Source organism: Suricata suricatta, chromosome 11 (assembly GCF_006229205.1).
Source record: "Suricata suricatta isolate VVHF042 chromosome 11, meerkat_22Aug2017_6uvM2_HiC, whole genome shotgun sequence".
NCBI classification, from domain to species: domain Eukaryota; kingdom Metazoa; phylum Chordata; class Mammalia; order Carnivora; family Herpestidae; genus Suricata; species Suricata suricatta.
The window spans coordinates 36,214,415-36,286,503 of NC_043710.1; the positions used below are offsets into that span (position 1 = coordinate 36,214,415).

At 39.0% G+C, this 72,089-nt stretch overlaps 2 long non-coding RNA genes and 1 pseudogene across 2 annotated transcripts; 2 read left to right on the forward strand and 1 right to left on the reverse strand.

The window, feature by feature from the left end:
• Positions 1-15,307: 15,307 nt before the first annotated feature.
• LOC115306897 lies at positions 15,308-35,835 on the reverse strand. Its single transcript, XR_003915484.1, has 2 exons — positions 35,723-35,835; positions 15,308-16,928 (listed from the first exon to the last, which is right to left on the reverse strand). It is a non-coding gene; the product is annotated as an uncharacterized LOC115306897 (long non-coding RNA).
• Positions 35,836-35,920: 85 nt separating this feature from the next.
• On the forward strand, positions 35,921-38,208 carry LOC115306898. Its single transcript, XR_003915485.1, has 2 exons — positions 35,921-36,635; positions 37,719-38,208. It is a non-coding gene; the product is annotated as an uncharacterized LOC115306898 (long non-coding RNA).
• Positions 38,209-40,096: 1,888 nt separating this feature from the next.
• LOC115272497 lies at positions 40,097-46,893 on the forward strand (annotated as a pseudogene).
• Positions 46,894-72,089: the final 25,196 nt, after the last annotated feature.

Sequence of the window (72,089 nt, forward strand, 5' to 3'; positions counted from 1 at the left end):
CTCTCCCGTGCTGCCGCCAACATCAAATGCTCGCTTCTTTCACATCATCACTTAAACTTATTAAGTCACCTGGGTACTGTGGCTTACATATTCCACTTCACTTGGTGGATTTAAACACAGACCAAGCATGATCCTTTAGAGTTTGTAGGAGTTAAAAGGGCAGCACTTGCCAAAGTACATGAAACTGAGTTGCCAAAAAGCAAACAAGTCCTGCTGTAAGGACAAGGCATACCTTCAGTTATTATCTACAAATAAACCCTGGTAATGAGGTTTGGGGTTCCTCTTGGTTGCATGCTGATAACAAATTCTCTGTGGAACTGACTCCAACCCATTAAGCAAGCTTGCTCCTGCCACCATGGCTGTTAATTTGACAGGACACTGTCACATTAAGTAGAACAAACATGTTTTCGCCCAGTCGGCCATCCAGAACCGACATGGCTGTTACTTTAACAACTGGATATTGATTGGAATCGCTCACCCCTTCCGACCCTCCACTGGGAGGTGGAAACTGAGCTCAGGCTGATTGAGGATTTGCTTCTGTGGCACACTTGGGTAGCATGTTAAGGAGAGCCACAAATTTTAAGCCATTTAGCTCCTTGTCATGTTCATCTGTCAGACACTGTCTGATTCTCATTTTCATTGGTGGGACAATAGGTTCTGAAAAAAATCACTGTGTTTATTAATTTTATGGATCTATACCTCTGTCTGGGAGGGCTGTTGTTTTAAGCATTTACAGCTTCATAAGTGCAAAACATCAGGAGACACAAAAATGAATTCTATAAAAAGTTCAAAATGAGATTCAGAAATTTAAACTCCTTTGAATTTTAAAATTCAAGGAAATTCTGTGGACTTTTTTTTTAATCTGTGTAACTGGGTGACATCCACTTAGTTTTTGAATTACCAACCCATTTGCCAGATATGATCTCAAAGTCTTCTATAAATCAAAATCACTAGAATAGAATTTACATTAGCCTGCTTTTAATTTTTGGCCATTTTAAACCTGCTTATTACTCTGTGTACCTAATATTTGGCAGAGTTGACTTCTCACCAAGTAATCAACTTATCATAGATCAGATTTAACCTGTGCATTTACCTGTGTCTCTGTGTCAACCTGAGCTTATTTTGGGCCCTGCTATGTGCATTAAATCCATGTTCATTATGGAATCTCCCAGATGACAAGAACCTTGGGAGGATATTTAGTCAAATTGTTCATCAGTGTCCTTTGTCTGCTTTGGAACATTACTAAATAAGAGTCTGACATTTGCTTGAATACCTTCTGTGATGATAAACTCATCACCCTAGAGAGTTTTACTGAGATGTTATTGTTTTACTAGGCAAAAATATGTTGACATAAAGCTTTCGCATATTGGTTATAGATCCTCTGGTCATACAGTATAGGTTAAACATGTTTTGTGTATGGGATGCATTAGAATATTTAAAAATAGATATGGTTTTCTTCTGTTCTTCAAGCTATAAGTTCTTTCAAGGGGTTCTCCTATAGCAAACCATGGTCCAAGGGCACCTCTAGCCTGAGACTTATGTATGCAAATAAGCACTTATTAGAATATGTTCATTTATTTATAGATTGTATGTGGCTTCTCCCATGCTTCTTTCGCAGTAATGGCAAATTGAGTCATGATAGAGACTTTATGGCCCTCAAAGCCAAAAATATTTAATTAGCTGGTCCTTTTTATATATGTACAAAAAGGTGGCTGACCCCTGTCCTACATCATGACATGTCAAGTCCCTTCATCATCTTTGTTCTTTCCCAGATGCCTTTCACTTTTTCACTACCCAAGACTGTGATGTCCCCAAACTTGGGAAGTTTGTGGCACTTCTGGACACTCTTTCTACTAATGCAGACAAAAATCCACTGGTTTACAAAAACCTTGAAGCACAAATCTAGTGAGATTAGTCTGGTTTGTAGGAGAAAAATGTAAGTTTTTGTAGTTTTTTCTGAATCAATTTTTATTTTAATGTTTTACTGCTACTTTATACTATCTTTTTGAATCCCTGTTCTTGAATAGCATTGTTCTAGACTCTGAATGAAATGCTGAGTAAAATAGTCCTTCCCCAAAAGAGTTCATGTCTGGTTATGTAGAGAAAATATTTGCAAAATAACATTTTTTTTTTACCTCCCTTCACTAGATTACTGGCTCCACAAAGGCAAAGCGCTATGTCTGCTCCGTCTCCCTCATGCCTGAACAGTGTCCAGCACATAGTAGATGCTTTGGAAATATTAACTGGATGAGAGAACTAATCACGAGAGGAAAATAAGGGCACCTGAGTGGCTCTGTTGGTTAAGTGACTGACTTAGGCTCAGAACATGATCTCATGGTTCATGAGTTCGAGCCACATGCTGGGCTCTGTGCTGACAGCTCAGAGCCTGGAACCTGCTTCAGATTCTGTGTGTGTGTGTGTGTGTGTGTGTGTGTGTGTGTGTGTGTGTGTCTGCTCCTCATCTGCTTGTATATAAATTTTTAAAAACATTAAAAAAGAGAAGAGAAAGAAGAGGAATATAAAGTATCAAAACCTAGCTAGGTATTAAATTATATGATACACAGAGTATATGAAAAATTGGAACTCTGGGTAGAAATAGATCAACATGGTGAGGACATAGAACTGGATGAAAATTGTGTCATGAATCTAACCTCCCTCAGTGTGGAAACTCTGTTTATGGTCTTCAGATTAATATTTTTTATTTGCATCACAATCTTCTAGTTCAATTATCATAGACAAGAGATTCCTGATACTCATGACTGAACTCCTGAATCAGAACCTCTGAATCCAAGCCCAGATACACATTTTTCAGCAAGCAGCACAAGTGAATCCCTTGAAGCCTACAATTTGAAAACTACAGAAGGTGACCCACTTCTACGCGAATACCTGTAGCGATGAAGGTCTCACGTTACCACAGACCAGCTGCTTTGTTTGTTGGCTTTAGTGGTTGGGAAAAAAGTATTTCTCAGGCTGCAATTTGCCTCCCAGAATTTCCAGTCACTGGTCCCAGCTGCATTCATTAAAGGTGTAGAGAACAAATTTTATTTTTTCTCTTTCACATGATAGCCCTTCAAATGTGTAAAGGTATCTTTAAAATTTCTTCTCTAAGCTAAACAGTTTATAAATGCTCTATTTGTTGTTGTTGTTCATTGGCAGGACTACTTGGCACCTATCAGCTACTCCAGGATTCTCAGCCTGTGTTGCCAGAGGAACTTGACAGCAAGAGCAGAAAATAAGTGGTTCCTGAATCTACACATAAACCCCTCTTCCTTTCGCTTCAAGCAAAACAGTCCACCCCAGCTGACTTTTCATCCACACCTGATACCACACTGTATGCCTTTTATTCTAGCTTTTGATATTGCCTCTCAGACTCATTGGAAGGGGATAAGGAGAGCTTTGTTCATAGATCATGAATTCCAGTCTGCACACTCTTCTTGGCGCTTTTCTGACAAGTTCTATATTTCTCAACATCTATTTTAAAATATGTCTCCCAGAACAGACTAGTATACTGGTCAAGCTGTGAGTCATCGAATCAGACTTAAACATTAATTAGCTCTGCAACCTTGGGTGATCATTGTTTAAACTTTGTTAGCCTCCATTTGTTTGTTTTATTAAAGAGACTGGTAAAAAATCATGATAATATTTGTAAAGAATTTTATGTAGTACCTGGTATATGGTGAAATTTCAATAACTGTTGACTACTATTACTACCCTCCTGGTAGAATGAGACCATTTCTTTCCAGCAATCCTGTGAGTGTTGTAAATTTTTATTTACATTCCTGTCTCCTATTGCAGATGGTGAACTTCTCAAGGTAGGGACCACATCTGACTTATCTCTAGCTACAGCTACTAAAAGGCCACTGGGGAGAACTCAAAAACTTCAATACTCTCTAAATAAGTTTTCAACGTTTCCAATACTTTGCATATTGCCAACCCTCTACTTCGTGCTTCTAAACTAGGCCAGTGCTAACACACAGCTTTGTGGGTGACCAACTTTTAAAAGCTACCATCGCATCAACCCAGGTCATGGTAATTGACTCAGAGCCAGTTTTCTTGCCCTCAATCTCATGCTGAGTCTATAACCTTATCTTACGTAATCTTCTGGCTTGGTCAAAAGGTTTTCATTCTCTACTTGCCTTGTGAACATAAGGACAAGGTTGGAGCTTGCTCTCTGACCCCTGGGAGCACTATCCTGTCTGCCTTACAGCAGTCCCCAGAGCCTAGGGCTGCACCCACTGTTGGACATCTGGCCAGCACTCTAGCCATGTCTGTTCTTCACCCCGGAGAAGAGCAAAGCAGAAGAATGAGAAGGATGCCATGATACAGGGGTGGCTGCCCTCACATTGTCATTTTGGTTTCAACTGTGTGCTATGCAGACAGAGGGATGAGAGCAAACACATCATTAATATTTCAGTGATTATCATCAGTGATGAAGTGCTGATATGGCCGGTTTACCAAGACACGGGGTTATGTAGGGAAGTCCCAGAAAATGTCATCAGCTTCAGCTCTGGAAGTCAGAGGGATGAGGATGGCATCAGGTCTTAAGGCAAACCGCAAGGGCCGAGTCTGACCTCCTTTGTCCTTGTGGCAGTGGCCCGACACCCAATCAATCTCAGAACGGGAGTGTGATGCTTTGCACAGAAGAGGCTGGTGCAGTTCAGCTGAGTGGGCGGTTGATGGAAACTGGCTGTGGCATTGCTGAGTTCAAATGGAATTAAGGATTCATGAGAGCACTGCACAGGCAGGCAGAGAGCCCTGAGTGAATACAGAATGAGTCACAAGGGAGCCCCGGCGAGGCTTCGAATCCCAAATAAGCAACGAATTGCTTTTTGATGATGCCATACTATAAATATCATCACCTCAGAAAACCAGGTTCTCCTTTCAGGAGGTCAGGAAGGAGCAAAGAAGACTGTGAGGCCAAATGCGTTTGTTCTAGCCGGGCATAATGCTTTGCGTAAATAACACTGCCACTCTGAAGCCATTCTTGCAAGAATTTTGAAGAGGCATATTTTTCTTAAATGACTATTTTAGTAGTATTTTAGTCATACTGGAAGTCATGGATGGAATTCAAACAAAATCAGTGTCTCTGGCCTACCTATCAGGCGATACATTTTTTTATAATTTATTTTTCATTTTTGTTAATCTTTATTTACTTTTGAGAAACAGAGAGACAGAGCACAAGTAAGGGAGGGGTAGAGAGAGAGGGAGACACAGAATCTGAAGCAGGCTCTAGGCTCCCAGCTGTCAGCACAGAGCCCAACACCGGTCCCAAACCCACAAGCCGTGAGATCATGACCTGAGCTGAGGTTAGATGCCAAACAGACTGAGCCACCCAGGCGCCCCCAGGTGATAAAATTAAAATTATTCTCTCTGGTCCCTATTCTGAGTCTGTGAATGGGATTGCTGAGGTGTAAGCATCACATGTCATAAAAAACGAGAGTGTGTTTTGGTTTTAGGGTGATGGTTATTCCTCTAGTCCCTTACACTCTTTCAAATTTCATTCTTTCAACCAAAGATAGAAAGCTGGAAAATAGCAATTGTATTTTTGCCAGAATTTTCTCAAAAGCATTGAAACAAATGTGTCCAGAATCCTTGGGGTTTCAATCATTGACTCTGCTGTGCTTGTCTTGAGCATTAAATCCCTTTGGGATTTAATGAATTAGTACAGGTCTTACTCACAGCCTAGAAAGACATTAAGTGCTGGACCCTCATAAACTGTCCGATTCTGCAAGAGCAGGTGGGTGCTGTTTTCAGCAAAGCAGTGCCCCAATAATTTGTCCAAATAGAGGAAGCTGAAATCCTGCTTATAATCTAATCCTGCGCTGTATTCACTGTGTACCCAGGAGGGGGTGACAGGCGTCATACTGGAGCTGTATGTTTAAACGCCTTATGTATACCTAGAGACACAGACATACATAAATCTGTTACGATCCTACAGTCTCACTGCTGCAGCTTTCAATATAATGTGTCAAAATAGGGAAGTAGAAAGACCTAATTTAGGGGAAATAAGTTATGCATGTAGGAGCCTGGGTCAACATGGCTGTAGTAACTCTAACATTTGGGAACTGATTAAACCAAAGCAGGTCTGAGCTCTGGTGTGGACTACGTGACCAGAATTCCATTAAAGCAGACTCTGCATCTTCTGGGAAGAACTCATCTACTTTCTCTGATCTCTTCCAATTTCAGACCAATCTGTCTGTGGTTATTTATTGACTAAATGGAAGGAGGCAGAGCTTCTGGCTATTTTGTGTTCCTATCTTTACAAACATCAACAACAAAGAAAACTCCAGCATCTAACCAGACAAATGCAAACAACATGTTATCTGTTTGATTAATCGCAGCAATATCACAGAACATTCATCTTTTATTAGGAAGAATTGTCGGCTTTCCAGAAATTTCTGGGAGTTTTCATTGTTTCCTCCATTTTTATGGTAACGTAAGGAAAGCAGTGTTATATAAACCTAACACTTCTCTTTTTCTTGGAGGTAATTTACACCATGTAAACTTCACAACTTCCTTTCAATACTTTAAAATTACACTGTAGGCTCCTCATCTGGGACTTTTATTACATAAATAAAACACTCTCTGAGTTTAAATTTAAGTATATATATTTTCTCTTCCCTGAAAAGAATTACAGCTTGGAATGCATAACACTGATATATTTTTATTATTTCAATCTTTGCTCACAATATGCCTATACATTAGAACCAGGTTTGGCTCTGTTAAAATCCATCTGTGAATGTGACATATGTTAATGAACAAATCATATTAATTTTTTTCCTTAGAATAAAAACAAATGAGAAATGGCTTGGAATTTCTGAGTGAAAATAATAGAAAAGCTACTATCTAAGAAAGCACATGGAATATCAGAATCGCATTAAAAGCCCTGAGATTCAGGGTGGGGGGGGAAGTCTCCCCTTCAACAAGGTGTTATTAGGCTCACCCTATAAGACATTTTCCCATGTGGCCTTAGTCCGTCTTCCCAGGCCTCCTTTCCCTTTTAACAACCCTTCCACTAACCTCTAGACCAATTTGTCTAGTTCTCAGGCCCCTGACTGTATGCCCTCTCATACCACCTGGACATTGTCCATGCTGTTCCTTCCATCTTCCCACCTTCCCTTTCTTTCTCTACCCACTTAGGGCTATTTACTCTTCCAGACTCAACTCAGATATCACCTCTCCAGGGAAGCACTCATAATGCACACTTTGTTGACTGTCCCTTCCCCCACCTCGCACAAAAGAATGTCAGCCCCTTGAATGGCTGGCATAATTTATCGAACTTCCTCAACCCCTGGTGTAGTAACCGGCATGAATAAATGAACATGCCAACCAATCGATTCTCAGTGAAACCTGAAAACGTTCTTCAGCTTCTATGACCTCCTCTGAGTCACATTTCCCATTTAAATTATTCTTGCTCTAATTTTCCAGTGAAGCCTGCTGTTCATTGGTGGCTCCAAAGCTCCTGTCAAGCCCTGGACTTGTCCTATTAATACCTATATGTTTCCCATTGGCCAGCCCACAATATTTCTTTAGGAATTTGTGACATGTTTTAAGACTAATATAAATTGAGCACCAGACTGAGTAAGAATCAGGATACTGACTGTCTGGTCCTAAACATTCTACTGATTTACTATAAAGCCTGAGCACATTTCTACTCCTGTCTGGGTCTCTGTCTCTTGTAAAATTGGGAGGATATACAGAATGTCTTAGATCTCTTTCAGTTTGAGAGAAAATAAAACTCTGATTGATAACATTTTAGGACTAGTGTCCCCTACTGGAATAACTATAGTTTAATAGAGAGTTATTTAATCTAATTTACTGAATGCCTAGTTATTGCTAGGCCTTTTTCTAAGATCTGGGAATACAGTGGTACAAAAAAAAAGTGCCATCTGTAGCTTACTTCCTGGTGGTAGCAGGAAAATGAATGATAAACATCTCATCTATGTAGATGTACATTTATATCTATTTCTATCGATCTACCCAACAAATCAGGAGGGTGGTGATAAGTGCTCTGTTCAGTGATGGCCTCATGTATAAGATAGACAGCTGAGAAAGAGGAGTTTTCCAGCAAAAGGGGACAGCAAGTATAAAGGACCTGTGATGAGAATGTAACTGGCTTTTTAATAATATGAAAGAATCAGAGAAAGGACAAGAAATGAAGTTGAAGAGGTTGGAGCAGAGGAAACAGATCACAAGGGCCTTGGCCATTGTAAGTGCTTGGCTTTGAATGTGATGAGACACTGTTAAAGGAATCAAAGTAAAAGAGTGGCAAGATCTCAGTCAACATTTTGGAATGGTTCTCGAGTTGGTTGGGTTGAATTCAGACAGGAGATAGTCAGTGAAGCATATAGACAAATAAAACTGCATAACCCACATATAAAACTCCAGGTGACTAGGACTTGGGCAGAAGCAATGAAGATCATGAGAAGCCATTGGATTTACATTTTTATTGGAAGGTAGAGCTAATAGAATTTCATATAGATTAGTCATGTGCAGAGTAGGACAAAAAGGTGTTACAACTTACAGTGTTTGTGGCCTCAGCAAGTGGAAGGATACTGTCGACACTTAGGAAAGACTGCAGAAAGAACTGGAGAGACAGTGGTAGGTTGGCAAGAACATTCAGGAGTTTTTAGTGGGACATGGTAATTTTGTGATATCTATTAAACATGCAAATGGTTATGTGAAGTAAGAAGTTGAGCAAGATACTGGAATTCATGAAATCCTGGGTTATGATATGCATTTTGGAATGATCAAGGTGGAGATGGTTTTAAAGATGTGGGAAGAGGGTGTGATCAACAAAAGAGGGAATGTATACAGAGAATAGGAATAGCTCAAAAATGGACACCTGGGGAACTCTAGGAATAAAAGATTGCGGTGATGAAGGGAAATAGGTAAAGAGTTTGAGAAACAGTGATCAGTGAGGTAAGAATGAGCCAAGAGGCACAATGTCCAGGAGCCAAATGAAAAATATGTGTCAAGAAGTAGTGGATGACAAATAATATCAGATGTAGCTGAGGTAAACTCTGGTAGAACTTGAGTTAGCTTTCAATTCCCATTGCATTATTGGGAGTCTGTTATTAATTATGGTAATTCTAGACCCTGTGCCAAGCATGGATCCAATATTCTCATCAAGGTCTGTATGAACTCACACGCCCTGGAGTTACACCATGCAAAGCCTGAGGACATATACATGGTGTCCTGAGCCAACTGTAAAGGACCAGCAGGGACTTTCTGCAAGCTTCTTCAAACAGTATCAGATGACTAGGTAATAGCAGGTCTGTCTCAAGTGTACACAAATACTTCCCTTCCCCCTCTACACACGGGCACGCGCGTGCGCACACACACACACACACACACACACACACACACACACATAATTTGTCATTCTAAATGCAAAGATGAGAATAATGGCATATTCACCCTGATCTCCTTTTGAAAAGTAAATGGGTTTTTGTAAAAAAAACAAAACAACAACAACAACAACAAAACCCTGACACTAGTGTTGATATTGCTGTTGTTATTATTATTATTTTTTAAACAGTTTATTGTCAAATTAGTTTCCATATAACACCCAGGGCTCTTCCCCACAGGTGCCCTCCTCCATTACCACCACCTCTTTTCCCCCTCCCACTCCCCCACAACCCTCGGTTCATTTGCAGTATTCAATAGTCTCTCAGGTTTTGTGTCCCTCTCCCTCCCCAACTCTCTTTCCCCCTTCCCCTCCCCCTGGTCCTCCATTAGGTTTCTCCTGTTCTCCTGTTAGACCTATGAATGCAAACATATAGTATCTGTCCTTCTCTGCCTGACTTATTTCACTTACCATGACACCCTTGAGGTCCATCCACCTTGCTACAAATGGCCATATTTCATTCTTTCCCATTGCCATGTAATACTCCATTGTATATATATACCACATCTTCTTGATCCACTCATCAGGTGGTGGACATTTAGGCTTTTCCCATGATTTGGCTATTGTTGACATTGCTGCTTTGAACATTGGGGTACATGTGCCCCTATGCATCAGCACTTCTGTATCCCTTAGGTAAATCCCTAGCAGGGCTATTGCTGGGTCATAGGGGAGTTCTACTGATAGTTTTTTGAGGAACCTCCACACTGTTTTCCAGAGTGGTTGTACCAGTTTACATTCCCACCAACAGTGTAGGAGGGTGCCCATCTCTCCACACCCTCGCCAGCATCTATAGTCTCTTGATTTGTTCATTTTAGCCACTCTGACTGGCGTGAGGTGGTATCTCAGTGTGGTTTTGATTTGTGTTTCCCTGATGATGAGTGATGTTGAGCACCGTTTCATGTGCCTGTAGGCCATCTAGATGTCCTCTTTGGAGAAGTGTCTGTTTATCTCTTCTGCCCATTTCTTCACTGGGTTATTTGTTTTTTGGGTATGGAGTTTGGTGAGTTCTTTGTAGATTTTGGATACTAGCCCTTTATCTGATATGTCATTTGCAACTATCTTTTCCCATTATTTTGGTTGCCTATTAGTTTTCTTGATTGTTTACCTGATAGTGCAGAAGCTTCTTATCTTGATGAGGTCCCAATAGTTCATTTTTGCTTTCATTTCCCTTGCCTTTGGGGATGTGTAGAGTAGGAAACTGCTGCGGTTGAGGTTAAGGAGGTTGTTTCCTACACTCTCCTCAAGGGTTTTGATGATTTCCTGTCTCACATTCAGGTCTTTCAACCATTTTGAGTTTATTTTTGTGTATGGTGTAAGAAAGTGGTCTAGTTTCATTCTTCTGCATGTTGCTGTCCAGTTCTCCCAGCACCACCTGCTAAAGAGGCAGTCTTTTTTTCCATTGGATACTCTTTCCTGCTTTGTCAAAAATTAATTAGCCGTACATTTGTGGGCCAAGTTCTGGGCTCTCTATTCTATTCCATTGGTCTATGTCTCTGTTTTTGTGCCAATCCCATACTGTCTTGATGATGACAGCTATGTAGTAGAGGCTAAAGTCTAGGGTTGTGATGCCTCTCGTTTTGGTTTTCTTCTTCAATATTACTTTGGCTATCCGGGGTCTTTTGTGGTTCCATATGAATTTGAGTATAGCTTGTTCTAGTTTTGAGAATGCTGGTGCAGTTTTGATGGGGATTGCATTGAATGTGTAGATTGCTTTGGGTAATAATGACATTTTCACAATGTTTATTCTTCTGATCCATGAGCATGGAATGTTTTTCCATTTGTTGGTGTCTTCAATCTCTTTCATAAGTTTTCTATAGTTCTCATGATATAGGTCTTTTACATCCTTGGTTAGGTTTACTCCTAGGTATTTGATGGTTTTTTGTGCAATTGTGAATGGGATCAGTTTCTTGATTTCTCTTTCCACTGTTTCATTATTGGTGTATAGGAATGCAACCAATTTCTGTACATTGATTTTGTACCCTGCAACTTTACTGAATTCATTGATCAGTTCTAGAAGGCTTCTGGTGGAGTCGATTGAGTTTTCCATGTAGAGTATCATGTCATCTGCGAAAAGTGAAAGTTTGACTTCTTCTTTGCCAATTCTGATGCCTTTTATTTTTTTTGTTGTCTGATTGCTAATGCTAGGACTTCCAGCACTATGTTAAACAACAGTGGTGAGAGTGGACACCCCTGTCGTGTTCTTGATCTCAGGGGGAAAGCTCTCAGTTTTTCTGCATTGAGGATGATATTAGCTGTGGGCTTTTCATAAACTGCTTTTATAATGTTTAGGTAAGTTCCTTCTATTCCAACTTTCTCAAGTGTTTTTATTAAGAAAGGGTGCTGTGCTTAGATGCTTTTTCTGCATCTATTGACAGCATCATATGGTTTTTATCTTTTTGTTGCTGTTGTTAATGTGATGGATCACATTGATGTATTTGCAAATATTGAACCAGCCCTGTAATCCAGGAATGAATCCCACTTGATCATGATGGATAATTTTTTTATATGTTGTTGAATTCAATTTGCCAGTATCTTATTGAGTATTTTTGCATCTGTATTCATTAAGGATATTGGTCTGTAATTCTCTTTTTTTGCTGGGTCTCCACCTGGTTTGGGTATCAAGGTGATGCTGGCTTCGTAATAAGTTTGAAAGCTTTCCTTCTATTTCTATTTTTTTGGAATAGTTTGAGAAGAATAGGTATTAGCTCTGCTCTAAATGTATGGTAGAATTCCCCTGGGAAGCCATCTGGCCCTGGGCTCTTATTCATTGGGAGATTTTTGATAACGGATTTGATTTCTTTACTGGTTATCAGTCTATTCATGCTTTCTATCTCTTCCCATTTGAATTTTGGTAGTGCATGTACATTTAGGAATTTGTCCATTTCTCCTAGGTCATCCCGTTTGTTGGCATATAGTTTTTCATAGTAATCTCTAATGATTGCTGGTATTACGAAGGGATTGGTTGTAATAGATCCATTTTCATTCATGATTTTGTCTATCTGGGTGCTCTCTCTTTTCTTTCTAAGGAGCCTGGCTAGAGGTTGAAAAGAAATAATAAAGATCAGGACAGAAATAAACAATATAGAATCCAAAAAAACAGTTGAGCAGATCAATAAAACCAAGAGTTGGGTCTTTGAAAAAATAAACAAAATTGATAAACCTCTAGCCAGGCTTGTTGTTATTATTATAAACTTCTCTAATTTATGGAGTGATTAACAAGTATTAGGTATTATTTTAATCATTTTACATATATAATTTTGTTAAATCCTCATACTACCTATGTGATTGATATTAATATCTCCCAGTCCTCAGATGAGGGTAGTAAGCCTTAAAGAGGTGAAGTGGCTATCTAGGGTGAAATAGCAAATAATGGCAGATTCTGTTTTCAAATCCAAAAGTCTGCCTTTGGGGCTCTCAGCCAAGAAATAAGAAGGGGAATGCTCATTTCTCCTAAGCCCTCTTCCTTGAATGATATGTGTACTTTGAACTCTTTGTTATCAAATCCTCCTTTTTGTGATTCCCAATAAGTTTAGGCCTTCTGGAAATAGCTCCAGAATCTTCCTGATGCTTGAAATGCACGCAATATCTGAATTTTCCATCCTTTTAGACAGTTACCTATTGCTAAAACAAGTTGATGGTGATCAGACTGACCAATGAGTAGTCAAGAGCCATTTGAGTAGGAACCTTCCAATCCTTCAGGATTTTAAAACTGACCCAAATCATTATTAGCATTTCTGGAAACAGACGACAACATGATAACTAGCCTCTGAGTTACTTGTTTGGTCATACTCCAAGGGTTAGATACCAGACTTTAATGACTAAGCAGTAGTTAGAACTTTACTAGCATCATGGTTATGACAAATATCGATTTGGTAAGAAATAATATAATTCTTTTTATGTAAGTGACTGGTGTGTGAGATGGCTTGTTTTTAAAACATAATAAATCCATAAATTTGAAATGTCAAGTCTTTTTTTGCTAGAGAAAGGAATCAAATTCTGTAGCAGACAGAAAGCACCTTAAAAAATTGTCCATGCTATTGAAAAACGAGTTTAAAGCCCTTCCCTCCCACCTCCTAAAAAAACCCCATTAAGTTTAGCCTCTAACTTTGCCTCCTTGTCCAGTGAAAAAATATTCTTGGAAAATCTTATTTCATGGAGAATATGGCTAAATGACACTAAATCTCTATGCTTAATGGATACCAGAAAATGTTTTCTTAAACTGTTTCCATTATTCTTTATGCTTTTCCATTCCCTCTGACAACCTTGATCACTTCAGGTAAATCTGGAAAGTGTTAGGGAAGAGACGGAACAACTGACTCATTCTCAGCAAGGCAGGTGCCTTGGAACTGGATTTCCTTGCCATCTTGGTAGGCTGTGCCGAGTCACCCATAGTCTCATCTGGTCCCCCCAGTGTCTCACCCAGGACCTTCCACATACCTTTGGAAGTAGTCACACAGGGATCAGGCATGTGGTTTCTAGCAGTGATTGACTCTGTGTGTGCATGGGTGCATGTGTGTGTGTGCACACATATGTGCATGTGCGTGTACAGGTGTGCAAGGAACAAGTCTAAGTTCGCCACTTCATTAACAAAACAGTCTACCTAGTTTCCTGACGCAATTTAAACCTAGACTCTGATCACATCTTTCCTTCCTCAATGGCATCAGTTACCAAAAACATGGGTTTTCAAATCTGCAGTCAGTTTCAAATGCACGTGCTACATTCTCATTCCTAAGCCATCATAGGAAACTAATTTACGCTGAGTTTTGGTGTTCTCATGTGATCGAGAGGAATGAATAGATCTATAACAAGTGAAATGTATTTACATATAGCAAGTGCACACATGGCCACCCCTTTAATTTGGACATCAGTGAAGCCTGAGCGGTAGTGTCTCAGTTACATTTTGGAAAATTATCTTGTTGTGGAAAATAAAATTAGAAGGCTGCTCTTTACAAAGTGAGGGAAGTTAACGGATAGCTGGTTTTGAATTTAGAAACCATCTTAACACCAGGTGAAAGCAGTCACATGAAATGTTTCATCCAGCCCTTGCCTGGAAAGTCTTTTTTTTTTAATTTTTTAATGTTTATTTATTTATTTTTTGAGAGACAGAGAGAGAGAGAGAGAGAGCATGTGCATGTGAGCAAGCAAGCTGGGGAGGGGAAGCGAGAGAGAGGCAGAGAGAAAGCCTAAGCAGACTCTGCACTACCAGCGCAGATCCCAATGCAGGGCTCGAACTTATGAACGATGAGATCATGCTTTGAGCCAACACCAAAAGTCAGACGCTTAACCAACTGAGCAGCCCAGGAGCCAATTTTTTATGGGACTCCAATTAAAATATGGGTATGCTCGTGGGCCTCAAAAAGACTCAGAATTGCTAGGAGTAAATTGATAACAGTTGACACTTGTTGGGTGCTTATTGTATCAATCTGCTGCATAGCAAAGTACCACGAAGCTTAATACAACAGGGGCGCCTGGGTGGCTCAGTCGATTAAGCCTCCAACTTCGGCTCAGGTCAGATCTCACGTTGGTGGGTTTGAGCCCCCCCGCATCAGGCTCTGTGCTGACAGCTAGCCCGGAGCCTGCTTCTGGTTCTGTGTCTCCTTCTCTCTCTGCCCCTCCCCCTCTCATGCTCTGTCTCTCTCTGTATCAAAAATAAATAAATTGATAACCTATACATAGAATATTTGTCAGTGCTTTGGGAGATAGAATTTTGGATTATACAGCATATATCAGTCTCTGACAGTGTCAAATAATTAGGAATTCACTGATTATGGATTAAGACCAATTGTGACAGGTAATACAAGTCCATAATATTTTGCCAACTGGATTACACTTCATTCTCAAACACCATCAATCCTAGAAAAGCACTTTTCAAAATATGAGAAACATTTAGGAAATGTGGCCATTCTTACAGTTTACTGACCCAGGATGGTTAAAAGTCACAAGAGATTCCCATGGAGTTCCTGTAAAATGATCTTAGCGTCTTTTTCACCCACTCCATCTTTTATGGTCTCAGATTTATTTCCAATTATCTCATAAACGTGAGGGCTGGTGTGTGTGTTGGGAGGGGAGAGCTCCACAGAGAAATAACTTATACTGTCATTTAAATGCTGTTTTTCTGCCAACAGTGGCTTGGGTTTAATTTACCAGGGGATAAAACTGCAATTGTTGATCAAGTCAAAGCAGAAGGGGGAAAGACTCAATGATCCAGATGACGGCTTCACTAACAGGCAAAAAACAAATGTCAGCAAGATATTAATCAAATAAATCATAGATGAGAGGTGGAGGGGATGGGGGGAGAGAAGAGGAAAGAAGGAGAGTGAACAAATAGATGAACGAACAAAAGAATGAATAAAGGAAGAAATGTGGTCTGAACCAACAAGAGAGAAAAGAACAGGGTAGGCGAAATCTGCCATGGCAGGGAGAATAACGGTCTTCCAGTTTTGTGCAAAAGCGTTTCACGGCTCCCCATTGTCTGGAGCAAGGATGAGCAGACTACTGCCTATTGCTGGCTCCCATTGCCGTTGCCGGTCCCCGACAGAATGAAGAGTGGAGGGCTGACAGCCTCCCAGAAGCTGGGCGGGACAGTTCTTCAGTCCCAGAGAAAGATCTGGGAGGCACTGCATGGAATCCTCTCCCCTCTGCGGGCATCCTTTGCTGCTTCAGGCAAGTACTGTTTTTCTGATGCTGTGTCAAGAAAGGAAGATATTCTCCTCAAAGATGCCAGACCCAAATCTCAATTGTTTACTGAGAGCTAATTTATATGTTCATCAAAACGACAGCAATGAGGATTAAATGAGATAAAGCAAGTAAAGCATTTAGCATGGTATCAGAAAGTGTCGGCTGCAATTGTTATTATTAATATTATTATTAAAAACTCTATTTCAGGTTTTAGGAATCCATTCTTCCAGCAAATACTCCAAAGATCAAAGCAAATATGTAGCTCCAAAGATTAAAAACAAACAAAAAAGAACCCCCAAAAAACAAAAACAAAAACAAAGAAAAACAAAAAAACCACACGGGTCATGACTATTGACACCTTTAAGCATGCTCAATAAATGACACCTCTGTAATCATCTCAGGATCTGAACAAATTTTCTTAAAAAGAGCAAGGAGTGTCAGATGGATGTCCAAGCATGACATTTTGGCAGATAAAAGTTGAGCTGGGCCAGCTAATATGTGCGAAAGAATTAGGCAGACTATTCACCTGGGTACAGGCACACGGGATGAGGGGAAGCCTCCCATGTGCCCTTACAGGGGCAAAGCTAGCCTGGAGGAGCAGAAAGACCACATAGAAAGATTAAAAAAAAATGGCTGAATTGAGTATGCTTATGCCTCATTCATTCATCACAAGTGTACTAATCAGGTACGTCTTCCTCCTGTAGATCAGAGTCAGCAGGAAGCAGATAAGGTGAGGATATCCATTCTCTATGAAGAAGTCTTTCCCTGTAACACTGGCTTCATGGAAAAATTCTGACTGCTCCAATCTAAGGTCAGGCCGCATCCATCTTGAATGTTGGGTCTAGGAACAAAGACACAAAAAATCATTTTGACAGTTGCTAAACTTTCTAGGTATAGGATATGCTCTTTTTGTTTTACCGATGTATTTTCATTCTGTGCAATATATTTTTTATTGAGGAGTCTGTTACCTTCCTAAAGCCTAAGGAATTATTTTATAAACAAATAACACCTAAAGCACCTAACCAGGGAACTAACTGTATTACCAATCAGGGAAAGCCCTTAACTTGTAACCCAAAGATCTGATTTTTAGTCCCAGTCCAACCATTTTCTAGCTAAATATCCTTGACCAGTCATATAAATTAAATCTCATCATGTCTTTAAAATACAGAAAATGTAGGGTTGCTTAAAATGTTTCATAGATGCTTGTCACATCCCTAAAGGATATATGTAAAAACACTTTGAGGGTACTGTGCATGTAGGTATGGCATCTCTGAGGGCTTCAAACATATTTTACTTGAACAGAAAAATAAGAGGATCTTGTACCGTGAAGTACAGGTAAAGAAAAGAAGCGATTCATGTTTCAACAGTATATGACAGCAAAGCAGAAAGGAGAAAAGAAAAAAGAGATTCTGTTTTTCTCATAAATCTATTAATTTTTCATGATGGGCTTAGCCTTGAAGAGATTTTATATACAAGAGGAGCTTTTTATTATGCAGTCCAAGGGCCAAAGATTTGGGAACCAATAAGTTGCCAAACAATCAGATATTTCGTATAGATGCACAGCCACTATATTTATCCTTTTCAAAAAATGCAGGCTGAATCTAACACAAGTATCTTCTTGTAATTGCTTTTCATTCAAAAATGAAACAAAAGATGTGCTGCTGCTAAGAGCTTCAAGGTCTAGAATGCCTATGTGCTCCTTATTATAATTCCTTTCTTCAAAACAGGCATTTTGTGTCCCCGAAGGACAAGCCTTGTGTTCACTCAGCTCTAGGAATTGATTAATGTTGCAGGATGTGATGTATATTTAAGCCAGACTCGTGGCCTATTAGTAATTCACAAACCGTGACTGTGCACAGTTCTGTGCTCAGCTCCATTTTGCATTACAAAATGTTTATAAATCTGCCTCCATTCTCAGAATGGTATATAAACACACCAACAAATTGCATGCATATTGAGGGAAGGGAGGAAGAAGGTTATGAATTTATTATAGCCTCAGGCTTCTCTGTGACAAATTGAATATCACCCTGGCCCCTGAGGTCCACACTAGGCAGTTGGTCAGAATGAACTGTAGATAGATTGAACCTCTCTTATTGGTGACAATAGCAGCTCACCCAAACATTATAAATCGTATCCCCCACCCTCTGAAGAAAACCACACTATGCTAAAGGCAAGGCTCTCTTTTCTGAAAGACTGCAGTCTTATGATTTCCTTAGAAGACAAAGAGAGTTTATGGCAGAACAAAAAAAAGCCACAGACATAGTTGGATGAGGAACGGTGGGGATATTATCTAATTTTGAGCCCAGTACCTTTGAGAGAGATTTCAGATTAAGTGAATATATATATTATCTTTAATATATACATACTCTGTTTCTAGAAGGTAAATTCTTCCCCTTCAGGATCTTAACAGCAGAAAGTGGACAGAAAAGGGGTCACCAATCAAAGGGCTCACAAATTTGCACTGAGCCCTCCTCCAAGAGATAATTGTCTAGATTTGATTTTCAACAGGATATAGTCACAGGGAGACCTCATTTTCCCTTTTAATCTAAGGGTATGAAGTTTTACTCAAATATAAGTGTCCAGTGATTGGTGAGAAGAGACCCTATATAACAAGCTATCTTCAAAGACCCTACAGACAACTAAAAGTTTCATCTTTTAAAGCTTTACCTTATAAAATAAGGGGTTTTCTTTATGTTATATATACTTTATCACAATAAACAAAGAAAAAGCAATAAGGAAGTTTCCCCAGCAAAGCACACATACTAACTAGAAAGGGGAAAGTTTTTCTGTGACATTATAGAACATAGACTTTCAGAACTAGAAGGGCTCTTAGAAAATACATCCCCTACAGAATTTTCCAGAATGTAATTCTAAGTTAGTTATAGCTTTTGCCATAAGAAAGGGTTCCAAAGTCAGAGTAGTCATTAGTTCTGCTGACCACCATCCAGCTTTCCTCTCCTCTGTGCAGTTTAGATTTTCCCTGTAGAGAGGGGTCATGTGACTGATTCTGGCCAATGAAGTTTGAGCAGGAATTCTATATGTTGTATTTGGGCTGTAACATTTCATGGCTGGTTTGAGATCCTCCTAAACTTTCTCATTTATTTCCTCCAAAATGACCTACAATTTTCATGATGATGCCTACTCCATCAGCTCGTATCCCTGAGTGACTGTGAACAAAAGAGTCCTTCTCCATTAAATCATATTACAAATGTAATAAGAGAGTGGGGAAAGAGAGAGAAAGAGAGACAGAGAGAGAGAAACCTTCTTCTTTTAAGCCTGTGAAATTTTGGTGTATTTTTTTTCACAGCATAACCTAGTCTATACTCACTGATACAATGGTCAGTTAGGTTCAAAGAACACAGGTTTACACAGGTTTCTTTATGACAGAAATGTTCAAGGCTTTAAAGTGACAATAGAAAATATGAATCTTCAGGACAGGTGTATATTGGAAGCATTTTTCACACCTATTTATAACATAAGTTCTTGCTTTATTTTATCTTGTTTTTGTGTGTTGTGCAGGACATTTATTATGTCAAAGATCACAGTGGTTTCACAGAACAATTAGAGAAAAAAAGCTTTTGGCCCAATCACTCAAAATGGTTAAACAAAGCCCAAAGAGATGAGTCTTCTTCAAGGTCATATTTAGTGGCAGACACAGGAGCTGATGCCCAAGGTCCATCCTGGACCTGGCAAAATGGGGTAGTTTCACAAGTGAGTCAAGTGTTTGCTAATGTCTAACCTTTCACTTGAGTCTTTACAAAGTTAGAACAGTGTAAGCAGCCATGCCACCTTACCACCTTACTATGCAAATCAAAATCAATACAAAGTGACCATTTGCCCACAGAGAATTAAAACAGAAAAAACACCCCTAAAAAAAAGCTCAAAAAATTGCCAAACCAAGATAAAAGCCAGAGTTAATGTTAACATTTTTCGGAAATGTGAGGGAAAAAAATGTTGGATCTTCTTAACCAGGACTCTGTAGAAAAATATATTCTCTCATGAAATCCTGACAGTGAGAGTCTCAAGGACATGTCACACTCCTTTTCCCTGGGGAAAGCTTTAGCCAAAAATGAGATTTCAGTCTGAAATGAGGGGGAAACTAATTCACTGAGGGGCTTGTTAAGCCATGGAAGACATCTCTCTCCTTTGAAACAATGTCTTTTGACTGTGGGAGGGGCCCTAATAGAATTTCTTTTTCACAAAATCACAGAAATCATACTGATAGCTTTGCCATTGTGGGAGCAAAGATCTACTGAGACACTACTAGGATTTAATCACAGTATTCCAGGAAGGAGTGAAACCTCTTTCAAAAACAAACAAACAAACAAAACACAGAAAACCCAAATCCCAAAAAGTAAACAACACACACGCTCACACACACACACACACACACACACACACACACACACACATACACACACACAAACTGCTGCATGAATATGGATATTTCTAGAACTTGATTAGAAAAGTTCTAAGATTTTTTTCTAATTATCTTTTGTAGAAACTTCAACCTCTGAGTTTCCCCAAAGCACTTTATCACATACATTGAAGATGGTTTTAAATGATACACTGTGTCTTTCTTGAAATAATGTCCCCTAAATGCAGGTTCTCTGTGGCTGCACTGAAATGAGCCAGATTGTACTGGGTTCTTCGCCGGGGTGAAATGAGATCTTTAGTTAAAAAGTAATGAAGTGTAATTGGAACATAAATAATTTTAAAACATTTTGGTCGAGGCCAGAACCCTGGCATGTGAATCACTTTGAGTCATGCCTCAGGGAGTGTATTGGTAGACACAGGTGGGGAGCCTGAATTCCAAATACTGCCTTCAGGGTTCCAGACAGGACGGCGAGGGCAGACGGACCTCTGCGTTTTTTAGTCAAAGAGCCTCTACAGAAAGCTGCTGCTGTGCTGCTCACCCCCGTGGAGCATAGAGGGGTCCGCAGCCTTCCCAGCCAGCGGCAGGAGCAGAAGCAGTTCAGCTCGGCTCTGAACGCTCTCTCCACCTCAGCAAACACCCAAATAACTGCAGGACCCAGCCTGAGCTCTCCCTCCCTGCAAAACAGGAGGTGCAATTAGAATAGAATAGACAGGACTTGGGAAAATAATGAATTTGAAGCTACCATAACAGCTTCCTTGGAGGACTGGAATACAGAGGAAGATACCCACTAAATACAGAAAGAAGTAGAGCATTCCCGGATGCCCGTTGATCCTCCTTCACCTATCATTCATTTGCATAACCCCACCCTTCCAGATATAGGATGTCCTTCCTATCCAAGGGGCTACTTGTCACTTGTCACGGAGCAGCTACTACGCCATGACAAAGCATCAGTCATTGTCTGCCTCCTGCACAAATACGTGATTGAAAAAAATCTAATTGAGCCTCTTCCCTGGCTCCTCAGTTGTCTAAACCCCTCAAAGGAGTCCGTCCCTCAGGAAAAGAATAACTGTATTGTCATCCCACCTTCTTTTCTTCCTGGTGGCCCAGTTCTTTCATTTTCTCTGTGGCTCTGATTTGATAAATATATTCTCAGGAAAATGCTCTGGGTTTAACAGCTTCTTCTTTCCAGAGCTGTGCTTCTAAAGATATTATGAGAACCATGAAAACAATGAATCTGAAAAAAAATTGTGAATCTGATAGTAGGCTTTCTAGATTTGCTATCATTCATTGGCCAAGGAAGAAGGGAGGTCTGCCTGCAAATGGTAAGCTAGAGCAGTAGGTATTCACGGGTTCAGTCACTGCCTCACTCATACATTCATTTAACAAACACGTCATAAACTTCAATCAGCAGAGCACTGTGCTCATTACTGACTCATATACAGAGATTAAAGAGACACACACCCTGATTTACAGAAACTTTCAGTCTGGTAAAAGAGACAGACATATGAACAAATATCCATAGCACAAAACACAAAGACATAAAATATGTGATAGAAGAGGGGAGGTGGGTGGGGGAATGGGTGAAATAGGTGATGGGGACTAAAAAGGACACTTACCATGATGAGCACTGACTAATGTATAGAACTATACACCTGAAACTAATATAACACTGTATGTTAAATATACTGGAATTAAAATTTAAACCTTAATTAAAAAATCTTTAAAAACCATGGGATGGGGGAACTGCAACTTACGATAGAATACAAAGAGCATAGTTGATTCGAACCTGGATTTATGCATGGAGTGGGGAGGGGGCGTGGAGACCTACGGGGTGGAGCAGACTGCACGGTGATGGACAGAAAGCTGGCCACAGAAGCAGAATCTGGCCAGACTTCAAAAGGTCAGATCACCATCTGCTGTGTTAAAGAGTTTGGATTCATTTCCTAGGGCTTCTGTAACAAGTCAGCACCAAGTGGTTAACTATAAACAACAGGAATTTATTCTCTCACAGTTCCAGAGGCCAGAAATCCAAAATTAAGGTGTTGGCAGGATCATGATCTCTCTGAAGGCTCTTTAGGAAAGAATTCTTCCTTGCTTCTTCCTAGCTAGCAAATCTTGGCATCCTCGGTTTACAGCTGGATAGTTCTGCTTTGGTCTTCATGGCTGTTCTTTCTCCGAATCTGTCTCTGTTTCTCTGCTTTTTCTTCTTATAAAAATGTCAGTCATTGGATTAGGGCCCCCCTAATCTAGTATGACTTCATCTTGACTAATTACATCTACAAAAACCCTATTTCCAAATAAGATCACATTTTGAGGTTCCAGATGGACATGAATTTTAGCGCAACACTATTCAACCTGGTCGAGTATTCAATGTTATTTACCATTTCTGAGACAAAGGGTAGGATAATCTGTCATAGCACCAAGCAGGTAAGCTTTGTGTCTAATATTACTAATTAAAATTCTCTCAGTAAAGACAGTTAGGGATGCCTAGGGGCTTAGTTGCTTAACCATCCGATCAAGTAATGATCTCATGGCTTATGAAATTGTGCCCCACATCAGGCTCTCTGCTGTTAGGACAAAGCCCAGTTCAGATCCTCTGCCTCCCTTTCTCTCTGTCCCTCCCTCACTTGCCTGTGTTTGCATGTGCACTCTCTTTCTCTCTCAAAAATAAATAAACATGAAAAAATCTTTTTTTGTAAAGACAAGTTCAATAACTATTTCAAAAGCAGCATAGACTAAATTGCCGCTCAGATGTGGAAGGATAAAGAGGGAGGACCAATGATATCTCTTTCAGGTTTCCAGTAAAGATGGTAAGATAACAATGCTGATGGCAATGATGATAGCATCAAACATTTGCTGAGTGTTCCCAATGTGCTACGCATCTTTCTAGCTGCTGGTATTTCATGAATGCTCATAACAGCCCTAGTGAGAAGGGTCTCACCGTGTCGCCGAAGGTGACTTTAACCAGTACAGTAGAGCCACCTCTCTAAGGTGGTACTACCTTGAACTAAGAGCATTCAGGAAAAAAAAGTTTTATTAGAGAAGAAGATAAAGAACAGGGGGAACAAACTTGGTTGGAAGCATAGTTAAAGATGTGTGCTTCCTAGCACTTACTTCAGAATCTGAATTATATTTGGTGCATTAGGATGAGCATTACCTCCTTAAAAAGTGTGGCTTATGTAAAAGATCCAAATACACAGAATAAACATTGTGCTATAGAACAACAATGTAATACCTCAGAACACTGTAATAAATTATCAGAGAGGGAGATCAAATGAGAGAAAACACGCTTGTGCATTTCCATTTGGACTTGCTTGTCCAATCTCTCCACATAAGTCTCAGTCACAGACTCTATTCTCTGCTCCTCTGCAACTCAATCAGGGGATTATAGAGCTTTAAGTCCCTGGGAGGAAGCACTACAGCATCATGTCTCAAACTGCCATATTGCCTTCGTTACTGATACTATAGAGCCATCTAATCATCAGAAATGTTCCATATGTCACATCTTCATTAAAAAAAAGTCTCCTTGGGGCACCTGGGTGGCTCAGTCAGTTGAGCATCTGACTCTTGATTTCACGCAGGTCATCATCCCAGGATTGTAAGGTCCAGCCCTGCTTGAGATTCCCCCCCCCCTCACTTTCTCTCTCTACCCATCTCCCTTACTTGTGCACGCTCTCTCTCTCTCTCTCTCTCTCTCTCTCTCTCTCTCTAAGGAAACAAAAAAAGTCTCATTTAGGCATATGTCACTTCTAACTAGCACCCACTCTCCTTTTACAACATCTTTTTTTTAAGTCACCTTTCCTCACTTTTATTATTCTTTGACTTTTCTCTTTTATCCACAGTGATCTGGACAACAATGTACTGCCCCTGCCTAGATTACCAATGATACAACTGAGATGGCTTCTGACACTAATACAGTATTTGATATTCATGACCTCTCCTGCCTTCTTGAAACTTACTGCTGTTTTGGTGGTTTGGAGGACATCCCCCTACTCCTAGTTTCCTTCTTACCTCTATAGTCTCTTCTGTCCCCAGTTTTTTTATTCCTCTGCCTAGAATTTAAATCAATGATTTTGAAGTAGGGCATTATGAATAACTCATAAGGAGATGTGATAGGGATGAGGATTTTGATAGGCAGCATCAAAGATAACCCCCATGGTTTTTATCCTTGTATGATCGCCTCTTCTTGAGTGCAGAATGCTGGACTGGATTTACAGATGCACTTCTAATGAAAGGAATACTGCAGACGAGATCTGATGTCACTTTTGAAATTAGGCTATAAAAATACTGTGGTTTCCCTCTTGAAAGAATCCTTCTTGCTCCCTCTTGGATTGCTCAACCTGGAAAAGCCAGCTGCCAGTGAACCACATGGAGAGGCCCATGTGATGAGAGATGGAGAGGTCTACCCAAACCCATGTGAATGAGCTCAAAAGAAAATACTCTGCCAATCAAGCCTTTGGATGACACCACAGGCATGACCAACAACTAGACTAAAAACTGAGACTCCATGAGCCAGGGGAACCCAGCTCAGCCCTATCCAGATTCCTGGCCCATAGAAACTGAGCTGACAAATGTGTGTTGTTTTAAGCTGCTAAATTCGGAGGTGATTTGTTATGTAGCAATAGATAACTAATATAAGAACCCTGACTGTTGGGCTTCACCACCTACTCCCAGTGCCCAGCCCCCACTGCAGGTCCTGCTTGCAGCCTCCAGCCCCCACCCATAGCCCTTCTCTCCACCGCTACCAGAAACATTCAACCAGAGTAGTTTTGTGTTGACCTCTCCCATAAATTGATTTTTATACAATTTTATTGTGTTTTAGTACACAACTACTTCCCCAGCTACAAACTGGTTTGAAAGCCAATGTCCTAAATGTTGCTGTTTCTCAGGGTTCCCTCCTTGGTATGTTTCTCTTTTCACTTTTCCCGCTCTCCCGTAGAAATCATTCTTATGTCCATATCAATAACGACCTCTCTCTACGTCTATAATTCCCAAATGTACATTCCTAGACTTACCTCAAAACTGAACTGATCATTAACAATCACTACTTAAATGTCCCACAGGACAAAACCAAACTCATAAACTCTCTTGCAAAATACGTTTTTCTCCTACATGTTCCACTTTAATAAATGGTGCTACCATCACTCAGATCATCCTTAATTTCCTCCTCTCACTCTCCACCATTCTTTCAATAAACATTAAAATCCCATAAAATCAACTTCTTTGCTGTGCCTTGGAGACGTCTATATCCTGTACCAACCATGCCATACTCTTATGTTCTGGCCACCATGGTTTCTGCCTGAACTATTTCAACACTCTCGTAAACAGTCTACCCATATCCATACACACAGAGGTGGAGAGCTCAGCTTCTTATTTCAGACTTATTTCTAGTCTCAAATCATTTTAATCCTACCTCTTTCCCTTACTTGCTGGGTTATATGGGATAAACCATTTAATCTCACTCCTTATAGTCATATCATCCATAAAACAAAGGTAATAAGAATATTTGCCTCATAAGGTGTTTTAAATACAGTAGCAGACTCAAGTAACATGTTCGGAACACTTCCTGGCATAGAAATAGCTCTCAGAAATGTTTGTGATCATTGAAAGGCAGTCTAGCAGAGTGGGGACGACATGGACAAGTCAGCCTGATGAGTTTGAATTCTTATTCTGCCATTTATTAACCAAATAAGCCTGGGAAAGTCCCTTTACTGCTCTGTTCATCCACTTCATCATCTCTCATATAGGTATACCAATACTAATCAACACACAAAATTGTTGTAGTGTTCGCACATCCCGAACACTAGCCAAATGTTTTCTGGTATTATCACTATTGTGCCACTTTTAGATCCATGCATTACCTTGCCAAAATGATGTTTTTAAACCTTGGAGCCAAACCTTATGACATTCCCCTGCTCTTTGAAAGTCCACCCATTATTCCTTAGCATAGCACCTTGCAACTTTCATGATCTGTCAAATATCTCCAGCTTTATCTCTCTCCATTCTTCCCAACTTAATCTTAAACTCAATTCAGCCTAAGATATTGACCTTCAAATGTTCCATGTTCTCACATGTCTGTCATTGCAAATGTTGTTCCTCCTACCATAAAAACCCTTTCTACACTACTGACTGACCTGGCTAACTTCTACCTATCCTTTCAAAATTTAGCTGATGTTAACACAAACATACACACACTAACACACCCATGCATGTTGGCAGATCTTCCATGAATGTCCGTAGTTCCTTGTGCACATTTCTACATCTAACATCCAGGATATTGTAGCTAACCATGTACATTTATTACTCTTCACTAGACATGAGATGTATGCACCAGCAATGAGCAGGGACATATGGAACATTATAGGGAGTCAATAAATATTTAATCAAAGAATAAATGAGGTCTCTAATCTACCATGTCCTTTTTTCTTTGAGATACTGCATGAACCTTCTGCATTTTGTTCCTACAGTTGACTTTTGTAGCACTAGCTTGATATGGCTGTGCAAACAACTAGAGAGAATCTCAGTTAGAGATCAAACCAGCACATGAACTCTGAACAATGAGGATCCCCAAGAGGCTCCAAACACTTTGTCCCCATGAGTTCAACTGAGCCCAAGTCAATGAAGTCATAATAATCTCTCCCAGCCTGTCCATTCCATAGCTTCAGACAGGTACATGCCTGGCTACAGTCTACAATCTTTAGCTCCCCACTCCCACAAAATTCACAATACTTTTATGAAATTCAAAGTTTTTAAATACTTCAAGCAAAATCTTCAGACCAACAACTCCAGTGAGGTAGGTTTCGTGTCCCATATTTCAACAATTTTCTAAGTACAGTTCTCTAAGTCTGTTGCTTAAATTGGGGCTCCATTAGCCAGTGTATTGATTTCCAATTGATGGGAGGGCCAAGGTGTGAATCACTTCACCAAACTGACAAGAAAGATAAGTGAAGAGACCAAAGAGTTTCCTGCCTTTTTAGGTTTAATCAAGGAACTGCTAAGTTCCCAGTTCTTAAAAATATGTAAGAATGAGGAAGCTATACTTTTTTTTTCTTCCTATACAATTTTCTCTTTTGATATATCCTGGAGAAAAGAAAACTGCCAAGAAGTGACAAGTTCTGCTGACAGAAATGAAAGAAATTGGAGAGATCGTCTTCAGGTCTCAACACAAACAAAAAAATGAGTAGTGGCATATTACTAATGAGATCTCCTACTGAAACCGGAGATCATTTCATAAAGGGTCTAAATATGTGAGATGAGGCAAAATAAATAAATAAATAAATAAATAAATAAATAAATAAATAAAATATGTGAGATGAGCAAGGACTATTTTCTTCAACAGAACCTTTTTCTGTAGCTACAAAAAAGAATTGAAGGGAAAATTATATCTATAAAACTGATAGGATAAAGAAAGAATGCTTTATATTTCTAACAGAGAGAAAAGGAATCATTTTTCCAGAATGTGTTTTCTTTACTACAGTAAAGTGGCAATGATCAGGGTAAGACTGAAAGAGAATATTTTTATTCTTTGTAACATATACATATTGGGATCTATGGCATTTCTTTTGGCACAAATAATTTTCACAGAGATCTTATCTGGAAGTTTCTATGCTGCTGCAGAAATAGGAAATAGAAGAAATAAACAAGTGATTAGAATATTTTATGTAAGAAAATACAACTCATAAAAAGGGATGACAAATAACAGACAAAAAAGTGTTGACCTGAGAAAAGAGATGTCAATTTCAATTAACAACTGAAAAATGATATGTCTGCAAATGTGGGCCCAGTAAGGTATACCCAGAGTTACACAGTGTAATTCAACTCACCTTGTGCCATAAAACCATTCCAGACTCCAGAGAGAAAAGAATTAATGCTTTAAATTTTAAAAAATTAATAGGTAAATTTTTAAAAAAACACTTTAATGCCTATTTTTAACCTGTGATATATCCTTGCTAACTGATCTCCTAGTAGAAGACAGTGACTTCATCAGTAACCAAATGATGTATTAATGAAAGCCAGTCCTGCCTAGGAGAGGATTTTCCCAAGATACATATCTGGCGAGGGGGTGATATCAAGGTTGATAGAAAAATAAAAAACAATGAATAGACAGGACTTTGAATAGATACATTACAAGGGAGAATATATGGATGGCCAGTAGGTACAGGAAGGAGTTGTTAATTAGGGAAATACAAACTAACAATGAGATGCCATTATGCACCCATAAAATATGCCAAAATCTAAAGGACTGACTGTACTGAGTGTTGATGAGGATGTGGAGAAATTACAACTCTCATAGGTTGTGGGAAAATAAAATGATACAATCACTTTGGAAAAAAGTTCTGATTGTGTCTCCTAGTCTCTGCTGGACAGTAGGTACCTAACATTGGTGAGCATTTTACTACAAGTTGCAAAACTACATCTTGTCATAAAGATGTGAGGTTTGTCTTTCCTTTAGATAAAGCCAATTAGCAAACACAGCTGACCTGTGACTTGCCCCTAATGTCATGTAGTACTTTTCCACTAGCTTACCCCATCACTTAAAACGTCTACGAGCCTTTGTTCCACTGGAGTTGAGGTCAGACTGAGTTCTGTCCTCCATACCTTGAATGGTCATCTTTGGTTAACTTTGTCTGGTCCAATTTTTGCTTTGGGGTAACTGTTACACATTCTTTCAAGAATCAGCTTTAAATATTGCTGTTTAGAAGTCCTAATGACCTTGGGCTACCTTCTCACAGGAGTATTAGGTTGTCTTTCTTATAAACTTCCACAACATTTGGTAGGTACACACTCCAAATAAAACATTTTTCTTTTTGCATATCTATCTCATCTTCCAGAATAAAAGTTCCTTGATATGTAAATATGTCTCACATCTTTGTATCCCTAGCTTCTAGAATAACCTTTAGTCCATAATAAACATCAATTAAGTGTGGTTAGATGAATTAATACTCAGATGAAAAAGATATCAGGTCCAGATTTTGCCGTTACACGATGCTGGGCAGATGCTTTAATGTCTAAAGTACCTGAAGCAGTCATATAGAGCACATTATGCGATGAGTGTAACACACACAAATCTAGACTGAGCAAGCAAGGAGAGAATATGCCTCATCCTCCGGGAATATATTTCAGTTTAGGTCCTCTACTAGTTTCTAGCATCTGAGAATCTCAAGTATCTCCATACTCACTCAGCTAAAACATTTAGCTTGAGAAACATAAAGATGCTATGTTTTTTCTCTTGGACAGGGAATAACCATATTCCTGAACTCAGCTATTTCTGCTAAAAATGTGGTGAGTTGAATATTAGAATATTGTGAATTTCATGGCAACCTTGACAGTGTTTTCCTAAAAAGGGAGACAACAACCTTGCACTTTTAATGCTTCAAGGCCTGTACACGCAATGGAAAAATAGACTTCAAGGTTTATAGAGCACATCCTATTCACCACATGCCTAAGGGACACAGCTAGCATTTCTTGGATGCTAATAAGGGAAAACACATTAAGCTAACCATTCTGCACACATTATTTTATTTAAATACCAATTCTGTACTTTAGATTCTGTAATTATTTTCACTGGCCAACCTCATTGTGTTGAAATCTCCCTTTGCCCCTTTGTCCCAGCCACACGACCTTCTTTCTGTCCTTGAACTTCCCATCTCAGAGCTTCTTGAAACTAGTTCTTTCTTCAGTCTGAATTCTTTTCCCTGCAAGACTCTGCTTGGCCGGTTCTTTCTCATCTTTCAGGTGTCAGCTTAAATCTCATCTTCTCAGAGAAGCTTTTCTTGACTATCTGAGCTTAACACCGCTGTTTACCTCACCCCGGCCACACTCTACCACTTCCTCTTGACTTATTTTCCTTATAGTAGCTCTCAAAAGGTACTCTGCAGTCCTATGGGGATCTCTGAGACTCTTTTAGGGGCTCCCTGAGGAGAACAATATTTTCATAATAATACTAAGCTGTCATTTGTCTTCTCTGCCGTATTGACATTTGCACTAATGCTGCAAAACCAATGGTAGATAAGGTCTTTGGTGCCTCCCTATGAATCAAGGCATTGACACCAAACTGCACTAGCAGTCATTGTATTCTTCCATACCATTCAGTCAGTCACAGGACACACAAACAAAAGATCAAAACAAAAAATAAAAAAAGTCACTTGAGAACATCACTAATAAAGCAGTAAAATGTATTAATTTTATTAAGCCTCTACCCTTTTTTAATGTTTATTCATTTTTAAGAGAGAAAGAGTGTGTGTGCATGCACAAAAGGGGAGGGGCAGAGAGACGGAGGCAGAAGATCCAAAGCAGGCTCTGCACTGACAGCAGAGAGCCCAAAACAGGGCTCGAACTCATGAACCATGAGATCGTGACCTGAGTCAAAGTAAGAATTTTAACTGACTGAGCCACCCAGGTGCCCCTAAACCTCTACTCTTAAATACATATGTTTTTCAATATTCTACGTGACGAAATGGGAAGTACTCATACAGCACTTTCGATGTATAGCAAAGTATGATGATTGTCTCAAAAAAAGGTACTAGGATGAGAACAGATTTAACTATTTCATTTTTCATGGGGCAGAATTTCTATCTAAAAGAACAACTGAGAAACTTGAGTACTTGGCAGATAGTTTTAAACAGTAAAAAAAAGCGAGTTTGTCACTTCAAGGAAAACAGCTGACAATATTTGTTGCAGTAATAAAATTTAAGTTTTCCAGGAAAATGAGAATTTCAGAAAATTTGCAGCATCAGGAGCTTAAAGGTTTACAAATACTTAAGACTCTTCTGATGAAACCTGTGGTAATATCAACAAATGTGTTTTAATATTATATAATGAAATATGCCAATACTGGGGAGTTGCACCTCAATGAACTAGTATTTTCCAAATGATCAATGTAATGCATGATATTACAAAATCATGAATAGGTGAAAGATCCATTCAAAGTGTTAGCCTGATGGCTTTTATTGTAACAGAGTGTGAAAAGTTCATCGATAGGATTTCAGATTCTACATCACCATTAACCTTTAAGAAGCTACCATTTCTTATCACCAGCTTCCATTCTGCCATATATTTTTAATTATTGTTTATTGTCTATACCCATCAACCAGATTGTTAACATGAGAGGAAGATCTAACTCTGGCTTGTTTATTGATGTCTTCTGTGCCAAAAAGAATGGCACACACTAGGTGCTGAATAAATATTTGGTTGCATGAAAAAAATCCCTATTTGAAAAATGAAGAAACTTAGTCCTGAAGACTTAAGGTTTTAGCAGCACCTGATTGGCTTGGTTAAGCATCTGACTCTTGATTTTGGCTCAGGACATGATCTCACGGTTTGTGAGTTCAAGTCCTGCGTCGGGCTCTGTACTGACAGCTAAAGCCTGCTTGAGATTCTCTCTCTCCTCTTTCCACCCTTTCCCTGCTCTCACATGCTCTCTCACCCTCTCTCAAAATAAACAAACATTTTTTAAGAAGACTTAAAGTTATGTACCCAAGTTCACAGATCTAGTAAGTAGCTAAAAGGGATTCAAATTCAGCTCTGTCCAATTTCAAAGCTGATGCTCTTAATTGAATCACTCCACTAAACTGCCTCTGCAGTGAAGATGTGGAAGTGATTTTGTCATGTCCATAACTAGTGTTAGTATCAAAGGACTTTCAGCCTTGGTGAACTCTTAGAGCATCTTAAGTTTGATGTGAAATCATTTTATTTTTAAATGATTTTTACATTTATTTATTATTTGTTTTATTATTTTTTTTAAGTAAGCCCTACTTCCAACACAGGGCTTGAACTCACAACCCCGAGATCAAGAGTCACGTGCTCCACTGACTGAGCCAGCCAAGCACTCCGATGTGAAATCATTTTAGAACTACGGGGCACCTTATAGAGTATTTAGTCCAACTTCTCATAGACTTAGTTGGGGCCACAGAGTCGGTTATTTATGCAGCTGAGAGACACCTGGGCCTCCATCCATACCCATTAGGGCAGTGTATGTGGAACCAACGCCATTGATATCACATGAAGCAGTTTTCATTTCTCCTACCTCATGACCAGTTCTTTCTTTTCTAAAACCCCAGATAGTAAAGAAAGGAACAAAAAAACAGGGAAGCCTGGCCTACTAAGCTGAGGGCTTTCATTTTCTGACCACAGCAAAATTCTTTCCATAGCTGACAAGTAGGTCACATCGCTTTGAGAGGTGTGCCTTGATGAACGACCCCCAGCTACATCAGGCACGCCCCACAATATCAAAGACTGCAGTGTCTGAGGTGGGAGTGCATTCTGGCAATGCCGACACTTGCTAGAGGCACAGACTGCAAGTCTTTGGAGAACAAGGCCCTTTGGAAAGGCCCTTGCCAGGTCTGTCTTGTAATTTAAATACTTTCGCTTGACACATGACACTTAAACCAATAACAAAAACACTTCATTAGTAGATCATTTCAAGTGCTGCAAAGCAAATGTGACTGAAACTGTCACTCAAGAAGATGTTTATATGTGTGTTCACAGGTAACATAGCTGGGTAGTTGGCCAATAACATAAAATGGGGCTGTGCCTCCTACGCTTTGCCCTAACAGTGCTCAAGGTCATACTTCTCTGACACAAGCCCAGGGCACACCAAAATTCCCTCGATCAATGTAATTCTGAAGCCCTGAGTGGCTACTCAGAGTAGTAAGCCTACCAGCTTCTAGCACAGAGCAGATGATCAATAAATAACATTTGAATGACTAATTTCCTACATTGCCAGTACATGGTCATGCATTGACCATGAGCATGGTTCCTCTAGTCCGGAAACATTATGGTTGTATGGAAGACCGAACAAATCCTGCTGTCTATAGCAGAGAAGGTTAAATTTGTAAATCATGGGTTTTTTTCATATACTTCTGTTGGTAAAGATGATATTTTATCTTCAGAGAGATCTTATATCCAGATCGCAGCTGTCAAATGAAAATAGTGACTTAGCCTACAATCCAGCTTCAAAATATAAAATAATAACATCTACCTCTTCCTGAGGAAATTCTAACACATTATCATTCGGTAGGATGAGGAAGATATTAAAGAAGCCAAATACTTAAATTGATGGAATTATTAATAGAAGGCTTAAAATCATCCCAATTAATGCATTTGCTATTTTCCCTAACCTTGAAAATATTCGTTTCTGAATTTCAATCTATGTTATATTCAGATACTAGCACAAAATAATTGCTTAATAAATTTTTGTTGAATTAATTTCCCACAGCATAGTCCATAGTTCCCAGGACTCCTGGAAGCTGTAGTGTCCTGGAGCCATTCTATTATCTCACACACACCAATCGTCACGGTTTTGACAATTTTAGAGCTCCTTTGTTAAATATAACCATTATTAAAAATAAATCGTAAAAACAGGGGCGGGTAGGTGGCTCAGTAGGTTAAGCTCCAACTTCGGCTCAGGTCATGATCTCATGGTTTGTGAGTTTGAGCCCTGCATTGGACTCTGTGCTGACAGCTGGAAGCCTGGAGCCTGCTTCAGATTCTGTTCTCCCTCTCTCTCTGGCCCTCTCCTGCTCCCACTCTGCCACTCACTCAAAAACAAACATTAAAATTTTTTTCCAATTTTAAAACCTTACAATTAAACATATTATATTAAAATAAAAGTAATAAGTGCTCAAAATCCATCACTTCCTATGTATTTTACTACATTTTTCTACTTCTAGGCTCTTGACATTATTTCTATTGAATTTATGTGGAAGTAATATTATATAATGATGTTCTCTATGCATTTCTTCCCAACTCTGTGCTATCGGCCATGTTAAGAATATTTACACCAGAAAAATTGGCAAATGTTGCACAGTGGGCTTCTCCTTCCTCCCTGTGAGTTGGTTATCAAAATATTTACTAGTGTAGCACTTCTGAGAATTCCCAAGGCTCTTCAGGTGGTCTACCACTCTCCCTTTAATGTGAGAGGCCACATTTTCTCCATATATGCCAACTAAAACATCATATTAAAACAGATTGAATGCAAAAGCAGATGAGTTTAACTGCAAACCAAATAATAATTTTCAAAACATCTGGGGCGCCTGGGTGGCTCAGTTGGTTAAGCATCCGGTTTTGGCTCAGGTCATGATCTCACGGTTTGTGGGTTCAAGCCCCGCCGGGCTCTGAGCTGACAGAGCCTGCTTCAGATTCTGTATCTCCCTTTCTCTCTACCCTCCCCTGCTTGTGTTGTCTCTGTCTCTCAAAAATAAATAAAAAAACTTTAAAAAGTTTTAATAATTTTCAAAACATCTAATGTTTCTTTTTCACAAAAATGTACTGTTAACATGCACATTTTATATTTATTTTTAAATGGATTCATCAGTGTTTTTATTCTTAGTTTTACATTCTAATATGATAAGTATTGATATATATAATTCACAAAAGCAAAAGCTCTTTGGCATCTTTAATAATTTTTACTATAAACAGGTCTAAAATGAAAAGTTTGAGAACCACTTACTTAATGTAGTAGTAAATTCCATAATCTGCTTGTTTGGCTTAGTGTGGTCAACCTAGAAAAGCATGTCTTCCTATGCTTGCGACCCAGGGAAACGAATTCTTGACTTCTTTTAATCTTTACTTCACCATTTGCAAAAAAACAGCGCTAAACAAGATGATCTTGATGAACCTTTTTTTTATCTTAGATTCTGTAACTATGAGAATTATAAATGAACCTTGCTCCTAGTTTGAAGGCAGTAGAAATGTTTGCGCTATGTCATCTTTTTCATACCTCCAACCCAAACCATCACTGTCATTAACAAACTTTTCATCTAAGTTCCTGCCCCCCAAAGGATTTAACATTCGATTACATCATTCTAATTACAGAAGTCACTATGTCCAATTGTCAAAAACTCAGACCAGTCGTGAACTACAGTGTATGCCATGTAGCAGACACAAAAACGCAGCGCAGACCAACAAAATGCCACGGCTTCGTGTCACCCCATCCATTAGGTGGAAAATGAAGTGCCTAAGGCAGGCAGAATCCAAATTTAATAAAGCAAACTACTATACGGGCCCTGCTTTGCACAGCAGCATAGGAAAACTGAAGACACCTGCTGCTATTTTTTCTGTGGAAACATCACAAAGGAGTATCTGCTAGGCGTCCTAAGAATCTATGAAAGATCAGTCAATTCCAGGCAAGTCCGCGTCGCCTTTGCCTAGGAAATCGCTGCGGAAATGGTGTATGAAATAAAAGGCCCTTGCCAAGTGCACCAAGACCGCAGCCTTCCCTTTCGTATCACATTTGCGTCTCGGGTCCCCTCGCGTACCCGCCAGCTCGAGCGAGAGGTGAAATCGCTTCCCAGTGGGCTGGAGATTCAACTGCGAGATCCCTCTCAACGGCAAACGATCAGAAAAAAGCAAGCCCTCGCGGAGCGAGACCTCGCGGGGCACTGTAGGGTCAAGGGCGCGCGTGGGTGACCGGCACCGCGGGGCGCCCCTCCCCCCCCATCGCGGGCCGTGGGCTGATACCCGCACCACGGAGGTCAGGCCCGGGGAGGCGGCCACGGAATCGCGGCTGCGCCAAGATGGCTGCCGGCGTCTAGCTGCCGGGAGGGGCGCTGCTCGGGGCCGGGGTAGGCTGCCCTCCCCTAAGCGGCTCAGTGCGCCCCAGCCAGCGCGGTCAGGGAGCGTCCGCCTCCAGCAGCAACGGAGGCCCCTCCCAGACGACCCGCAGTTACTACTTCGCTTCCCAAGGCCAAGGCCAGGCGCCCGCCCCGCCTCCATTTAAGTCCGCAGAGGGTCACCCCCGCACCGCCCTACTCTACGCGACACTTACGGCACGGCATCGCCATGGCAACCGCCTCTTCTCCCCCCGCCCCCCCACCTTGTTATTGAACACCTGAGGCACAGGGCGTCCCTGAACTAGTTACAGCACAAGTTAATGCGGTCCTCCGAGGGCTTAGTTTCCTAACTATTGTTCTTTGCGCCACTGACTGCTTCCTGAAGCCAGAAAAACCTACCGTGTGTTTTCCAACGTTCTCCCCACCACTCCTGAGCCAAGCATGTCAGTGAATAATAATTCTCCTCCAGGGAAGCGCAGCGGGATACAGTGAAAGGAACCAACACCCACCCCGATTTACTGGAACTAACCTTGGAAGCATTTTAACGTTTGGAGGCTTCAGTTTTAAGAAATATAAACCATTAAAGATTAAACAGTATATTTACTATATATTAATAATGGTACGACTCTCCCTCTCCCACCTGTAATTAATGTGTGAAGATGAAATATTTTCTCTAGCGATGACTTATGAGTATGCCCAGTGAAATGGCATTCAGGGAAGTAAATTGATAAAACAATTATTCCTTTCATTTGTGAGTAATTGCAAATAATGAACTCAAAGAACAAAATTGTGTGTGCTCATTAACAATCAAAGAAATGCAAATTAAAATAGCAAAGGTATGCTGTTCAGTAAGGATTTTGTTTGTTTTTAATAATAGCCAATGCTGACTAGGGCGTGACAAGGCATTCATATGGCTGGTGAGTGAGTAAATTGGTACACTTTTTTGGAGACAATTTTTTCAAGAAATAATTAAGAGACTTGAACAAAATACAGCCACAAAATGCTCATAGCAGCATTGCTTACAGTTTTTTTTAATACAGTTAAATGTAGCATAGAGGGTTGGATAAATCAATACAATTGATATACTATGTATCTTTTAAAAATAAAATGAAAGAATACTTACTTTCTTGAAAGATAATTTTAATAATTTATTGCTAAATGAAAGTAGATGTTAAATAGTGATTAATTTGATACTATTTTTATTTTACGTAATGTATTTAACACGAAAATGTTAACAATGGTTACCTCTGGATGGTAGAATTATAGGTGACTATCTTCTGTCTTATACTTTCTTTGACAGTGACAAGCATTATTTTCTATAACAAAAAAACTCAAAAACATGTTTTTTTTAATTGTTTCAACAGGTCCAACTGGTTTTTTAAATAATACACATTTATAATAATATAATTATAATCTTTTCCCCCATACATTATAATTAAATATATTTTCCTCAAAGGAAATTGAAAATTTTAATAGACAAAGGAGCTCTGCATCAATCACTCTGAACATTTGGTTTTTCCTTCAGTTACCCAAGCACTTACATTGGGTTTGGAATGGAAATATTTCTTTAATTCCTTACATCTACCAAAGGAAACAAAAATGGGTGTCCATTGAAAACATAATGATATTCAGGAGCACACTCAAAAACATTATAGTGTCATAACTTCATTAACTTTCATTTTGTCTCATTCTCTGGCTGTAGAATTACAAATTGAAAAGCAGTCATTGGTTTAAAGTGGAAATTTATGAGTAATGCCAAGAGGACAGACTTCAGTGCCAGAATTCTCCAAATGGAATTCTTCCAAACCGCGCCCTCTGCGGTCCCTGCGCCCAGGTTCCGGGATAGCAGGGAATGGCCTGTCACCTCATTCACACATGACAACTTGATCTTTCTGGGAAACTGCTCTCTCCCCACCCTGGTGAGAGTGGTACTGGCTGCTGGGAAGTCGTTTGTGGCAAACCCCCATCAGTACCCTGAAGGCACCTGATTTCTGAGGAAGGCTCAAGAACAACCCAGGCCCAGTGAAACTCATTGTCTCTTTATGTCATTGTTCTTGAAGAATAAGACATTATTCTTGCTGGTTTCACTCAGGCCTCTGTTGGGACTGTGAAGTAGTGGAAGGAAACTAACATTTATGCATTAAAGTTGATACAAAATGAGTATTTAAAATAAAGACACGTTTCTGTTTGAATCCTTCTTACTATCTGCACCATCTTACTGCTGTGCCTGCATTTTTATTAAGCTATCTCAAGTCTCTTTTGGAACAAACCTGGCAATAAATAAACACATACTGTTGATTCACATTAAGGGTCTGGTTTGAACTTTGCTCTGGGCTTCTCGGTGTATGTGTAACCACACTTCTCAAGGAAGCTAGGATATCCTCACAGATACCAAACAAATGCTTTGAAAAGAAGTGTCAAAATCCCAGGAGCCTCTTGTCCACTCATTTGGAGGAAAATAAAACCAATTTTACCCAAAATACTCCCTACAATCTAATTATACATATTGACTTTCGGCTATGTAGAGGTTCATTTGACCATCATGGAAAATTTTGGCTCATGCTATAGTGCTATTGCATTTTAAACTATGAGTTATTTTTTGACGTTTTGAAAAGTTCTCATAGATATCTAGTGACTCCTTGTGGATTGTTCTCTCTTCATGTAACAATTCACTAAAAAGTTGAGAAATCATAGAACATCAAAATGAAAGGGCCACGGAAGCATTTAGTGCTAACTCCCATCCATGTGGCACACTATCTAGGAATAACCATGAAAAAAGGGTTGAACATCTCTGGTAACAAGAAGACATCTTCTGGATTATGGCCTCCTTTTCTCTCTAATGGTGAAATAGACTTACACACCAGATTTCAATTTTCTTGGGATTTTGCCACAGAGGTAGCCGTTTCTATAAGCTCAGAATGAAAGAAAAAAAAAAAGGAAAGAGGAGAATTAAACATTGGCCACAACCTGTGATGTTCTTTGGAATTATGTTGGAGAACTGAGTCCTCAAGATGGCTGGTCTCACTTAGTAGACAAATAAACAATGTTCCAAGTACAATGAGGTGTCTCTTTAAAAAATCTCACTTTTTCTGAAATTCCACCATTATGTTATATTTTGGGGTTTTTAAAATTAATAACCAACAATCTTGATAATAGAATTTGTCATTTGGGTCTCGATACCTAGTGTTTTGCCCTAAAACTATGCTAATTGTCTTTTGTTGAACAACTTTCTCCTACATTGTGCGTAGTCTATGTGGGATGGTAAAATTAGTTGCCTACTTCCTACTTTTGAAGCCTCAGGATAGTCAGGTGGTTATCAAAGTCAACTAGACAGTTTTCCGCAGGACACAGAATCTTAGCTTAGTAAACAAGAACCCAAGAGGCCCATCTGAGACTACCGTTGCCGCAGAGGTGCCTACCAGAGTGTCTCAGCAGTGAGGCACCTCTTCACCATACAGTGCTATCTTGGATCTCGACTTGTTCCAAGTCTGGTTCTGGCATCCCTAATATCCTTCTAATATAGTCTCCTTTTTTAAAAAAAGTTAGCCAGATTCTAAACTTGATTATGGTAATGGTCGCACAATTCTGTGAATATACTAAAAAACAATGAATTGTGTACTTTAATGGTTGAGTTATTTGGTACAAATTAGATCTCAATAAAACTCTTATTTCCCCCCACCCCCAAACAAAAATAGTTAGCCACAGCTGATTTCCATTGCTTGAAATACAGCAAGATCTAACTCATATAATCTTCCGGTCAAAATGCAAATATCTAAACTGTAAAGGATTACACATTTTCAATTCTCTTTAACATTGAGTTTACCAAGAAAAAGTAATGGGCACTAGTTTTGTTAGGAGTTAAGTCTTGCAAATACAGTGCTATTTTATTTTATTTTTTTAACAGTTTATTGTCAAATTGGTTTCAATACAACACCCAGTGCTCTTCCCCATAAGTGCCCTCCTCCATCACCACCACCTCTTTTCCCCCCTCCCCCTTCCCCTTCAACCCTCAGTTCATTTTCAGCATTCACAGGCAACAATAAAGCACAACACGGGTGATCTTTAAATGTTCAAATCGGCATGGGGCAAAAAATGGTAGGAATGTTAGAGACAGAGGTGTGAAAATGAGCACGCAGGGGAGAAACAGAGAGAGGGAGAGACAGAATCCCAAGAAGGCTCCATGCTGTCAGCACAAACCCCAATGCAGGGCTCAAATTCACAAATCATGAGATCATGACCTGAGCCGAAATCAAGAACTAGCACTTAACCAACTGAGCCGCTCAGGCACTCCCAACCCATTATTTCTAATAATGAATGTGATAAGCCAAATCCAGATCCAGCAAAATCCATAAAAATAGGCCAAGATCAAGACATATTGTAATTAAATTTGCAAAATACAGTGCTAAAAATATCTTAGCAAGACAAAAAAGGTCACTAACTTGTAAGGGAAAACTCAAAGCTAGCTGGAGATTTTTCACTAGAAGTTTGGCAAGCCAGAAGGGAATGGAATGATATATTCAAAGTGCTGAATAGTAAAAATCTGCAACCAAGAATACTCTATCCAGCAAGGCTATCATTCAGAATAGAGAGAGGGATAAAGACTTTCCCAAACAAGATCCAAAGGAGTTTGTGACCACTAAACCAGCCCTGCAAGAAATATTGAAGGGGACTCTGAGTAGAAAAGAGAGATCAAAAGTGACAGTATAAAGACAGGAAACACAAAAGCAGTAAAATAAATATATCTGTAAAAATTACTCAAGGTACTCACACCAAAAAAGGACACAACATATAATGATTCATACCTAAAATGTGGGGAGTAAAGGAGAAAAGAATGGATTCAAACTTGAATGGCCATCAACTTAATATAAACTGTTTCTTGCAGAAGAGATTATATACTAATGTAATGGGAACCATTTACAAAACCCACTCATAAATATGCAAAGAATAAAGAAAAAGAAATCTAAATATATCACTAAAGAAAGTCAGCAAAACATGAAAGAAAGACAAGAAAGGATCAGAGAAAATCTCCAGAAACAACCACAAAATAAAGAATAAAATGGCAATCAGTACATATCTATCAATAATTACTTTGACTGTAAATGAACTATATGCTCCAATCAGAAGACATAGTGGGTCAGTATGAATTAAAGAAAAATAAGACCCATTTATATGCTATCTATAAGAGACTCATGTTAGACCTAAAGACACCCACAGATTGAAACTGAGGGGATGGATGGGGTGCCTGGGTGGCTCAGTTGGTTAAGCATCTGACTCTTGATTTTAGCTCAGGTCATGATCTCACAGTTCGTGAGTTCAACCCCATGTTAGACTCTATGCTGACAGTGCACAATCTGCTTGGGATTCTCCGCCCCCCTCCACCCCTACACTTCCCCCAACTAAACATTTAAGAAAAAGAAAATGAGGGGGTGGAGAAACATCTATTATGAGAAATGAATGTCAAAAACATGATGGAATAGCAATACATATATTGGACAAGCTAAACTTTTTATTTATTTTTGGACAAACTAAACTTTAAAACAAAGGCTGTAACGAGCCACAAAGAAAGGCACTATATAATTATAAAGGGGATGACCCAACAAGAAGATATAACAATCATAAATATTTATGCACCCCAATATATAGAACAATTAATAGCAAACAAAAAATAACTAATTGACAATAATACAATAATAATAGGGGACTTTAACACCCCACTTACATTATTGGACAGATCATCTAAGCAGAAAATAAACAAGAAAACAAGGGCTTTGAATGACACACTCAACCAGATAGACTTAACAGATACATTTAGAACATTTCAGTCTAAAACAGCAGAACACACATTCTTCTCAATTGCTCATGGAACATTCTCCAGAATCACATATTAGGTCACAAAACAGACCTCAACAAATAGAAAAAGATTGAAGTCAGACCATAAACCTTTTCTGACCACGATGCTATGAAATAAGAAGTCAACCACAAGAAAAAATATGGAAAGACCACAATGACATGGATGTTAAACCACATGCTACTACACAATGGATGGGTCAACCAGGAAATCAAAGAAGAAATTAAAAAATTCATGTGAACAACTAAAAATGAAAACACAATTTCCAAAGCCTTTGAGATGCAGCAAAAGTGGTTCTAAGAGGGAAGTATGTAGCAATACAGGTCTATCTCAAGAAAAATCTCAAATAAGCAATTTAACCTCACTCCTAAAGGAGAAAGAAAAGGAAGAACAAAACAAAGGCTAAAGCCAGCAAAAGGAAGGAAATAATAAATATTAGAATAGAAATAAATGATATAGAAAATTTAAAAACCCACAACAGGACAGATCGATAAAACCAGGAGCTTGTTCTTTGAAGAAAATAATAAAGTTGATAAACCTCTTGTCATACTTATTAAAAAGAAAAGAGAAAGAACTCAAATAAATAAAATCACAAATAAGGAAGAGAAGTAGCAACCAAGTCCACAGAAATACAAACAATATTACGAAAAACTGTATGTGAACAAATTGGACAACCTGGAAGAAATGGATAAATTCCTACAAACATATGAACTACCACAGTTGAAACAGGAAGAAATAGAAACATTGAACACACAAATAACCAGCAAAGAAATGGGATCAGAATCAGTAATCAGAAAACTCCCAGCAGGGCCACCTGGGTGGCTTAGTCAGTTAAGTGTCCAACTCAGGTTATGGCCTCACAATTCCTGAGTTTGAGCCCCACATTGGGCTCTGTGCTAACAGTTCAGAGCCTGGAGCCTGCTTCAGATTCTGTATCTCCCTCTCTCTCTGCCCCTCCCCCACTCCTGCTCGTTCTCTCTCTCTCTCTCTCTCTCTCTCTCTCTCTCTTTTTCTTTCAAAAATAAAGAAACGTTAAAAATTAAAAAAAAAAACTCCAACAAACAAAATCCAGGACCAGATGGATACATAGGCTAATTTTGCCAAACATTTAAAGAAGAGATATCTATTCTTCTCAAACTATTCCAGAAAATAGAAAAGGAAGGAAAACTTACAAATTCATTCTATGTGGCCAGCATTACCCTGATGCCAAAACAAGAAAAAGACACCACTAATTAAGACAAATACAGGCTGATATCTCTGATGAGCATGGATGCAAAAATTTTCAATATAGCAAACCAAATCCAACAATACATTAAAAAAGCACTCACCACAATCAAATGGGATTTATTACTGGGTTGTAAGGATGTTGTGATATTCATAAATCAATGAATGTGATACATCACATTAATAAAAGAAAGGATAAGAACCATCTGATCATTTCAATAGAGAAGAAAAGTATTTGACAAATTACAATACCCATTTGTGATTAATTAAAAAAAAAACCTCAAAAAAGTAGATTTAGAGGGAACATACCTCAACATTATAAAGGTTATATATGAAAAACCCACAGCTAATATCCTAAATTGGGAAAAAAGGAGACCTTTTCCTCTACACTCAGGAATAAGACAGGGATGTCCGTTCTTACCACTTTTATTAAACATAGTATTGAATGCTCTAGCCACAGCAAGCAGACAACTAAAAGAAATAAAAGGCATCCAAATCTGCAAGGAAGAAGTAAAACTCTCACTATTTGCAGATGACATGATACTATATATAGAAAACCAAAAATACTACACACACACACACACACACAAAATGCTAGAACTGATAAATGAATTCAGTCAGTTGCAGGATACAAAAGCAACATAAAGAAATCTGCTGCATTTCTATACTAGTAATGAATCAGCAGAAAGAGAAATTAAGGAATCAATCCCATTTATATTGCACTAAAAACAATAAAATATACCTAGGCATAAACCTAACCAATGAGATGAAAGACTTATTATTCTGAAAACTAGAAAACACTAATGAAAGAAATTGAAGATGACACAAAGAAATGGAAAGACATTCCATACTCATGAATTGGAAGAAAAAAAATAGTATTAAAATATCTATACTAATCAAAGCAATCTACAGATTTAATGCAATCCCTATCAAAATACCAATAGCATTTTTCAAAGAACTAGAGCAAAGAATCCTAAAACTTGTATGAAACCACAAAAGACCCTGAAAAGCCAGAGCAACTTTGAAAAAGAAAAAAAAATTCAGAGATATCACAATTCCAGACTTCAAGTTCTATTACTAAATTATAATAATCAAAACAGTATGACACTGGCAGAAAAATGGACACATGGATCCATGGAACAGAACAGAAAATTTGAAAATGAACCCATAACTATAAGGTCAATCTTTGACAAAGCAGGAAAGAATATGCAATGGGAAAGAGACAGTCTCTTCAACAGTGTTGGGAAAACTGGGCAGCGACATGCAACAGAATGAAACTAGACAATTTTCTTACATCATACACAAAAATAAGCTCAAAATGGATTAAAGCCTATTATGAGACCTGAAACCATAAAAATCCTAGAAGGAAACAAAGGCAGTAACTTCTCTGACATCAGCCATAGCAACTTCTTTTTGATAGGTCCCTGAGGCAGGGGAAATAAAATAAAAAATAAACTTTTCAGACTACATCAAATTATAAAGCTTCTGGACGCCTAGGTGGCTCAGTCAGTTGAGCATTCAACTTCAGCTCAGCTCATGATCTCATGGTTCTTGAGTTTGAGCCCCACATTGGACTCTGCTGACAGCTCGGAGCCTGGAGCCTGGAGCCCGGAGCCTGCTTCAGATTTTGTCTCTTTTTCCTTCTCTCCCCCCCCTCAAAAATAAATAAACATTAAAAAACCTTTTTAAGATAAATAAATAATAAGCTTCTGCACAGCAAAGGAAATGATCAACAAAACTAAAAGGCAACCTTCTGAATGAGAGAAGACATTTGAAAATGACATATCTAATAAAGGGTTAATATCCAAAAAATATACAGAATTTATAAAACTCAACACCCAAAACCCAAATAATCCAATTAAAAAATGGGCAGAAGACATGAACAGACATTTTCCCAAAGAACACATACAGAAAGCCAACAGACACACATGAAAAGATTCACAATATTGCGTATCATCAGGGGAATGTAAATCAAAACTACAATAAGATATCACATCACACCTGTCAGAATGGCTAAAATCAATAACACAAGAAACAATAAGTGTTGGCAAGGATGCAGAGTTGGTGGGAATGCAAACTGGGGCAGTCATTCTAGAAAACAGTATGGAAGTTCCTCAAAAAGCTACAAATAGAGCTCTATGATCCAGCAATTGCACTACTAGATGTTTACTCAAAGAATACAAAAGTACTAATTCAGAGGCATACATGCATCCCAATGTTTATAATGACAGTATCTGCAATAGACAAATTATGGAAAGAGCCCAAGTGTCCATCAATAAATGAATGGATAAAGAAAATGTCGTACATATGCATGGTGAAGTATTACTCAGCCATGAAGAAGAATGAGATCTTGCCATTTGCAAAAATGTGCATGGAACTAGAGAGCATTAGACTAATAATGAAGTGTGGATGGAACCAGAGAGCATTTTGAAATAAGTCAGAGAAAGATAAATACTGTATGATTTCACTCATATGTGAAATTTAAGAAACAAAACAAAAATGCAAACAAAGAAGATAGAGAGTGGCAAACCACGAAACAGACCCTTAACTATGGAGAGCAAGTTGATGGTTACCAGGAGGAGTGGGTGAGAGGAGTAAAGAGGTGTTAAGGTTAAAGAGTGCACTTGGGATGAATCCCTGGTGAGGTATGGAAGTGTTGAATCACCATACTGTATACCTGAAGCTAATATTACACTGTGTGTTACTAACTGGAATTTAAATTAAAATTTTTAGAAAATAAAGTGAACACTAAGAAAATTATGAAATAGACATACACACGGTAGGGAGTAGTTTCTTCCTTCTCACCCACCAACGTAGTGTTCAGGTGCTTCACTGAGGCTGGCTGGTATGTAGAGTGACTTACGTCTCCATTGGGCCTCCGCTGGGAAGCTGGACTGGACTGTTGATGTTACTGATCAGAACAGGGCTTTGATTGCTGGGCCTTGCACTCAGCTGTGGAGACAGGCTATCCCTCTCAAATCCATACAGCTCACTGACTTCATCCTCAAGTGCCCCCACAGTGCCCAGCAGAAGTATGTCCAACAAGCCTGGTAGAAGGCAGATATCAGTACAAAATGGGCAGCCACAAGATGTGCTAAGTAGATTGAAGCCAGAGAAAGAAAAGCCAAGATGACAGATTTTGACTGTTATAAAGTCATGAAGGCAAAGAAAATGAGGAACTGAATAATCAAACTTAATGTTAGGAAGCTGCAAAAAGCAGCTCTCCTGAAAGTTTCCCCCCAAAAAAGCACCTGCTGCTAAGGGTGTAGCTACAGCCGCTGTTGCAAAGGTTCCAGCAAAAAGGATGATGAGTGTTCGGGTGCCTGGGTGGAGCAGTCAGTTAAGCCTCCATCTCTTGATTTTGGCTCAGATCATGATCTCATGGTTTGTGAGATAGAGCCTCGCATCAGGCTCTGCACTGACAGCATGGAGCCTGCTTAGAATTCTCCCTCTCTCTCTCTCTCTCTCTCTCTCTCTCTCTCTCTCTCTCTCCCTCCCTCTCTCACTGTCCCTCCCCTGCTGGCACACACCCTTTCTCAAAATAAATAAATAAACATTAAAAAAAAAAAAAGATGGCAACTGCGGGCAAGAAGGCTCCACCCCAGAAGGTTCCTGCCCGGAAAACTATAGACCAGAATGCAATGCCTCCAAAGGCTTAGAAGAGTCTGAAAGCTCAGGCCAGAAAGCACCTGCTCTGAAGGCACCTGCCAAGAAAGCACAAAAACATAATAGGGTATTACAAATAAGTAACAAAGGTTCTTTTGGACAAGTAAAAAAACCTGACAAAATTACAAAAAAAATGTAGTACTTGAAGATAAAGGACCCACATGTAAACAATTATAATTAACAGTTAACACACACTGCAAACCTTAGGGTAAAATCTGTTTTATTTTTCTTACAATTCATAACAACCTTGTATTTCAACTTTGAAAAATTTAGTGGTTTTTCTCAAGGTTACAGAGCCAAGAAATAAAGGAAATGAAATCCAAACGCAGATCCATCTAATTCCAAAGGCCATCCTTTCCCTTCATGTAGCATATAGTGCCTTCTCTTTCAGCATTCTGAGATGAAAACTCTCAATCACAACGGAAGGTGAGAAGATATATATATCCCTACAAATAAAATATTAATTTTCCATTAGATCAGCATGGCGAGGGACATTTTTTATACCTACACACATATGTGCATGTGCACGCACACCCCCAGGAAGCCCCACATTTTCTAGAAATATTAGAATTATTTAATTTGTTCCTAACTTACTTCTTCTTCTCTGCGCCCCAATACACTCCATATACCATAGATTATTTATATGCCATACTTACTGAAGTTTACATATACTTTTCTCTCTGCTCAAAATACCCTTCCTTGGATGCCCCAACTTTTGCCTAGTCATTTCAAGGAAAATGGCTCAATTCAACCTTCTCTTAATTAGACCCTAACAGTGAATGAACGCAACATTCCCTGTCTTAGAGACTTCTGAAGTATCCTGTGTCTACCTCTAACACAGGACATTTCAGTCTGTCTTACATTGGAGGCTCACTTTTCTCTACCCCTATATGGCATGTTAATTGAGTCTAAAAACTACCTATTTATCTCTAAATTTCAGTCCTTACCCAGTTCCTGGAAAATATTGAGTACCCAATAAATGCCTATTGATGAATAAAACCATCAATCATTCAGGAGTTTGGAAAACTAAAACATTTTTCCCCAAAGTCTAACAAATGCAGTTTGGTGCATGACAGAATGTTCTGGATTAAGTAAATAATTTGTTTGAAAGATTCTCTACTGCATAAACATTATCAAAGAACCATGTGTATCATGAGATATATGAAAACTCCACCAAACACAATTTAATTTTCCTTTGATGAAATAATTTTGGACACTATTATGATTGAACATCATTTCATACAGAGATCTGGTTATTGTGTCAAATGCCAAGGAACTTAGGATATAGTGGGTGTCGCTGTTGTTATTTCAAATATTGATCCAACAGTACTTCTTTTTTTAATATTTTAATGTTTATTTTAAAATTTTTTCTTTTTATTGCTTTTTATTTTATTTTTGAGAGACAGAGAGAGACAGCTGGGGCAGGGGAGGGTCAGAGAGAGAGGGAGACACAGAATCCGAAACAGGCTCCAGGCTCTGAGCTAGCTGTCAGCACAGAGCCCGACGCGGGGCTCGAACCCACGAACCATGAGATCTGACCTGAGCCAAAGCCGGATGCTTAACTGACTGAGCCACCCAGGCGCCCCTGTTTATTTATTTTAATTTAAAACCTTTTTTTAAACATTTATTCCTTTTAGAGAGACAGCATGAGTGCAGAAGGGGCAGAGAGAGAGGGAGACACAGAATCTGAAGCAGCTCTGAGCTGTCAGCACAGAGCCTGAAGTGGGGCTTGAACTAACCACGAGATCATGACCTGAGCCAAAGTCGGACACTCAACTGACTGAGCCACCAGATGCCCCTATTTTAATTTTTTATGCTTATTTATTTTTGAGAGAGAGACAGAGACAGAGTGTGGGCAGCAGAGGGGCAGAGAGAGAGGGAGATGTAAAATCTGAAGCAGGCTCCAGGTTCTGAGCTGCCAGCACAGAACCGGATGCAGGGCTTGAACTCACGAACCGTGAGATCAGATCGTGACTAGAGCTGAAGTTGAATGCTTAACTGACTGAGCGACACAGACCACCCCAATCCAACAGTATTTCTGAAAATATTATTTTGGGGCGCCTGGGGTGGCTCAGTCGATTAAGCATCCAACTTCGGCTCAGGTCATGGTTTCATGGTTTATGAGTTCAAGCCCCATGTCCGCTCTGTGCTGACAGCTCAGGGCGTGGAGCCTGCTTTAGATTCTGTCACCCTCTCTCTCTGCCCCTGCCCTGCTTTCTCTCTCTCTCTCTCTTTCTCCCTTCTCCTCTCTCTCTCTCTCTCTCTCTCTCTCTCTCTCTCTCTCACACACACACACACACACACACACACACTGATTAAATTAAGATTTAAATAGAAACTTATTTTGCAAGCAAGTGTAGAGACTATATTCAGTAATTTTCTGGATATCCTATTAATCTTCTGATACTGTCACTCTGATGCGCTGACCTTGAAATGTATGTCACCAATATTGAAGTTGTCCTAGGCAAAATCTCATGCTTGGAGGCTAAGCCAATGACCTCCTGCCTATGTATTCTTCTCAATTTACCTGTCCTATTTTTGTCATCCACATCCCATTGTTGGTTTGATATCCTGACTCGATATACTATCTTTCCTTCTCACATTACATACCTCTGACTCTGTCCCTGACATTTAGGACTAGAGTGATCAGGACGGACGGTATGGGCCGCACCACCTCCGTAACATTTACCATTCCTCATTGCCTATGGCGGGGACTCTGCTCCAGCTCTCAGTGGACTTTTTTTTGTCTGGGCTACTTCCCCGCCTCCTCCAGGGAGAATGGAAGGGTAGAGGCACTAGACAGGCAAAATTTTGACAAGGTTGTTATTCCTCTTTGCCATCACAAATATATGACCAGTCCTTTATGATAGGGACCCAATTGACTCAATTTGACCCAATTTGAATTAACAGTAAATTTTGTATGGAGAAAAACAACCCATAAAAATATGGCATTTCCTGAATTCTAGTCCTTAGTTTGAACTCCTGTGTGTGTGCACACAGGCAAGACAGCTCTCTGTCAAGTCTTAACATTACTATCTGTAAAATTGACTACAAGAACAGCTATCTCCTTAAAAAGTAGATACGTAGATCAACTTTTGTTTGTGAAGAGTTATACTAGAACTTAAAAGGCGCCCATATACTTAAAATGATGGTTTTCTCCTGTTTCATTTGGGTGAATACCAGGAAACCTTGATGGGATTTTAGCATGTTGGGTGCATATGTGTGTAATGTATAGAATGTTTATATATTAAATTATGTCATATGAACTAGACATAATATTTAGTAGAAAATATGACTTTATTATATGTCTGCCAAAAAGTCACAACCATGGGTGTCCTAGGGGGGAGTAGGGGCAGACAAGCAGTCAAAGCAAGCATGAACTTCCATTTCTCAGTTCTGTTACATGCTTGTTCCTCAATTGTTCCTTTCTTTAAAGACAAGCTGTAGAAAGTATCAAATACCAAGAAATATATATGGAAAAAATTTTAAAGTTTGAGCCAATATTTGCCTCAGAAAATCACTGCTCACTTTGGAAGCAGAATGCTCCAGCTTAGTTCAAGGAGCTCCTGATCTCCATAACAGCATTGTTTCAAACCTCTGTGCTCACATTCTCAAGAGCAGCCCCTAAAGCAACTGTCCCCCTATATTTTTCCTTAAAACAAACTGCAAGTTAAAATAAGGTGGTTTTACTCGAATGGGGATTGAAATGCTAATATTTCCAAAGAAAATGAATGCAGAGTTTAGCATAAATATATAAAATATACATTTCTCATTTCTAATAATTTTTTTACATTCGATGTAGGACATTCACACTGCACTCATTCATGAACTCGGTTCCTAATCTGAAACATATTTTCCATTGGAGAGATGATTTTATATGGAAAAGGAAATAACTCCTGTGGTCCCTCTGTGTATATTGAAAAAGAAGTCTGGAGCCATTATATAGTTTATGCTTCAGTTTTGATTAAAAGATACCATGAACATCCCATGAGAGCTCAGCCCAAGGTAGAGGATTTGATCTGAGCATATTGAAAAAAGATTGGGTGCCCAAATACCAGTTTTAAGTATCTTTTCTTACTGAACTACGTAATAAACAATCCACATGAATGTAAAACCCAGCAACTTCCTGAATCATGGTCACATCTGTTTTCCAGTCAAAGTTAAATCCCCTATCCCTAAACTTAGTGAATAATTCATTTTAGACCTGGAAGAGAAATTAGTCCAACTCCCTCATATTACAGATGAGGAAATTGAGGCACAGAGAGATTTCTCCTGTATAACCCCTACTAATCCTCCTAGTCTCAGCCTAAGTCATTCCTTGGGGAAGCTTTCTCTGATTCCTGCCCCCACCAAAAGTGAGGTCTTTTATTACAGACTTACAAATTCGTCTGTATTTTTCCTTCATAGTGTTTAACATAACTTATAAGTATGCAGTTGTGGTTTTTTAAAAATATTTATTTAGTTATTTGAGAGAAAGACAGAGAGCAAGGGAGGGGGCAGAGAGAGAGGGGCCGAGAGAATACCCAGCAGGTTTTACATTGTCAGCATTGAGACCCACATGGGGCTCAGACCCATGAACTGTGAGATGATGATCTGAGCTGAAATCAAGAGTCATAGGCTTAACTGACTGAGCCACCAAGCCGCCCCATTATGCAACTGTTTTTATGACTTTTTGGTTTAAAATCTGTTGTCACAAAGGAAAGCTCCATGAGGCTCCATGAGCTGGATGCTCACTGAGTGGCACATGCCAGGCACAAAGGTGGTGTGCGGTAAGTATTTAATAAACCAATGACACAAAAATATGTATTACTTCATTTATAAAATGAGAGGCTACACTAGGTGATCTTTAAAACTTATACCAACTAAAATAAAATTTTTGAATGCTCAGTTAGATCTGATGTTCCTTCTGCTCTTCCACAAATGTCAGAAAAGACAAGTCTTGTTGCTATTCCTGTCTCTCCAACCCCTGTTTGTGTAACTTTGGACAAATTATTCTCCACACTGAAACTCAATTTCTTTAATAGAAAAAAAAAATCTCTTCCAACTGATTTAGTTTTAAATTTTGTTTAAAAAATTTTTTAAGTTTATTATTTTGAGAGAGAAAACATGAGCAGAGGAGGATCAGAGAGAGAGGAGAGAGTGAGAATCCAAGCAGGCTCCACACTGACAGCATGGAAACTGATGTGGGGCTCAATCCCATGAACTATGAGATCTGGACCTGAGCTGAAATCAAGAGTCGAATGCTTAACTGTCTGAGCCACCTGGGCATCCCTAATTTTATTTTTTAATTATGGTAAAATATATATAAACATAAAATTTATCTGCTTAACCATTTTTTTCTAAATGCTTATTTATTTTTGAGAGAGAGAATGAGTGGGAGAAGTGTAGACAGAGGGGCACAGAGGATGTGAAGTGAGCTTTATACTGACAGCAGAGAGCCTGATGTAGGACTCGAACCCACTAACCATGAGATCATGACCTGAGCCAAAGTCAGACACTCAACCAGCTGAGCCACCCAAGTGCGCCACCATTTTGACCATTTTTAAGTGTATAGTTCAGTGTCACTGAGTACATTCATATTGTTGTACAACAATCACCACCATCCATCTTTGGAAATGTTTTCATCTTCCCAAGGCACTTACTTTTATACTCCCACTTGACCAAACCTTCCCTTTTTCTCAAATCTCCAATCCATTTACCTTTTCTCACCATCCAACACTTGCATTGTTTGTTGCTATGTAACAGGCCATTTATTGGGCTCACAATTCTGCGAGATGGTTCTTCTGATCTAGTCTGGGCTCTGATGATCAAAATTACCTGGTTTTGTTTCTGAGTTTGGTTCAGTTGGTTGGTTGACTGGGGTTGGCTGGTCTGGGATGGCCTTCCTCATACGTCTAGCAGTAGATTGATTGTTGGCAGGTATGACAAGAATGAGTAAATCATATAACTTCATCTTCCCATTAGGATAATTATTCATATTGTGGTGATGGCAGTATCCCAATAGCACCAATAGGTCAAGACCCAATGCTCCAGTGCTTCTCAAGTGCGGAGCCATTATCAATGTGGAGGAGACCACAAAAGGGCATGGATGCAGGGAGGCTTGGAAAAACTGGGGGATATTACTACAAAAATATATCACACTCTTGTTAACCAGTTGGGTTCCATGCTCTTCTACTATGATCATTCATTTCTACACATTATCAACTCTCTTCCTAATTCTCCCTCCAAAATACTCAACTGGAAAAAATTCCAAACCCTAGTCAAAGCTAACAATTTTCCTATCCTGTTTTCTGTTGGAGTGATCTATATTAGTGAAGAAAATCATCCAAACAGGCTAGATGCATTTAGTTGTAATTTATGACTACAAATTCCATCTGGGCACTGAGTATTACTTATCGGTCCCACATTATTTTTCTGATTAATTCACTTTGTTATTGTTATAGAGATAATCTTACTTCATAGTATCAATCACATAGATGCAGACACAGAGAAAAAGAGAGAATCAGAGAATCGCAAAGGTGTTTTCCTTCACTTGCTGGTAACAACTCACCTGCAGCTGATAACACAATCCTGGCCTTCCTTCTAGATAGATCCCTTTCAAATCTATTTCTTCAGGCTTAATCTGTTTCTTGTGCTTCCTCCTCAAATCCCCAGCTGTCTCCCTGTCATCTCACTTAGATGTCTGTGAGGCAGCTCGAACATAACATGCCCAAACAGAACATTTGCTTCTGTTTGCTCTTCACCATCACCCTGCAACACACGAACCTTGTCCTGTCTCCCGGTTTTCCTCCATTTCTAATGGCACTTAACAATGTTGCTCAAGTCAGTAAGTGGGAATGACTCTTGTTTGTTCTTTCTTGCTCCCCCTCCTCAAGAATCCATTAGAAAGTCATGTAAGATACCAAAAATATATTTCAAACGGACACCCTTTTTTAGATCTCTCTTCCACTACCCTTGCCAGGCCACCATCGTCCCTCATCACCTGCGATGTCTTCCTAACCTCTCTCCCTGCTCCTTCTCTTGGACTCTTGAGTCTATCTTCACACAGCTGCTGGAATCTTTCCAGAACACAAATGATCACATTGCTCCTCTGCTTAACCTTCTCTAATGGCTTTTCACTACACATGGAATTAAATCCAAATTCTTTATAGTTATTTGCAAGGCCCTGATATGGTCCGTATCTACCTCCTCCTCAGCCTCACCTCACATTGCTCTTCTCTGTATCCTTATGCCTCAGCTACTCAGGCCCAAATTCTATTGCTTGAAGACACAAGGCCAATTCCTGCCTCAGTGGTTTTGACACTTGCTATTTTCTCCACCTAAGATGTTGTTCATGTGGTGAGGCATTATTGTAAATCAGGTCTCACCTCAGATGTCACCTGGCCGTCCTTTGTGATGCTGCTTCCCCTCTGCCTTCTCCTCACTCCTAGCTCTACACACCCCTGCTCATTCTCCATCACATTACCCTGCTTTTTTCTCATAGTGTTTGAGATTTTTATGTTTTTTTATTTTTTATTACTTAAGGTGTTTTGTTTATATCTCTTCCACTAGAATGTAAAATCCTCAATTGCTGAGGATTACCCTCAGGAAAAAGTATGAAAAATAGTAGGCATTCAATAAATATGTAATAAAATATTTTACATTGCATGGTTTCTGTGAGAAGTTTTTAAATAACATTTTTAAATATTTTATTTATTTTTGAGAGGGTGCATTTATTTATTTTTGAGGGGGAAGGGCAGAGAGAGGGAGACAGAGGGCCCGAAGTGAGCTCATCTCCACTCTGAGCCTGATGTGGGGCTCGAACTCATTCACTGCGAAATCATGACTGGAACTGAAGTTGGATGCTCAACTGACAGAGTCGCCCAGGCACCCTTCTGAGAAGTTTTTTAAAATGTATTTTAAACATTCTAGTATATTATAGTCCCCCAATAAGTGTTGTTCATCTTTTTTCCTCACGATTGAAAATATTTTTCCATATTTTTCCCATGGCACCTAGCAAGTAATAATAAATTTTTGTATCAAACCAATGTTTCCATAATAAGCAGTTGGTATGGATTTCCATCAGGTATTTCAATCAAGAAATTTTGGTGACAAGTAACATAAATTTATTTATACTAACTTATATGCAAAAGAATAATCATAATAAGAACAAATGTGTCATCTTATAGATGCACAGAAAATACAGCCATGACCTCCCTGGATCTTGGAAGCAGGAACTAGAAAATTATCACACACTATAGCTATTTCTTTTGTGGTACCATAATATTTTTGTCTGGATCATTCTCTGTGTGCAGTTCAGGTCTTTCTAGTGTTTTAAGCAATGGATAGCCCAACCCTGGCTTTCTTTTAGTTCATAGTTCTAAAGTCCAAAAGACAGTAAACTAGTGTCTGAGAAATAAATTTCCAAATTCCTCTAAAGAAAATCTGATTTACCCAAATTGGGTTAAATACTTACCTCTACTCAAACATGTTTGGCCAGGGGTTGTGGTTATATATTATCAAACAATTGTGTGTGCATGTGTGGGGGTGGGTGGGTAAGAGCAGGGTAGAGTTCTCAGGTAAAGAAATGAATAAAGAAATGGAAAAATTCCTCAGAATGCATTTACCTCTCATGATCCTTATGTTCAACTTACAGAAGAGTGGATAAGCTATCTCCAATTGCAGCTTTGGTCTTCAGATCTTAGTTGATTTTCTACAACCATGTCCCATTCAAATGGTGGAAAATACATTGAGAGGGGAAACTTGACCCAGATGTATGTGTCAGTCACTAATGAGACTTAACACTCCAGGGGCCTACCAATGAGCTGGTGTCTGATATGTGTAAATTACAAGTCAGATACACAAGGCACTCACAATATGGGGGCAAGAAGTCTTGTCTGATAATGCTGAAGGAACAAATGTAATTGGCATTTTGATCAGCATACACATACTCCCAAGAAGAACCATTTTAAAGCAAGTTACAGAGTAGAGATTGAAACTGAGATGCAAATAGACACCACTTTCATCTTTGACCTCCAGAGAACCTTGATTTATTAAGAGTGTAGGAAAACAAATGATTTAATTCCTGGTGTTAGCATGGGCACTACAGTGGGATCATGGAAGGAAGGGAAAGTGGATTTGTTTTAATTCTTTTTATCTTCCCCTTTAAAAGGCAAGCCTATAGTTTCCCATGCATAAGAGAGAAGTATTTATTAAATTTTAGGACATAAATCTTCTGCCTGTGACGTCCCCTTCTGTGACCCTCTCATGAAGAATGAACACTCTTCAAACTGAAAGATAGGCAAGAGTGAGAAAAAGGTGAAAATTGGACTGTCTTTTTTGAACATGGAATGAAAGTCAGAAAAATTAATATAAGGATGTATGACTGAATGCTGCCTGTATTTTAGACAGTCCAGATTAGAAATAAAATATTTGTTACCTAAGTCAAGTCCAGCTTCATTTCAACAACATCAGGGAATAGTAATTAAGAAGGTATAAATGTTGGATATGCAAAGGCTATTTCTGCCTTGAGCAAGTAAAACAGAGATTATAATATTTATCACTTATTCCTCAGATTTCAAGCTTGACTTCAAACTATGTGTTAAGACCTGACATCATAGATCAGGGCAAAATCCCCAACATACACTATTTGTCATTATCTGGTGTGTCATCCAGCCAAACTCATTGGACTTAACTATGCTAACCATTTTGAAGGGTCCATATATCAGTTCTTTGCTGTCAACTACATTTTTATTGATTGATTGATTGATTCTTACATTTCTAGATACATCCATTCTCCCAAAAGATTTTTTTAAGAACCTTTCAAATTCCAAGTATCTTTCTAGAATGTGGGCTATAATAAGGCAAAGGAGGAAGACAAAGAGGTGGAGGAGGAGGGGGAGGAGGAGGAGGAGGAGAAAAATTAATTAGAACCTTGCGGAGTACTTTGTTTGGTTGCACACTTACTCTATATGTGGTAGTTAATTTTAAGTGTCAACTTTGTTAGGCTACAGTGTTCAGTTGTTGGGTCAAACACAAGTACAGTTATTACTGTGAAGCTGTTCTGTAGCCATCATTTAATATTTAAAAGATCACCCTTGTGGGGCACCTGGGTGGCGCAGTCAGTTAAGCATCTGACTCTTAATTTCAGCTCAGGTCATGATCTCATGGGTCGCCCTGACCAGTACAGAGCCTGCCTGGGATTCTCTCTCTCTCCCTCCCTCTCTCTCTCTCTCTCTCTCTCTCTGCCCCTACTCTCAAAAATAATTAATAAAATAAATTTGTAAAATAAAATTAAAAAATAAAAAAAACAAAAGATCATCCTTGGTAATATGAATGAGCCTCATCCAATCAGTCAAAGGCTTTAAGAGCAAAAACTAAAGTTAACTGGCAAAGAAGGGATTCTGTCTCAAGACTGTGACCCAGAAGTCCTTCCTGAATTTCTAGCCTCCCTGAATTTCCGACCTATGTACTTAAAACTGAAGATTGCAACTTTGACTCTTTTCTGAGTTTCTAGGCTGCTGCCCTGCCTTACAGATTTTGACTTGCCAGCCTCCACAGTCATGTGAGCCAATTCCTTAAACTTTCCATATCTCCTCCTCCCACCTTCCTCTCTCTTCTCTATATTAGGCACTTTCCTAAAGCTTTATATTTACTTAATATCTCATGTAATCTCTGTAACCAGAGGCAGATCCAGATATTATTAGGCCTAAACGTAGCTAATTTGGAAGGCTCTTTTTAAGGAGAGCAATATAAAATTAGACGTGCAGGGACGCCCAGGTGGCTCAGCAGGTTGAGCGTCCTGCTTTGGCTCAGGTCATGATCTCACGGTCATGGGTTCAAGCCGTGCATCAGGCTCTGTGCTGACAGCTAGCTCAGAGCCTGGACCCTGCTTCCGATTCTGTGTCTCCCTCTCTCTCTCTGATCCTCCTCTGCTTGCATTGTCTCTCTCTGTCTCTCAAAAATAAATAAAAAACATTAAAAAATTAAAATTAGAAATGCAGAACTAGATACTGAATTTGGAGAATATTTGTATAAATGAAGCCTTTAAAATTATCCTTTCTTAATGTCGTGGTAAATCCATCTCTCTTCTTTAATTTTTTTAAATGTTTATTATATTCTTGAGACAGAGCAGGCAAGGGGCGGAGAGAGAGGGAGACACAGAATCCAAGGCAACCTCCAGGTTCTGAGCTGTCAGCAGAAAGTCCAATGCGAGGCTCAAACTCATGAAAAGTGAGATAATGACCTGAGCTGAAGCCAGACTCTTAACTGACTGAGCCACCCAGGCGCCCCAATCTATCTCTCTTTATAACAACCTGTGACATAAGTACTATTATTATTTATTTTATTATTATTAGTTATTTTTCCCAACTGCCACATGAGGGAATTGAGATTTAAAAGAGTGACTTGCCTCATGCCTTAAAACTCAGCATCAGATAATGTAAAATTCTAGAAAAAAGTATGCGTCATGCTTGAGGCTTTGGGTGCTTTATGTAAGCATATTAGGTAACATTTCACTCAGGAAGTTTCTATTTTGGGTTGAAGAGAGACAATTCTGAGAGATCTGTGCCTTCCAATTTGATATACCGTTTTAATTTCTAGATCCAAAATGTACCACCACCACTGCTGACCAAATAGAATATAGAGAAACAATACACCATGTAATCAAAAACTTGAAACCCATATGGTGCTAGCATACTAGGATTTCTAATCCAAAAAAAATGAGAATAGTGCAAAAAAAAGAAAAAACTGAAGCAAAATGGAATGGTTTTGGTTTTTATGGTTTCCTTTTAATATTTATTATTTTTTGAGAGAGAGAAACAGAACATGGGTAAGGGAGGGTTATCTCCCTCTACCTGAAGATAGGCTCCAGGTTCTCAGCCATCAGCACATAGCCCAATGTGGAACTCAAAGTCATGAACCACTAGATCATGACCTGAGTCAAAGTTGAACACTCAACTGACTGAGCCACCCAGGCTCCCCCTCTGTACTTATGGATTTTAAAACGTATTTCCTTTTCTTTATTTCCAACCAAAGGCCATATATTACATTCAAGATACTTGGCTTTAACACAAATATCATTGGACCAACAATAAGCCTTAAATAAATCTTGATATTTTGCTATATTCAGATTTTTAAAACAAAATATTATAGTTAAAAGTTAAGCCACCATTGTAGTCCCTCCTTGATTACATTTCTCTCTACTGGTGGAATAAATAAATAACTGAACTAATAAGCAAATCCAGTTGCAATAACATTTTTTCTCCTTTTCTTCTCAGCAAAGCAATAGTGGTTCCATGCTCTACTGTAGAGAACACATCTAAAAATATACCCTGAAGATCTGAGTGAAGAAACGAGATGAATATTCTGATGCACCCAGAATGTCCAATAATGTCATTGGACAATAAGTCCTATTAGAATGGAACACCCAGGATCAGTTCAGACTGAGTCTCTTCCTTAACGTTTAATCAACTGACAGGCTCTTGATAGGCCCAGATGCATCTGTCTTTTAAAAATTTCTATCAGAATTTCTGCACATCTATTTTTAGAATCACAGACTTACTTCTCTTTAATTTTTAGTGAGATCAAGAGCTTTAGGTGAGGACTAACACCACCAAAGTTTATGAAAAAATTGGCATCCATATGTGAAAGTCACTTTTAGCGTGAAAGGTGTGACATTTTATACTCTGCTGGAAAGAGAAAAATGATATAGACATAGGTAACAGCATCACTTCAAAGTTGTGTGATCTATAACATCTAAAGAATTCCTGCCTTTGAGTTCTGCTCTGGTTTTCTTGTTCATGGCTTGCAATCTCTGGCTGACCCTCAACACTGGGGAGAGAGAGGAACGACCTGTTCCCCCACCACACTAGGGTTCAGAATTTTTCTGCTCACCAGAGGGAAGTGGAGGTCTGGTCTGTAGCTGAAAAGAGACATTAATTAAATTCAGTGTCCATAGCAGTCAATAGCTCAAACTGAGTCAGGCAAGTTTGGTTTGGTGTCCTGGCTTTTCATCTTACTCATTGTATGAAGCCTGAACAAGGGACCCCTTCACTATAACTTAGTTTCTTCATCTGTGACATGGAAATAGTAGCTACTCCCTTAGGTTAACATTTAATTATAGATTTCATCTAAAGTTTGCAACATGATGCATACACAGAGTACATGTGCACCAAAGTTCACCGAGCTGCCTCTCCAACTCCCTTTGTTCTCTGGAAGCTCCACCCTCACCATTTCAGGGACCACCATGGGAATGCATTATGATCTTACTCCCTGGCCACAGTTGATGATTTTGGGGTGGGCATCTGACCAGTCTTTCCCAATAATTTTGGAACTAGAACTGAGAAGACTCTCTTTGAATAACTTCTGCCAAAGATGACAGAAAGGTGACTCAAATGCTGACTTCTTGGGCACTATGATCATCTACCATGAATAAAAAGCTGGTGTTCGGTGGAAGGGAAGGAAAACATGCAAATTAAAATAGATAAGAAAAGCTACGGTGTCTAAATGGCATTTGAATTTCTGCCACAGTTGGCTCTGAGATACAGCCATATCCCTGCGTTCTATAAGCTCTTCATGTTGTACACCAAATCCCAATAACCTTCCAGACACTTTATATTTGAATTAGTTGAAGTTGAACTTTGATCTCTTACTAACAATGGCAGCACTTAAAAATATATTATCTCATTTTCATTTCAGTAAAGTTGAATATTATCTACATTTTACAGATAAGAAAAACTGAGTTTCAATAAGTGGTTGCTCAAGGTCAAACCACTGATAAAAGGTAGGGCCAGGATCCAATATGATCCTTCTGCTTTCAAGCATTTATTCCTGCTTCTTCTTTCCCTCTATCATGTTGTTGCTTTTTCTTTCTGTTCTCCTCTCTCCCTTCACCTAACTTCTCTTATCCTTCAGGTATCAGCCTATAGTTCCTTTAGGAAGTTTCTCTTAACGCTGAGGACCAAATGAAGGTTTTCATTCTATACTCCATAGTTTCAATGCTTCCCCTTATCATAGTATTTATCAAACTTGTATCCTGAGTCTCTCTCTTCCTTTCTCTATGCTCCACTATACTGTAAACTGTGTAAATGTGGGAGGGGGTCTTTTTTCTATCTTTGTATCTCCTGCTAGGCAGAGCCTTTGGCATAAAGTAGACCCTCTATCACAAACTTGGAACTGAATGAGTAAAGGATATATTTATAGGAAGAAAAAAGGAGTTCTCCATATCCCCAAATCACACAACTAAGTAAGCCACCCATTGTCTCATATGGAAGATCAGCCCTGCAGTCAGAACCTTCTCTTCTTGAGCTAGATGCTCTTATCTTACAAAACAATACAAATCATTCCTTTGCTTAACAGCACCCTCTTCTGCACCTCCTCCCTATTTCCCTGCAGCTTTGCAGCTCTGTTCTAATTGGGAGGTGAGAGTGAAAATAGCAAATAAAGACAATTTAAACACTCTGAGCTATCATAAGGCAGTTCTACAGGACAGAAAAATGTGTCATGGACTAATAATGTTCATAAAATTTCTGGCTTTAAATTCAGACACCCTGTTCTTGTAATCTCCAGGAAAAGAAGCTATGGTTTTTCATTAAGTTTTACTTCAGGGTGTCAAAAATTATTTGGCTTTCATATTTGTCCTTGACATCCAAGGAAATATATGCATAAACATAGCATGAATGCACACCTACACACTCATACACAGAGAAAGAGAATGTAAGTTTTAAAGAAAATAATTAAATCTAATTATTAATCTAATAATTAAATCTAATATAATTACAATGCTATAAAAGATTCTTCAAAGTTTAATCAACCATAATGAAGAAGGTTGAAAAAATAATATTTAAAAAATAAATTTTTAATGAACATGGTCTACCTATTATTAAACTTTCCTCCCCAGAAATGATCTCAAGCAAAGAAGACTGATTGGAATTGTTGCTAAAATGAGCTATCAGATATGATCTTTTTTTTTTTGTATTTGATTTGGTGAGCCTCATGTCTCAGCTTGATAGAGAAGATAGCATGTCTTTTTGTAGGGACTATACTGAAATGGTTTAGAATTATTAGGACTTCTGGGAAAATGTGCCTATTTTGAACAGGTGAATTACTCTGAAGCTGTGAGTCTGTTGCCATCCTCATTAAATAAGGAAGATCAAATCCTCATGCAGGATGGGACCAGAAGCTTTCAAAGAGCTGCTAACCAGTGAGGGGTCTACTTTGTGACCAATAGGGATCCAAGTTGCTCTTTGAAAGCATTGTCTCCTAAACAAATGGAAGGAAGGTTACAAGAGCTCTTCAGCAGTACAGAGGACACAGCAAACAAAAGATATGTAGTGTGAGTGCTTTCAGAGTAGTGCAGCTTGCCTCAGGAACATGCAAGATGTGCCCTTTCTTCTTGTAGGATGGGGGATGGGAGAAAGGAAGAAGACAGAAACACAGAGGGTTAACGTAATTTAACCAATGTTCTCATAACATGAGGAATAGAGTTTGGATAAAGGAACATATTTCTCAATCACTGTCAAAACTATTATTTACAGGATGCATTTTGGTTCTCAAGCCTATAAGTGGTACTGTATTTAAAATTGCCTATGAGCTGTGTTCACCTTCCAGGAATCTTTGTTTTTTAACTGAAAGTTGCTATTTCTGAATTTTGGTATGATGGAACAATCTGTTCAGCTGTAGCTTTTCATTTGCTGATTACAATAAGGAAAGGGTTAGTTGTTTTATAAATTTAATTTATCACGAAAGGTACTAACTCAAAGAGATAAATTAAATTGATGTTTGTATTTATTGCCATGAAGATGAAAAGAGTTACTTGGAAATAAGCTGCAAAACTGCTCTAACCAGAATGCAAGTGAAAATCAATAATTCATTCTCATACATCTTCCTGCACTTTGCTGGCAATTGCAGACAAAATTAACAGCAACTCTGACAACCAAAAGGAATGACTCTACCATGTTTCCCCAGGAGGGCCACACCATTTCAGTCCCAGTGACATGATGAGCAATTGGCTTTGGGATTTATTGTAGTTTGGGGGTGGAGCCAGGTGAGGATTCTCAAACAGGGTTTTACATGGTTTGGGCTTCCAACCGGAAGGGAGGGAGTGCTCATGCTTTCTTACCAGCTTGCTGAGATGCAGAGCAGAAGAGAAAGAAGGGTGCTTGAAAGCTGCCAGCAATCAAATATTAAAAATATGGTCAGATCATTTAATACACTCTACACTCTTATTGGGCCCCAATACTCTATAGTCTCAGATTCTCTGTGCACATCTGTCACTTTATTTTCTTTAAAGAACTGCTCCCTTTGTCAGGCTTTGTGTATGTGTGTGTGTGTGTGTGTGTGTGTGTGTGTGTGTACTTTTGAGGCTCCGTTAGCAATGGCAAAAACTGTAGACATAAGTCTCAGTGACCTGGTAATGTTAGTGACTATCACCATATAAATGACTAAACTGTTTTATCTAAATTCAAGAGTGAGATAAAGAAAGGGAGACAGGGAAATAGAGACAAAAATGGAAAGAATGAATCCTATGTTTGGATTTCCCCTAGGCAAGGTATCTACTCTGGCCCGTTTAATTATGTCCAGTGAGGTCAAGCCGTATGGTCCAAAAATGGCTACTCAAGTACCCTCTTTCTAAAGGTCCTGTGGTTGGGGTAGATTTTAATAAAGAAGTGCTATCAGGGAGACTATTATGGTATCTGTAACATACTAAGTAAACACCAAGAACTGTGTTGTGAAATGGAATTGGAGGAGCATTATATGAATATTGATCACAGAAGATCGGAGAACAGAAAGACATGGTCAACTAAGGTCATGATCATTCAAAACACAGCATAGTGTGCAGTATACAGTAAGCTCATAGATAATTGATTTATTGTTGATTGAATGAGGTCATAAATAAGCAAAAGTTGGTCATATTAGTAAAAAGAGAGAGAGTCCGTCATTAGTTAAATGCTAAATGAGCACCAAGTATGTTTTAGGTATTGTTCTAAGCACTAGGGTTGCATCCATAGACTAAACAGAAATTTTCATTCCCACATGCGGTTGTGAACAGAAAACGGAGGTCAAAAATAAATAAATCATTTGAAATATAATGGTTTGTAGTGATAAGAATATTTTTTATGAAACATAGGCAATAGCATTCTATGTAGGCTAATAGGTTGTTCAACGAGTACTTACTGTACACCAGGCTCAGATCTAAATCCTTACACTGCATTCTCTCACATTTAACCTTCCCAAGCACTACCATGTGGCTACTCTGACTACCCCTGTTCATGAATGAGGTTTCTGAGTCACCAAAGAGGTGTTTTGCTCAAGGGACACAGCTTTGAAGTGGCTGAGTTGGAAAAGGAGCACAGGTCTTCATATGAGAGATGGTGAGTTCTTCATTGTCTTGTGGTCATTAGGTGTCCAGCATGTGTGTGTTTAATACATAGACTCTATATTTTTAAAATTTTTTAATGTTTTATTTGTTTTTTCAGAGATAGGGTGAGAGAGAGAAAAGAGAGAGAGATGCCCTATTAATGCATAGATTTTAATATCAATTCCCAGCTCATCGTAATGGGAAAAACATGTGGAAACTCTTAGCCAGAAAATATTCTCTTTTCCAGTGGGGCCTGGATTTCTCTTCTTTGTTTCAGTTGTTTTGTGAGCCAAAGGACTAATTGTGAAATTTCTCTTGATCATGGTTTAACAGATGATACCATTCCCATCAAGTGGGATTGAAAAATGACTGACAATTTGACAATTAATTATATATATATTTTAAATGACTGAGCTTTAATTGTCTGTCTTAATCAAAACTTTCTTTTAAATATATGCTCCTTTCTAGCACTTAAAGAGCACATATTGCTGTGGTTTTTATGTTTGTCAAAAGGTCACACCAGGATAAATTATAACTGGAAGAGGTGAGAAATGGTAAGGGAGAGAAGTGGGAATTTGTAGCAAAGGAAAAAAGCAGACCCAGCGGGAAGACATTTCAATCAGTGGGCTGTAGTCAGGGTTGATGAATGTAAGGTGGAAAATAATCTAAGTCTTATAAATGCCCATGTTTATGAAATGGGCAGGTCCAAAGCACAGTCCTTCCAGAGACGGTTTTTTTAGAGCCTAGGAAAAGATTCTGCCTGAAAAGAGTCTGAATCCTCCATGTTAAGTCTTATCTGCCACTTACCAGACAAGATCTTGCCTGGGTGAAACAGCATCTTACCAGGATATGAGGCTTTGAATAAAGAGGTTGGTAAGCAGCAGTCTTGGTGTCAGGGGTTTCCCCCTTGTTTTACCTTTCCTGGCTACTTTCTGTACTATATTTCTTTGAATCTCCTAACTGAGTACTTTTCTCTCAGACACTTTGACCACAGCCAAGTCAGCTCCTAAGTCTACCCAAAGCTCCTTTTGCCTAGTAAATAACATGCCTAAAATTCATAATAAAAGTCAATATGGTCCAGCCAACTCCGCTGATCAATGTAGACCAATATGCTAAACAGTTCCTTCACACACTTAAGACTTTCAAAATCATCCGATCTTAATTTTTTAATAAAGAAAAGCATTTCAACATTGCTATATCTAATAAACTATAAATAATACACAGTCTGGATTTAATTTAAAATGTTCTTCCTTTCCCACTACTGTTAGTTCCAGTTCTATCTGAATGTTTCTTTTTTTTAATTGCTCAGGATCTTTCTACATGTTGTGTCTAATGCCGGTTAACTACTAATACCTGTTCTTCCCCCTTTTTTCAAGAGAAATTTTAGCTACATATGTAGTCACCCAGATCAGGACTACACATTCCAACCCTTCCTGCAGATAGACATGGCCATGTGATTAGTTAGGTTTGGACCAATGGAATTTGATCAGACCAATGTGTTTAACTTCTGGGTCATGCGACTTCCTATAGACTGGCATATAAAAGTAGAGGAGGGCCATCCATGAACACGCAGTATAGGCAACACTCTAAATATTGAAGAGCAACAAAATGAACAGACCTTGCCCTTCAGTACTGTGAAGTCATCCTGCCAGTCTTGGACTCTTTTTTCAGGGACAAGAGAGACAAAAAAAACTTTGAACTAATTTAAACCATTTAAGCCACTATGTGTTTAGAGTGGTTTGATTATAACAAGCAAGTCTACATTTTAACTACTGTACTCTGCTCATGTTCCAGCCCATTTTTCGTTTCATTGGCTACTCCATACACCAGGATGCCTATTATTAACTAGAGCTCTTGGTTTATAATTGTCTAAAATATGGGTTTTGGAGGTGCTGTTAGCCACATTTAAATAAGATTTTCTTCATTTTAATGTACCCACTGTAATCTGCTACATATGCAGGAACTCATATTTCTTTGTTCTCATAGGCCTAAAGAAGAACACCATCTAGATTTCAAAGTTTCCTGAGGGTGCAGATAGAGATTCTTTGAGAAGTATTTGTCTAGACCACCCCTGACCTTTAAACTCTATCACCCTGTTTATGCTCCATATTCTAGATCCCACACAAAATCAAACCAATAAAAAAAGAACAAAAAGTTTTAACACTGTCCCAACACCCTTCCCATTTAGCTTTTCTTAAAACTTTGTTTACAGTAATAACATTAGTTTGTTTCTATTTTTTAAAATTGTCTTGACACTTGAAAAAGGTAATTTTAAATTGTCAATAAGTCCAGCACCCAGGGTTTACCATTCTACTAACATTTAGTATTTGGTTGATATTTTCCCATTGTATTTCTGTTATTTTTCAAAATAAATTCCACATTTAAAAACTAATGGAATTTAAATTTCACATTTAAATATTCACATGTATAGATTTGCACATTTAAAAACTAACCAAATTCTAGGGGTGGCTCAGTTGGTTAAGTGTCCGACTTCAGCTCAGGTCATGATCTCGAGGGTTCATGAGCTGGAGGCTCGCGTCAGGCTCTGTGTTGACTGACACCACAGAGCCTGGAGCCTGCTTCTGATTCTGTCTCCTTCTCTCTCTGCCCCTCCCCCACTCAGGCTCTGCGTCTCTCTGTGTCTCAAAAATAAACATTAAAAAAAAACCTAACTGAACTCATATGTATTAGAGCATGCCAATTGCTATAACTGTAGTCGCAATGCTTAACATAAAAAAGGAGTATCTTTCACTTAAATATTAGCTGAATATGGTTCATTTGGAACATTTACTCCATTTAGCCATTCAGAGAGCCCAGGTTTTCCCTCTAGTAGGTATGCCATTTTTGGGTCTTCGAAGTCCTGTACTGCATTCTCTGGATCTGGCAAAGAGTTAGCGAGTGCCTGGGTGGCTCAGTCAATTAAATGTCGGACTTTGGCTCAGGTCATGATCTTGCAGTTCCATGAGCTCAAGTCCACATAGGGCTCTGTGCTGACAGCTCAGAGCCCGGAGCCTGCCTCAGATTCGGGGTCTCCCTCTCTCTCTGACCCTCCCCTGCTCATGCTCTGTCTCTCTCTGTCTCAAAAATAAATAAACATTAAAATGAGAGAGAGATGAGGGTTAGTATGGAAACATGGAGGATCTCATAGAAGATTTCAGGTCTGAGGCTTCTGCTTACATTCTGTTACTAAAAATCAGATATGTAAGAACACCTAAATGAAGAGGCTGGGAAGTGCAATTTAGCTGTGAGCTGAGGAAGGAAAAGTCACTCTTGATGAGTATCTCCTTTATCTATTCAACACAGTCTTTTCTCCTATGAGTAAATATTCTTAGAAAATTGACTTTAAATTATTGCATAGATAGTTGTTGCCTACTGTGAATAGTCATATCCCGGGTTCTCAAATTGCTAACTGTATACTCTAGTTTTCATTTCTATTTGTGGAAGTATCTCCCTAAATTTCCATTTTCTCTTTCTGTCCATTTCTTGGTCCTGTTCTCTCTTCTTTCAATATCTACCATGACGTTAGTGAGAAATTTTCCACTATAAATCTGAGATCATAGAAGCCAATTAGTTACAAAAGCTGATATGTGTTTGGAAGAATAGGAAGCAGAAGGAATATTTGGAACTTGTCAACCACTCACCTTTTGGGGGGCTATTAATAGCTCTCTATTTTCTTTCGGAAATCATCCCCTCCACAGCTCTCAAATCATGTACTTTAAATGAAACTGACTCCCCATAGGAGTCAGGGATTAAACTTATGTTTGCTTAATTAAAGCATCATACTTTCCTCTCCAGTTATTTCAAGCAAAATAAAGTTTGTGTGACAGTGGCTGAAACTTGGAAGAAAGCAAAGCAGAAGAAATCTAAAACAGTTTGGATTAAGCTTCTGTCTCTTTTGACAGAGTCCTGGCTACTAATAAATATGAAAACTTGCAAGGAATAATTCAGGTTTCTTCAATTCAAGGAGACACCTCTCCAGAAAAAGAAAACAAGTCTGAATCTAAGAAATAGCAGATCATATCAAAAATGAACAAATTTTTTAAAATAATAGTATCTCTATTGAGCAACTCAGTAAACTGAAAGAGTAAATAAAAAGAGGAAGAGTATTGGAACAAGGCTGTTACAGAGAAGATAAAGTTTCACAGCTTGTTCAGTAATTAATTCCAAGATTATTGAGTATCTGCCATTGCCTCCTTGTAAGTACAGCCAGGTAAACTTCACCAATTAAAACACAGATATATTCCTCAAGTACCAACATAGCCACTTATATTTTCATGGACAGATTAGGCTTTCTGTCTCAGGTTACCAAAAAATGTTTAATAGAATGTCCCAGCCCAACCTGAACAGAAGTTGAGTGTGGACTTGGCAAGATCACTTACCAATTGCCCAGGTGAAAAGCAGTGATTCCCCAGAAAAAGATGTGGAAAGACAAAATGGATTGTCGACTGCCATCATCTTAGTGTTTAGATATATTCTTGGATCATTGGCTTGGAAAAGGTTTTCTTCTTACATAGATTACCAGATGAAGGGGAACAGGTGATAGCTTACACTTAAAATCTCACTGATATTACCCTTAGATTGTTTAATCCTTGACAGACAAATTGTCATATTACTTTTCCATGACACAAGAAATGGGAATTTATGCTTTTGTGGTAGAACATTTTTTTGGTTCTTGGAAAAGTATACCAATGGGTCATTTACTCATCCAAGTGCTTTGCAGAAATTTTTTAATGTGTATTTATTTATTTTGAGAGAGAAAGAAAGTACACATGAGCAGGGGAGGGGCATGTGTACTTGAGAGATCATGACCTGAGCCGAAATCAGCTCAACCAACTGATGGACCTGCGTGGGCTCTGTAGAAATTATAATCAGAAATAGAGGTGTCTTGGAAGCTGTGGGATTAAGGTGTTAAACTGCCTGATGTGCTACCATGAATGTTTCTTAATGACAGGCATAGCTACATCTCTGAACATGATGTTTCCTTCAGAGAAGGTATAATTTTCACAATCTGACTTAAAGGGATGTGCTTTCAAAATATCTTGCGGCATCATATGCTCTTTCTTTGGACTATGCTGTACAATAGAACATTTGTCAACATCACCAACAATATCCATATTGTAAAATGCAAGCATCAATTTCTGTTTTCCTTTAAATAACTTAACAGCATCTAACACCATGGTCACTCCTTACTTCCTGAAATACTCTTCCCTTCTGAATTCTGAATCAACTAGAAGGTCTTATATTGCATTACTAAATGCTACAAAATCTGGCTTAAGAACTAAAAGGAAATTATTGGTTTATACAGATGTGAAAAGTTTAGAGATAGCACAGGATGGTTTTGATAGAGTTTAATCCAGGTTCTGGCTCCATTTTTATACAGTTCTTCAGCTCTGCCCTTCTCCAAGAGTCAGCTTCATCCATAGCTGTGCTCCTTATGGTTACAAGATAGCTTCCAGCCACATCTAGGGTTAATAGCTTCCCATTTACACCCAGAAAGAAATGATAGCTTTTCTTTAACAATGGAAAAATAAAAACTTGTGTTTCATATTGATTGGAACAGCCTAGAATGGAGTCTTGTAGTCAAAATAATGTCATGCACTACTTGAGTTAAACCACAGCAACCAACCCAATTACTGAGTCAAGAGGAGTGAGATTATTCTGACAGATTCATACTAACTGGGGCACTTTCTACAGGGTGGAGTCAATCCCACCCAAATTCTACAACAACAGCACCATATAAAATTGATGATGTTGAATCATCGATTGAATTGATGGTGGTGAAATTGATGATGTTGAATCAAATACAAGGTTTCTCAAATATAATTTTGGTGAGATAGTCTTCTGTCATTTAACACGAATCTATCTTAGTGTTCATTCCTGGCTCCCCTCCCCTGCCCAAGCTGTAAATATTGGATGCTCCAGAGCTTGACCCTGGACCTTATTATCTTCTCTATACCCTCTCCCTGGCTTATGTCTCTTTCTCTCATAATTTTAAATATTATCTATTGTTTAAGGGCTCTCAAATTTATGTCTCTTGTCCTGACCACACCTTAAGCTTTAGTCACATTTTTCCAATTATTTTATATAACATCTTCACCTCAATGTCAAATAAGTATTCATATTTAGCATTTCCAAATAAAGTTATTCATTCCTCCACATTAAACTTTTTCTATCTTCTGCCTATTCTGTTAACACAAGGTAGTTAATAGCACTATCACATACCCCAATGCTCAAAATCCCACAGATCATTCCTGATCCCCTAACCTCATAATCCAATCCATCAGAAAATTGTCAGCTTTGTCTTCAGAATATTTTGCAACTTTGACAGCTTCTCACCATATTCATGGTTACTATCCTAGTCCAAGCCCCACTGACTATTAACTGGATACTATAGTAACCTAACTGGTGCCTTGCTTCTATTCATGTGTTCCCTACAATTTATCCTCCACAAGGGGACCTCAGACCTTATTCTGAAATTTAAGGCATATCATGTCAATGCTCACTTGAAAACTTATAATGAGTTTACCACAGCACTTAAAAAAATTCATATGGGTTTTCGTTCTCCATCTACTCCTCCAGCTACATATTATCCATGTTCCACATTTCCCATTAAACCTCAGAAACGTTGACCAAGCTTGTTCCCATGAGCTCTTCCTTCAACCTGAAGTACACTTCCTCCAGATATTTGCATAATTTGCTGCTTCTTAGTTCCAGAGCGAAACTCAAATATCACCCCTGATAGTGAATATGGTTAGTGCTTACCTAGACCCCCAATGTCATGATGGTGCACCCATCCTCCACTGTTGGGTGTATTGGTTATTAACAGTTCACAGCTGCCACCTTTTCCAAAGAATTACCTCAGCCCTGTAGCTTAAGAGGTTCTGCTCCCCTCACCAGGGGGAGGAATGGAGACAGTGACTGACTGACAAGGGAGATACAAAAGGCCAGCCCTCTTGTTTCAAGATGGTACCAACTGTGTGGTGTAACTCATGTTCAGGAGTCCTTGGTGGGACTAAGCTTAAGGGCCCCACATCTGAGACCACATCCCTGATTTGCTTTCTTTCCCCCAGCCTCTTTTTTGTCCTACTTCCTCTCCTTCTAAGAATACACATTCAATAAATTACTGATGAATCCCCATCTCAGCTCTGTTTCTAAGAAATTCTATGTAAGGTTCCTCCTCAGAGAGACTTTCTTGACAACCAGCTGTAGGGTAGAATTACACCCTTCCACCATTTGCTATCCCGTTACTTTCTTTTATTTTTCCCTAACACATTCCATCTGAAATTACTTATTTATTTACTTTTAAAAATCTGTCTTCTAGACATATCATAAGCTCCATGACAAACACGAATATGCTTGGGACAGTACCAGCCTGTGCGTGGTCACACAGTCAGTGTTGGTTGAATGAATGGAATGCAGACTTTAATGGATGAGGAAGAAAATGCTTTTTTCCTGCTTTCACTTCCATCTCTTACGGTGGGTCTCTGGGAGGGGTAAACACTTTCAAGCATAGTCCCAGGTGAAGGGAGAAAGGTGATCTATGCCACTAAGACACAGGCCAAGAGCATGGCAGGGTCCTAGATCTTGCCAGCAAGTCAGGTCTATAATGAGTGTGAGACATCCTATACAAGAAGCTTGAGAAATTCCCAAGTCATGTAGCCTGTAAAACTGTCAGCCCAGGGGCACCAGCGTGGCTCAGTCATTGAACAACTAACTTCAGCTCAGGTCATGATCTCACAGTTCGTGAGTTCAAGTCCTGAATTGGGCACTATGCTGTCAGTACAGAGCCTACTTCAGATCTTCTTTACCCTCTCTTTGCATCCCCCACCCCAACCAGTTGAAAATCTTCTATTATCACGGATCCTTTCTTGGCTCAACCTTTGTAGAATCTTCAGCTTATCTTGAGCCCTTGTAACTAAGGGAAAGACTGGAACTGTAAAGGGGCAATGAGTTCGAGTGAAAGGAACCACTGGGGCTGAAACACAGCTAGAATTCTG